The sequence below is a fragment of the Crocodylus siamensis genome, chromosome 4, assembly GCF_052110815.1.
Source record: "Crocodylus siamensis isolate JL-2025a chromosome 4, ASM5211081v1, whole genome shotgun sequence".
NCBI classification, from domain to species: Eukaryota; Metazoa; Chordata; order Crocodylia; family Crocodylidae; genus Crocodylus; species Crocodylus siamensis.
Window position 1 is genome coordinate 47830323 of NC_143398.1, and position 71884 is coordinate 47902206.

The following is a 71884-nucleotide window of genomic DNA, read 5'->3' on the forward strand; positions in this document are numbered from 1 at the left end:
AATTGCAGAGCCCAAAACTGGACACAGTACTCCAGCTGCGGCCTCACCAAAGCCGAGTACAAGGGGAGAATGACGTCCCAGGATTTGCTCGAGAAGCATCTATGGATGCACGCCAGCGTTTTGGTCACTTTACTAGCCGCAGCATCGCATTGGAGGCTCATGTTCATCTTGTGGTCAATGATGACCCCCAAGTCTTTTTCTTCTGTAGTGCTAACCAACGTAGCACTGCCGAGCCTATAAGGGTGCTGCAGGTTTTTCCTCCCAAGGTGGAGAACCTTGCATTTATCGGTGTTAAACACCACGAGGTTCTCGTCTGCCCATTTGCTGAGTCTGTCCAGGTCAGCCTGGATCACCCGCCTATCTTCTGGCGTGGATGCTTTGCCCCAAAGTTTAGTGTCATTGGCGAACTTGGCCAGTCCACTCCTGACTCCAATGTCCACATCGTTAATTAAGATGTTGAACAGTGTGGGTCCCAGGACAGACCCCACTGGTCACAGGGCACCATGATGAGTGACTGCCATCAATCACAACCCTCTGGGTCCGACCACGAAGCCAATTTCCCAGCCAGCGGATCGTGGTGGAGCCAAGGCCACAACTGGGCAGTTTGGCCAAGAGGTGATCATGGGATACCAGATCAAAAGCTTTTTTGAAGTCAAGATATATGACATCAATCTCTTCTCCCTTGTCCAGGTGATAGGTCACCTGGTCATAGAAGGAAATGAGATTGGTCAAACAAGACCTACCCGCAACAAACCCGTGCTGGCTGTCCCTTAGAATGTTAGCCTGGGCCAGTCCATCAAGGATGGCCTCCTTAATAAACTTTTCTAAGATCTTCCCCAGGATAGAAGTCAGGCTAATGGGCCTGTAGTTAGCCGGATCCACTCTCCTCCCTTTCTTGAAGATCGGCACCACATTGGCCTTCTTCCAGTCTTCGGGCACTACACCAGAGCGCCAGGAGTTTTCAAAGATCCGTGCCAGGGGCTGGGCTATGACGCTCGCCAGCTCCTTGAGTACCCTGGGGTGCAGGTTGTCAGGGCCAGCTGACTTGAAGGTATCCAGCTTCTCAAGGTGTTCCTTCACGAGGTCAGCATTGATGGAGGGTAGGGGATCCCCCTCACCCAGATTTCCCTGTCCCATAGCAGGCATGGGCATCCCGTGTGACTGATGAAAGACTGACGCAAAGTACCTATTTAATAGGTTGGCTTTTTCCTGGCCGTCAGTTGTCCGTTGCCCCATCTGGTTTAGCAGGGGTCCAACATTGCCCTTGCTTTTCCTCCGGCTCCCCACATATCTGAAAAAGGACTTTTTGTTGTCCTTGATGCCTGAAGCTAGTTGGAGTTCAGTTGCAGCCTTGGCTTTCCTGGTTTGGTCCCTGCAGGACCGGTCCAGCGCGGAGTAATCCTCCTTGGAGGTGAATCCCGTCCTCCATCCTTTGTAGGCTTTCCTTTTTAGCCACAGTAGGTCCGCTAGGTCTCTGGAGAGCCAGGGGGGCTGCTGTGCCTTCTTGCTGCCTTTCCTCCGTGTTGGAATAGATTTAGCTTGTGCACTGAGGATCGCTTCCTTGAGAAGCAACCACTCTTCTTGAACTCCCATCTCCCTGTGGTCATGGTCCCTGAGGGCCTGACCGACTAGCCTCTTGAGCTTGTCAAAGTCAGCTTTTCTGAAGTCAAGGACTTCTGTGTTGCTGACTGACTTGCCAGCTTTATGGAGGATGGTGAAGGTGATCAGCTCGTGGTCGCTGTCACCCAACTTCCCATCAATCACTAGGTCGCCGATTAGGTCGTCCCCCATAGCCAGTACCAGGTCAAGCAGCGCTTTGCCTCTCGTTGGCCCATAGACTTCTTGAGTCAGGTAGAGGTCATCCACGCACTAGAGAAAGCTTTGCGTCTGCTCAGATTTAGCTGAGTGATCTTCCCACGAGATGTCCGGGTAATTGAAGTCACCCATGACAACCAAGGTCCTGGAGCAAGCGGCCTCAGTCAGTTCCCGGGCGAACTCCTGGTCAAGCTCGGGACTTTGAGTGGGAGGTCTGTAATAGACTCCCACCGTTGTGTCCCCTGTGCTGAATTCCCCATGAATTTTTACCCAGAGGGTCTCTAGCTGTCCATGCCGGTCGCCAACATCAGCTTGCAGGGACATGTAGCTTTCCTTCACAGAGAGTGCTACACCCCCGCCCCTTTTGTCAACACGATCCCTCCTGTACAGGGTATAGCCCTCTATACCCGTGGTCCAGTCATGGGTGGAGTCCCACCAGGTCTCTGTTATCCCAATGACATCATATTTCTTTGCACTGAGCAGGAGGATGAGCTCGTCCTGCTTGTTGCCCAGGCTCCTGGCATTAGTGTACAGGCAGGCAAGTGTGCCCTTGGGGGCTCTTGCCTTGCCCACAGATTGTGCCATGGCTGGGGCAGGGGTGGGCTCCCTTAAGTGCCCCCTTAAGTGCCTTGGCCCGCTGGCTTTGCAAGGGCCGTTCAGCGGGCCAGCAGGGGCAGTAGTCCCCCCATCCCCCAGCAGGCTTAGTTTAAAGCCCGGTGCAGCAGGTCAGCCAGCCTGGCTGAGAAGAGCCTCCTCCCCAGGGAGAGAGGTGGAGGCCATCTCTTCCCAGCAGCTCGCTGCCTCTCTCTCCAAAGAGCGGGCTGTGGTCATGGAAGCGAAAGCCTTCCCGATAACACCAGCGCCGCAGTCTTTGGTTCACCGCGTGGATCCTCCTCTCCCTGCTCAGCCCATAGCCCAAGACTGGGAGGATCGAGGAAAACACCACCTGAGCTCCCAGACCCCTAAGCCCCACTCCCAACTCCCTGTAGTGCCTCATGACCTGGCTGGGGGTGCTCCGAGCCATGTCATTGGTGCCCACGTGAATAAGGAGCATGGGGTAGTGGTCTGTGGGCCGGAGGAGCTGCGGGATCCTCTCCGCAATGTCTCGGATGCAGGCCCGCGGGAAGCAGCAGACTTCCCGGGCTAAGGGGTTGGGGCGGCAGATTGCCGTTGGTATGGTGTGCCTCCAAATCTGGTTGCCATTTTAAGGATATGATCAGGTATAATGGGCATAGCTGGGACAGCCCCACGACTGGTTGATCCCTGTCTCCCCCAGGATCTTCCAAACAGTTGGAAGTTTGCATCAAACAGAGCAGCTTTCAGTCTGCTTTATTTATTCTGGGGATCCAGCTTGCACCCAGAAGCTCTAGGATCAGGGAATCCAAAGGTGACTTAAAGTTCTGTTTATTTTCTCCTACCCCAGATTTGCATTAAACACACCTTATTAACTTCTAGGTGATCTCATGACTTGAGGAATCCTCACTCTGGAATGAGGCATCTCCTGTGCTATCTATATGAGAAGTTAGAGTAGGATCCACGGAAGCCAGAAAGCTGAGAAGGGACCTGCCCACAGTCACAATAGGAAATGCTGAAAGGGATGAAGCTTAAGAAGTTAGGGGTCAAATTCCAGTTATTCTTATAAACATCACTGTCCATCTCAAGTGTTGCAATAGCTTAAATATAAAGGCACTTTTACCCATGCATGTGTTGCAGCTCTGGGTGCTTTCAATAGCACCTGGCACTGCGACACATGCAGTTCTATAAGTGGTGAAATACATGTCAGCAGCGAGAAAATGGCAGTGGGATGCTTTTGAACTAAAACACCCTAGAGGTGATTTAGTTCAAAAGTGCACCACCACCAGTTTCTGCTCATTGATGCGCATTTCTGCTTATACAACTGTCTGCAGCTCAGTGCAGTTCACCTCAGCTTGTGTGTGGAACAGACTCGGTTAATCGAGTCTGCTCCAAACAGCAGATCTCTGGCATGTTCCTGGAAAAAAGTATGTGTATGAATGCCCTAATTGCCTTGCCCAAGGAGGGTGATCCAAAACAAGAACATGAGATTCTATGATTCTTTATACAACCAATGGGGGTAGGGAGGACTTAGTTGCCTCTGATGGGCAATCCATAGGGTCCAGATGCTAAGCAGACAAGGATACCCCTATCTCCAATGATAAATACTAGGCAGAAGGGCATCTCTCAACCCTTGCTTCTCTGTCATCTCAGGTTCCACAGCTTTGAGAGGGCTGGAGTCTTTTGCACAATGACAGCACCACTGAGTTCAGAACACAACACACTCAGCAGATTTCTCTCATTGAATATGGCCAAGAGTGATCAACTTTTTCACAATAACTTATAAATCCCGCATCTCAGGTGAGTGCATATGGCAAGGCTAGAGAACAGGAAGTGTGGGGCTGGCTGGGCTACAAGATGTCCTATGAAGCTTGCATTTTGGGCTAAGAAGGAGAACAAGAGGACCCCTGACTGGTTTGGGTGCTCCCCTGGGAGTGGGTAGTCAAATAATGATTAATATAAAACAGACAAATAGCCCTGGGAAGCAGTGACAGGAATCCAGGCTTCCATTCTCCCACAGCATGTTCTCAATTCATATACCCCTGCTGCTGGCCTGTAAATCTTCTACTCACATTTTACAGAATGGGTGGAGCGGATACCCACACAGTCTATTTTAAGCTAGTCATTAAGGACTCACCTGGAAAGTGGGAGATGTGGGTTTGAATCCTCTCAGGATGAAGAGAACCTAAAGGGCTCCACTTCCTGGGTAAGTGATCAAAGGCAGGGGCTGGCAACCTTTTGCCAGTGTTGGCTGCTGGTTGTGACCTAGCTCGCACCACAGACCGTACTCTCATACCCCTCCACGGCAGTTGGCAGATGCTGTGAAGGAACAGATAGGACACAGACAGGTGCTAGGACTCCGGGAAAGTCTACCTTGAGGTAGCAGAGAGAATAAATTGAATGCAGCAAGCAAGATGACTCTGGGGACACCTCCTCTACTGTTGTGGCTGGAGTGTGCTGTTGATCCACTGAGATGCCGTGGAACAGATCTAGTCTATTCATGGGCGGCATCTAGCCCACAGGCTGTGGGTTGCCGCTCCCTGCCCTAGGGCATTGCACAAAAGACCACCACTATCACCAGGTGTGTATGAGAGGGGCTGCAGGTCTTGTGCTTTGAACCACACTCGATGATTTTTATGTTAGGTGTGTTATATGGGTACCTGAAAAATAAGATGGCTAGGCAGACTTTAGGCAGCCCCAGGCTCTGATTTGTGATGCAGCAGAGTTTAGGAAGGAGTTAGGCAGCTAGGTATTCACACTGGATTGCTTGTAAGCTTGCTCAAAAGCCTAAGTCTAAGCCCTCAAGCAGTTTTTTGTCCACTGGAGCAGGGTTTATCTTGATCTATTTTTGTGACGTAGGGATGGATCCATATAATTATTTTATTCTGGGGACACAGGTTGCCCCAGGAGTGCAGCACATTGATCTGGGTTGGAGCAGCCCTGGCTGGCTAGCTTGCCAGCCTAGAGCTGTTCCTTGGGTCAACGTGCTGAGGAGGGTTTGGTTGGGGCATGAGGGTGCTTCAGTGTGGGGCTAGCTGGCAGGCAGGCCCCGTACTGAAGCACTCTCATGACCCAGCCAGCCAAGACAGTGTCTACATGTGTGCTGCTGTGGAGTAAAAACTCTGCAGCAGGATAGTACTTGTAAATACTATAAATACAAGTGCTATCCTGCTGTGGAGTTAATCAATCTACTCTGGCCTATTAAGGATGCACATGTAGACGTGTAGCATTTACAGTGCAGCAACTGTGCAGTAAACATCTTGTGTAAATTAACCCACAGGAAAGGATTTTTCCAGGTTCTCACAAATAGTAAGAGATTTCTTCATCAAAAAGGCGCAAGAAGTCTTTATAGACCTTTAAGAGATGGGGAAAAAACACATTGCAAGTGTCACACTTGGTTGACTGAACATGCAGTTAATGGGAGTGTGATTGTTCAGTGTTTTACTGTAATACATATATTGAAATGTGAGAAGGAAGCATTGTGCACTACTGTGAAAATCTGCACACACCAGCCCTGAGTCACCACCCAAGACTTAATTTTCAGGATCTTTCTCAAGAATCATTACAGGATATATTTGTGCTTTATTCATGAAATATTTGGCTAGCTTCCAAATAACATGAGTTGTGTTAAAGTAACTTCTCAGGTAAAAAAAAAAAAAAATTCAGACAGTAACTACCATTAAGTATTTTTTATTGTGCAGACTGTAGTGTTTATGGTACATGCAGAATAAAAAAAAAAGTGTCTGTTATATCTGTAAGCACATAACAGCAATGTAAATATCTTGAATCAGCAATGTATTTCTATTAGGGGCTGATAAATTTAAGTGAACAGACATCTTTCAGGATACAAATTTTTTTTTCTCAAAGTGATTTTCCTCACATAAAGATAAACTATTTATTGTTTATAATATTGCTTGCTTTTAATATTGAAAAAAATACTAGTACACTCTCTATGTACATAGAAAAACATAAAACTTTATCCATACCAGTGTCTGTTTTAAATGCAAACAAAAGTCATTAATAGGTTTGCAATGTATGTGCCCACCCCCCCCCCCCCAAAAAAAAAGCAGCAGATGCATCCTCTAAAACAACTTTAAATGTATTTATGGCAGAAATAGAATTGAAGGCACTCCTGATTCATATAAAGCAACATGATAAAACAGCATCAGCACAAGAAAAATGTCAGGTGTACAAGGCAGTTTTATGTGGATTTTAAAACCCAATCTTGCACCCATAAACATCAAAGGGTGTTTTGTCATTAACACCAAGAACAGGTTCAGGCCCTAAATTTCCCAGGTTGGGCTTAGAAGAAAGCTAATTCCAGCTAAATTAACCTCACAGCTATTTTTAAAAGCTTCATGCAAACCTTATGATGATATTCTCTGAACACAGTAATATTATTGTGAGGGCAAAGACACCTGCAGGTCACAGCATAAAAAACATGTTGCAAAAATGCTTTATTTTCTAGGGCTCACACTCTGCAACATTTGAGTTTCACACAATACCCTCCATTAAGACTTCCCAATGGCTGCAGCTAAGCTAAAAGAATAGAACACAATATATAGTTCCTAAACCATCTCTTGTGAGGGATTAGTTTGGACTCAGCGATGCATGAATTCTCCTGAAAATAATCTGTGAGTTAACGGCATGCTGACCTCAGTTGATATGAAGGTTTTGAAAGCTGGCTTCTCTCAGAGACAGCTCATAGTTGGCATGGCACACCTTGATTTTATTTTTAACTCAGGATTGGCTCAGGCCTTATAAAACTGATTTGATAATGAACACTGCAAAAAGAGGACTTTGTGATAAGCTTGTCAGGAAAACATTTTCATAGGAATCATTTCTAGCTTTCTTCTTTAGTTTGCTTCTGTAATCACAGTGAAGACCAACAAACAGCTGGCAGAAAACTTTCAAAAAGATAATGACATGGGAATGCACTAACTAGCTTTCTATGGACATTCAGCATTTAGATGTGGAAAGCTTTTATGTGTCAAAGTCTCTGACCTGATATGGTGTTAGCTTTTTCAGGACATATATTAATTAGTTTATATCTATGTGTTCATACTAGGCCATATCTGACCATTACAGTAAATGGCTGTAGTCAACTGATAATACAATTGAAAAAGAACATTCTTTTAAAACCTGCCAACTTTCATGTTCTTTCTGCTTCAGTAGCTTTATACTCTTTAGCCACAATAAAATGAGTGGCATTATAGTGTTGGAAAGCATTTTAGCAGTTCTTTACTATATCATTGTGAATGTATCTTACAAGGAATGAATGGAGGGATAAAAAACCCCCAACAACAGCACATCAATCTGTTTATTGAATAGTCAGCAAAATGACATGCAACTGGAATGGGAGAGTAGCAATTTAAGATTACTTTGAAAAATGAGACTAAAAAAGATAAAAACAAATCCAGTAGGGATAAATAGTAGTAATGGATGGTGAATAAGTGATTCTCTGCTCTGGGCCAGGTTATTCACCATTTGTTACTGTAGATCAATTAGGGAGCCTTGAAACTGGCACCAAAAAACTCCCTAGAAAACAAAAATCCCTCTCCATACTGACAGCTTGCCTTGAAGTGTCACTTATATTTCTTTCCGTACTGTTGCTTGAATTGAGCTAAATATTTTGCCGATGGCCTCAAATAGTGGGTCGCAGAAAGTGTGGATGCAGATAGAATAGACCCGGCTAATGCACTGGATCTCAATCAGGTAGCTCCTTATACAAGGCACCACTGCCCAGATGTGCAGGAATGACAAAATGGCAAAGTAAATACCCCAAATGAGAGCCATAGGAATGCCAAAGATTGCTGCCAGTAAGCGATAAAACCAGTATTTTGTCACAGTGAAGGTGGTGAAGCTAGCTTTCCAGATCCCGTCAAAACTGTGTGTTCCCTCCGGTTCGGCAATCACATCTTCAAAATCAATCTGCAGGAAAAGAAGAACACAAAAGCTAATTAGACAGACCTTCACAGCTGATCACAATATGTGGATTCCAAATTCTGTGCCCATTAAAAGTTACCTACTTACTCTGGCTCTAATTTAACAAAGCACTTAAACGTGTTAACACTGTGCATGTACGTCCAATTGACTACAGTGAAATTTACACACATGCTTAAGTTATGAATGCACTTAAAGTGATTAACTAAACAAGGAAGGGACTACTCATGTTGTTAAAGTTAAGGACATACTTAAAGCAATTTGCTGAATTAGGACCTTCAAATATCTTTCAATTGCATGGAAAAGGCTTGCAAGCTTTGTAAACTCAGGATACTACAAATATAACATAAAGTGAGCCTCCTCTAACTGAAGCTAGAGAATCTGTTTCTCTAGCTGAACAGGTAAGCATGGTAATAAACAGGGATGTGGGCTTTCCGTTTGTCACGGAAAAGTGCAGATTTCCTCTGTTTAAGGAGAAAAATGCGGATTTTCCTCTTGTTGAGGAGAAAAACATGGATTTTCTCTTTTAAAGGAGAAAAACTAGGGGTACACCAATGGAGATTCTTGGGGCCAATACTGATAGCTGATTTTTAAGAAGGCATATTGCCCAATACCGATCCAATACAGCATGGAGAGCTGCGCCGCTGGTAATTCTGTTGTGGTGGAAGGGGAGGGGGGAGGAAAAGGGGGTGGGGGGACAGATCAAGCCCCCCATGGTGAGGGAAGGTATGGGGTTGGGGCAGGGGCTGGGGCAGGCACTGCCCAGCCAGGTTAGGGCACAGGACAGAGCCGTGGCTCATCTGGGGGGTGTGGGGAGAGTGGGCTGGTTCCCAGTTCTGCGCGTACCCTGGGAGGGCATGGGGGGAGTGCCCCCCTGGATCTGCATGGGGCAGCTGCTGCTACAGGCTGGGTCTGAGTCTGGGGCTGCGCTGGGCTCTTCCTGGCCGGGGGGAAAGGAGTGGGGCTGGGCCAGGCTGCATTCAGAGCCCACAGCAGCGGCACTGGGAGTGGGCCTGCAGGGGGCGGCTGCAGCCACCCCAAAATTTGCTGCAGCCCCCCCAACCCTCCCTCCCAGCTGCCTGCTCCTGGCACAGCCCCCACTAGGAAGAGTCTGGCATAGCCCCAGCCCACAGTGGCATCCTGCCTTGCCATATGCAGATCCGGAGGCACTTGCCTCCCCCCCTCCGCATCCTCCCTGGGTGTGTGCAATGGCAGGAGCTGCCCCCCTTTCCCATGCCCCCCCAGATGAGTAATGGCTCCATCCCATGCCTACCTCACCCTGGCTAGACAGCACCTGCTCCAGCCCCTGCCCCAGCCCTATTCCCTCCTGCACCATGGGGGCCTTGATCTGTCCCCCCATGGCCCTTCCCTCCTCCCTCCTCTTCCAGCACACTAGACTAACCAGCTGCATGTGGCTCTCTAAGCTACTGAGCTGTGCTCCTCACTGCCTATGTGCTGACCTGCAGCTGCATGCATGCATGACCCATTTATTGGCCACATTATCGGCCAGGTCAAGCCAATTTCCAATGCAGCCAATTTTCTTTTTATCAGTGCCTATGTGATATTGGGCCAATGTATTGGTGCACCTCTAAGAAAAACATGTGAAATGGGTTTCCCCTTGCAGGCATGCAGAGTTCCAGCCTGCAAGGGGCTGGGTGAAGTGGGAATAGGGCAGTCAGGCATGGGGTAGGATGTGCATGTACACATGCATATAGGCAGTGTGGAGAGCAGCTCATTGCAGGTAAGTCTGGTGGGGGGGAATTAAGTCCCCCAGAGTGAGGGGGAGAGAGAGAGGGAATTGGGGCAGGGCTAGGGGTGCTGCCCAACTGGGGCAGTGTGTGGGGCTTGGGTTGGAAATGTGTGGCTGCAGGGTCAAGGCAGGGAGTAGGACACAGCCGTGGACAGTTTATCTGGGGATATGGCGGGGGGGAAGGGGGGTTGACTCCCTTCTGCTGCATGCACTTTTGGGGAAGCATGGGGGGGCATGTGCCCTCCAGATTTGTGTGTGGGGTGGGTGCAGGCTGCCTGCTATGGGCTCAGAGCTCCACACCCTGCTGCCCTCCCCTGGGGGCAGGACCTGGTGCAGGGGTGGTGGTGCAGTTGTGCACTCCACTCTTGCCAGGTGGGTAGGGGGTGCCTTGCCATGGCAGCACAGGGCTCCCGGTGATGGCTCTAAGCTTCCCTGCCCAGCTCTGCCCTGCTGTGCCAGTTCCTACCCACTGGGCCACAAAGGGCCCTGCAGGGTGGGCAGCTAGGCAGCAAGCCCCACGCCCACAGCTGCCAGCTTGCATCCACCCCCGCCATAGACTTGACTTCAGCCATGCCAACTGTGGGGGTGGGGGAGCCAGGCTCTGTGGTCTGCTCTGGCTGCAGCAGCTGTCACCTCCCACAGGTGGCAGCCAGGGCTTGGGCGCTGCAGACCCAGGTCCCTGCCCCACAGCTCTGGCAACTGGAGGCCGCCTCTGGTGGGGCTGGGAGGGGAAGTAGGGGGCTGTGGGTAGTGAGAGGCGCCAGCAAGGGTAGGGGGGCTGTGGGTTGGGGAGTGATAAGCACTGGCAGGTCCAGGGAGCTGTGGCTTGGGAGTAAGGGACACCAGCAGGGCTGGGGGGATAAGGGGCTGTGGGTGGAGAGTGAGGGGTGCTAGCAGGGCTGGGGGAGGGGAGGGCTGGAGGTCAGGAGCAAGGAGAACTGGCAGGGCCAGGGGTGCTGTGACTTGGGTGTGAGGGGCAATTGCATGGGCAGGGTACCAGCATATCAGGACTGCTCAGCACTATAACGTAGGAGTGGGGGTAGTCGCAGCTGAACCCCACATCTTGATGAGTATAGGGGGCAGGGGGAGGTCTGATTTTTTTTCTATGATAAACCAAAATTAAATGCCAATATATATGGGTATTTAGAATGTATTTTATTATAATGATTGAGGAACTGTTGAAATTTGCAATTGCTTTTAAATTCTAAACATATCAATAAAAGATTGTGTTCAACTGATACCTATTTATATATTGGTGTTTCATTTTAACTGCAGAAAAACATGGATTTTATCAGACAATTAAGTTTCTAAATGGAGAAAACCAGGATCCCTGGTGATTAAAGCACAGAGGGCAGGGGGTCTTTGTAATAGCTGATCTTTGAACATTTAGGGCTTTATAGGTGGTTACTAGAATCCTACATTCATTTAACAGTTAATTGACAGCTAGTGGGTAAGGTGGAGCACAGAGGCAATATGCTGTCACAAGACTGTTCCACTCAAAAGGTAAGAAACCACATTTGACATTATCACAAACTTCCAAGTGGCCTTTTGACTGTCCCTCAATACAGTGTATTACAACAGGGCAACCCTAAAATGGCAAATGCATGGATGGCAAGAGTGAGAAAAGGTATAAGTTATCAGTTATCTGAGGATCATTTTTTTCTGAGAATAGGGAGCACAGGAATCTACCCAGGAGACAGACTGTAAATTGCTGTGATCCCAAATTTATGCGAGTGATTCTCAATCAGGGAGCCACAGGACCCTGGAGTGTCTTGCGGTCCTTTCAAGGGTGTCAGGCAATGCTAGCATTGTTAGGTGCGCAAACATGTTCCACAAGATAAATCCAGGAATAGGAATTTAAAGTTTTAAATACATTCTGACTTGTTGTGGTCTTTGAGTTTTCTGCAACAGAAGAATTTGTTGCAGAGAACTTTTCTGTAGTCAAAAACTGAATGAAAGCTAAGAGCTGACACCTTCTGAGGGTGCCTTGAGTCTAAAAAGGTTGAGAACCACTATTTTAGATGTGTTCAGCTGAGCTACTAACCACAGCCTGCACAAATTCCACAACACGTTTCTCTTCTCAACAAGCATCACTTTCATCTTATTCAAATTAAACCTAAGATATATTTCATATTACAGGCCAGCTCTTTTGAAAACTCCTTCTGATGGCATAAAGGACTGGATCATCCCTTGAAGCAGCAAGGAACTGGTTCTGTCTGGGCTTGTTAAAAAGGAGACCTAGAACTGACTATGACTGTCCCTTTTTTAAGCATTTGGAGTGCTACAGGCTATCACCTTTTTTCAAAGCGTGAAGGACATTGGATTGTGGTAGCATCAGGGCCTCCATTGCCCAGCAAACTTACTGGGCAATCTAAAGAAATATATGTTGCTAGGTAAAGTGACTGCATTGATTTGTGCCATTTCATGAGACATGCACTCAATAAGAAATTCCATTTGGCTGAAGTTTCTAATATCACCTTTTAATACCGTTATTGAATTGTGACAGTTAATATATGAGGAAGATGCTTATTTAAATATACACTCTGGAACAAACATATATATATCATCTGAAAATTATATCTAATGCATCTGATAGTGCAGCTCTTTTGGAAAGTATTGGTGGAGTTAAACATAAGGATACTATTTACTTTATAGTTCTTTGTGCTGATGATGTTTATGGGATGACATTCTGCTACTGAGAGACACGACAAAGCTGATATATTAATATTTAGAAAAATATATTTTGCTACGTATTTCATCTATGCTATTACTAACCTGCACAAAAAGTAACCTGAGGAAGCACTGTACTACAGGATGCATATTTTACAGATCTCTGTTGAAATGCCAAAACATGCAGGAAGTTTTATTGTCAAAACATTTCCAATAGAAAATTAACAGAAACATGTTGAGACATAATAGTTCATCCCCACATCACAGAAACATGTGCTTGATATAACCCACAACACAGGATATTTGATGTAGCCAACATAACCAAACAGTGTAGGTACTGCAGGTCAACACAGGGAAAAGAAAATTGCAATAGTATTCCATTACAAGAACTTGAATACTCAGATGAGGAGAAAGACCAGGATGCTCACAAGACATGATCCTCAAGTTAAATTGGGACAGCTGCCATGTGTGAGGGTGAACAGCAGTGATTCTCATTCTGGATGCTGTGACATCCTGGGATACCTTGAGAGCCTTTCAAGGAAGCCATGAAGTGCCACACAATGTTAGCAGTGTTATATAGGTGAACATGATTAAAAAGGTAAACCCAGACATTTCGAATCTATAGTGTTAAAAGTATTCTGCCCTGTTGTGGTATTTCTGAATTCTTTGCAACAGAACAATTGCTCTATTATGTTTCTGTGGTCTAAAATAACTGAAAACTAAAAGCTGCATTTCTTGAGGGGTGCTTTGAGTCTATCCAAATGTGCCTCAAGTTGAGAACCATTAATTTAGAGAATGAGACCAAAAATGGTACTGAGAAACAGAGGTAACAGTCCTTTAGCATGGTATTTAATGGTCAACTCCTATACTTAGTAGCATTCTAGTATAATCTTACTCTGCATTATCCTTATCTTTACCTCTTCTGGAAATAAGTAAAAATAAAAAAACCCCTGTACATATTCTTTATGGATAAGCAAGAATAACTTGTTTTAACCTTCATATTTTCATGGAGGTCAGTTCTTTTTGCAACATTGGGGAAAAATCTGTCTTAAAAGTTTACAATTGTGTTTTCTAAAATTTTTCAGTGAAATCTCTGTAAACCAATAGTCTCCACTCAGCTCCAGACAAAAGCGTATGTACTTATTGTGAAGAAAAGGTGCTTTATCATCAACCTGTGATCTGGTTTTATTAACAGACAGGTGATTCCAAAACGATACTGCATAATCTATAGATTCATGGATTGTCTAGACACACATGTTGAATTCTTGCCCTATTGAAGTTAATGAGAATGACTGACTGATTTCCCAGGATTTTTTATTATGTGTACACATTTAATGGAGCTTCAGCTCTGTTTTTCCCTATAGAAGGTATGCAAAGCCAGGAATTTATAAGGAATTTGTACTTCAAAAATAATTACAAAAATATATTGGATTGTCATATGTCTCTTCTTCAGTAGAAACATTCACTGTAAAATAAGGTGTTTTTCTACCTCACATAAATGATTTTTTTCTGGTTTTAGCTCATAATGGAAAATAATTCCAAGTGAAATCAACATATAAAACTAATGAATTCTCACCAGTAAATTTCCAAGGTTACTCAAGTTCAACACCACTAGTGGGCAAAAACAGGACGTGGAAATCTTGGATTTTGCAACTAAAATAAATTAACATATATTTATTTATAAATGGCAAGAAGAACTTTTTAATTTGTGAGTGACATCAAATGAAATAATATAATCCATTTCTGCTTATTCCTATTGGGCGCATCTATGTGAGACACTATGCCACTGTAGTGATGAACTACATCATTGTAGTGCATTGGTACAGTGACGTAGCTGCTAAAAATAACTGTGTGCCAACTTTTAGTACTTCTTAAAGCAAATACTAAATGACAGTGCAGTAACAACCGCACCTTGGGGGGCTCGTGTAGATGTACCCATTGAGAATGTATTATGTTTGAAAAGTATGGACTTTGGGATTTTTTATATACAATGCAAAATACTTTTATAAGTGGTATTGCTCCATAAAATAATGTTATGAGTTTGTATGTATGCTGCCAACTTGCAACCAAAATCTAGCAAAAAACATTAAGAAAAATGATCTGCGCTGGAAGTGTTGTGACACTGGTTGGCCAACCTGGATCATCAAGTGCTTTCACATTTGGTCCATTTAGGGCTACATTACAGGAGAAAAATGTATATGTGTATAAAGGAAAAAAACCTCCGAAACATGATTTCTCACTCTGATAGAGTCTAGATATCTAATTTCTATTATATAAAGAAAACTTGGAGTTCAATAATCTATATACTGGAGTTTAATTCTAAAACATGCACACTGATTTTCCATAGCCAAACTTTTGAGCTTTTGAGTAGAAAATATGTGTGAATCTATGAAACGTATTAGGCCTGTGCAAAGCAGTAAGTATTTGCTTCAGATTCGGCTGATTTGGAGGGACAGTGATTCAATTTGCTGATGTGAATCACTGTCCCAATTCAATTTGGCTGATTTTGGATTCAGAGATTTGGTGCCAATTCAGAGATTTGGCCATAGAGTTGGCCATAGAGTGTAATGGGGAATCACTAAAATACCGATAACGTCATTTATTTGCAGATTTGGATGAAAACAGCAGGGATGGTAGCCCCTCCTGAGGGCTTGAAGCAAGCCTTCCAAGTTCCAAGGAGATAGGTGCAGGGGTTTCTGTGAAAGTGCACATCAAACTGTTGAAAGCAAAACTCATATCACTTGTATGTGTTAAGGCAGAGCAGGGTGAATACAGCAGGGATGGTAGCCCCTCCTGCAGGCATGTGGCCTGCCAGGTTTCAGGCAGAGTGGTACAGGGGTTTCTGTAAAAGTGCACCTTGAGGTTCTGAAAGCAAATAAAAAAAGCAAATGGGTATGGAGTGAGGAGGGTGGCACTCACTGTCTGCAGCAGCCGGAGGTTCACCTTCAGGAACACCAGCTGCTCCACCAAACCAGGATCCAAGGAGATGTGGTGGGGTGTAACAACATCACCAGCAATGCTGAACATCCACTTGCTTGGAACACCGGTTGGTGGACAGGACAGGTGTTCCTGGGCAACTGTGGCCAGATCCTGCCACATCTAGCTGTGGGTTGCCTAATAGGCCAAGTGGCTATTACAGTGCAGTACAGTAATTAGGCCAAGTGGCCTAATAGCCCAAGTGCAGTACAGTGGCTCCACATCTTCAGTGATAGGTAGCCACTGAGGCCTCTATGCTATCTGCCTGATGGTGGGGTCTGGTGCCTCTGGACCCCAACATTGAAGCCATGCCCTTGGTCCGCATTGGCAACAGCTGTGGTAGAGGAGATTGGCTCATGGGTGGAGTGCTGGCACAGGGAAGTAGATCCCCCTCTTCTATGTCCCTCTGCCTCTGCCCTTCTGCCTCCCTGGCTGTGTTCACCAGTACTTCCATCCAGTGATTGAGGATTTTGCTACTGCAGACACTCCCCTTCACCCTCGGGTTAAACATGCCTGCCAGCACCTGGACCGTACGGGGACCACAAAGGATCCAGCTGTTTTTTGATGCCTTCCTTCAGCTGTTTTACCAGTGCCTATACCTCTGGTGAAAGTGGCTTGCCCCAGCCAGGATTCCCCTGGAACTTCTCCATTTCATTCTCAAGCTACAGGGATCACCTGGTGCTGAGGCTTCCAGTGGCCTTGAGGGAATGGCTTAAGGACCACCAAGATCTAGGAGATGGTATCCCACACTGTTTTGTTAAGGAGGCTGCTGATCCCAATCTCCCCGAACAAGGCTTGCTCAACCAGCCTTTCCAGCATCAGGTATGTGAAGTTCTACCAAGTCTCCACATCCTGCATGATTTTGGGCCGTGGGATGCTCAGATCTACCTGTTTGTCCCGCAGCATCTTGCCCCTCCTTGATGCTCCGGTGAAAGCCCACCACCTTCCTGCATTTCAAAATGAGTTGGCTGGTAGTGATGGTGCCATCACCAAGAGCCCTGTCCACCTCCAGGGCATCCCTGACTATGAGGTGGAACGTGTGTGTCACAAAGCAGATGTCAACAAAGTTGGCATCACGCACTGCCTCGACCATATTGGCCCCATTGTCAGTGATCATGAACCTATGGGTGAGCTCACCCTGCCCAACAAGCCACCCCTGTACCATGCAGTTCATGGTCAGTCATCATGATCTCCCTTTCCGTGTGGGACTTATCCATTACCTCCACTTGAAGGAAAGCCAACTGACACCCTGACTGATTGCACCAGTGCTCTGAGAGGGAGAGGGAGGGATGATCTCCACCCCAGCTGCTCCAGATGTCCGAGGTGAAGTGCAAGGCTACCTGCTGACCTGCCCTGCACAGCCCTGCCCTCCAGTACTCCCTGCATGCCTCATACAGGGAAGACACCATCATCCTGCTAAAGGTGGTGTGTGTGGGCACTTGGTAGGATGGGGCCATGAGTGCCATGAGCTGCCTGAACCCTGGACAGCCAACAAAGGAGGAAAGCTGGCCATCCAGAGCAAGCATGCCCCTGGTGCTCTGGGTGACCTCACTCACCTTGGGAACATGCCTCCCTCTGTCTCCACCTTTTCCCCACTGGGCCAGGGTAGCCTGCCTCTGCTTTTTGGGGATGAGGGATTTGAGAAAATTATCCAGGAGCACATCTGTGAGGGACCAGCAGAGGAGTGTATGCTTAGGGGCAACCAACATGGGTTCATCAGTCAGGTACTATCAGACCAACCTGGTGGCCTTCTATGATCAGGTCACTAAATCCTTGGACACAGGAGTCACGCTGGACATAGTCTTTCTGGACTTCAGAAATGCCTTCAACACTGTCTCTCACCCCATTGTCATTAAAAAATTAGGCGACTGTGGTGTTGATCCCTACACGGTCAGATGGGTTGCCAATTGGCTAGAGGGCCATACCTAGAGAGTAGTGGTGGACAGGTCTTTTTCGACCCGGAAGGATGTGGGCAGTGGGGTTCCGCAGGGCTCAGTCCTGCACCGTTCAACATCTTTATCAGTGACCTGGCCGAGGGGGTAAATAGCACCTTGTTCAAATTTGCAGATGACACTAAGATGTGGGGGTAGGTGGGCATGCTAAAGGGGAGGGACAAGCTGCAATCAGATCTGGACAGGCTACAGAGGTGGGTGGATAAGAATAGGATGGATTTCACCACTGAGAAGTGCAAGGTACTGCACCTGGGGAGGAAGAACCAGCAGCACACCTACAGGCTGGGGAACTCCCCTCTAGCCAGCACAGAGGCAGAAAAAGATCTTGGAGTCATTATTGACTCAAAGATGTCAAAGATGAATATGGGCGGCCAATGTGGAGATGCAGTCAGAAAGGCTAACCGCACCTTGTCATGCATCCACAGAGGTGATCCTGCCCCTCTATGTGACCTTGGTCAGGTTGCAGCTGGAGTACTGCATCCAGTTCTGGGCACTGCACTTCAGGAGGGATGTGGACAACATCGAGAGGGTCCAGAGGAGGGCCACTCGCTTGATCAGGGGGCAGGAGGGCAGGTCCTATGAGGATAGGTTACGGGATCTGAACATTTTCAGCCTCCACAAGAGGAGGCTGAGAGGGGATCTGGTGGCTGTCTATAAACTGGCCAAGGGAGACCAGCAGGCAATGGGAGAATCCCTGTTCCCCTGAGCACTACCGGGAGTAACAAAGAACAATGGCCATAAGCTGACAGAGCAGATTCAGGCTGGATATCAGGAGGCACTACTTCATAGTTAGGATGGCTAGGATCTAGAACCAACTTCCAAGGGAAGTTGTCCTTGCTTCTACACTGGGGGTCTTCAAGAAGAGGCTTGATAGACACCTTGCCGCAGTTGTCTGACCCCAGCATTCTTTCCTGCCTGTGGCAGGGGGTTGGACTTGATGATCTGCTCAGTCCCTTCTGACCCTACTAACTATGAAACTATGAAACTTAAGTGTTTCACGTCCTTGACCCGGCTGATCTGCCTTCGGCAGTGCTGGCAAGTACCATACCTGGGATCATCTGAAAATGATCCCACACTACCGTACCCACCCGCTTCTGAGTTGAAGGTGGGGATCCTGCCTTATCCCACTCCTCACCAGGCAGAGGCACAACAACAGGAGGAGCTGAGCCATTTGCCCCGACAACCTCCTTCTAAGTGCCTTCCAGAGAAGGAGACCTGCCTGTAGGAGAACTTTGAGGGGTGTGGAGCACAAACTTGGATTCCTCCTCCCTCCCCAGAATTTCCTTCACTATGGCCCTTAGCTCCTCTTCTTCCAGATCCAGCTCCTCCTTTGGCACTGGAAGGCTCACACTGGGAACTGAAATTGGGGTAGAGAATGTCATGCTGCTGCTGGTTAGTGGTGTTAGCGGTGGTGGTGCAGGGGCAGGCACTGCGACCACTTCCTTGCTCCCACTGGCAGCAGAAGACTCATTGCTGCCAGGAAAAAGGGGACGTCTATGTCTGGGGCAGGGGGAACTTGTAGCTCTCCCTCCCCTGACAGAAGACCTGGCAACTGCCTTTCCTGCGTGCTTCATAATGTTTGGTGTGCTGCAAAACGTGTGTGTGTGTGTGTGAGATATATGTTGTGCTTGCCTGCACAGTGATGACACTCTGTTAGGGAAAACACAGAGTTCTTTTGGTGGGGGGAAAGAATCAAGACAGACTAACAAGAACAAATAAGAGGATTTGTGGGGAAGAATAAGTTGAAAGGAATGGAGAGGGATAACAACAGGGACTGTAGGCAAGGGTAAGTAGGAAAAGATTGGATACAATTTACAAGAAGAGAGACTAGCTAGCAAAAGACTAAGCCTTTCAGATGCTGCTGCTCCAAGAGAGAGACAGCCCACAGAAGGCACAGATCACTTCAGACACAGCTTTATATGTTGTTTCTACGTCCCTCCCCCAGAGCACTGTGATTGGAAGGGAACTCAGAGAAAAATCAGTCACTGGCTAGCTACAGCTGTCAATATCAGAGCAGTCTTTCCCTTCCCCCCCTTAGCCTTTTCATATATGGAAGATCACCCCATCCCCCTCCCTCTTCTCAGTTTCTGTTTGCTGCAAGTCTTCCAAATCTTCAAATCTCTCTGAATTGATTTGCAAGCTTCCGATTCAATTTGGACCTTTTAATGGGTCTCCCAATTTGATTCAGATTAATAGATTTGGCCACTGAATTAGGCTGAACCTCCTCCGAATCAAATCCACTACCAAAGCTTCGCGCAGCCCTAATGTGTAATACTTTATCGCTACATGTGAAAAAAAAAGGCTAGCCACTGCAGAAATATCTTTTTGAAGATAAGTTACTGATTATCATAGCCATTTCCTAAACCATACAGCTATGTGCATAAAACCTGTCATCAGTTTTCAATTTTGCATCAAATAACTGAACACATGTTGTTGGTGAGACAACATTTCTTTATTTATTCAGCACTATAAAGTTGTTTGCTTTTCAGTGAGTCAGATTACTTCTCAAATTTGTTCACATTTTTACATTAAGGACTTTCAGAATCATGTGTAAAATTTTCTGATTTTTTTAAATGAATGGCAGGAATGGGCCTGTACTGTTTATCATTCTTAAAGGAGAATTATTTTTAAACTGGCTCAAAGAGGAAGCATTAAATCTTACTGGGAAAATGACTTTGGGTTCCACAAACCCTTTGAGGCTGCATCTTTATTATAGCCATGCATGACCTATTTGGCATACAGAAAAAAACAACTATGGATGGAATTCTACTGCCCTTCACCTAAATGGCTGTTTTTTGCCTGCATAAGTGGTGTTTAGGGCACTTAGGCACTTAATACAAGTTTATTACCCCTGCCCTGTAGATTGACTGTGCACAATGGGCTACACATTACCCCAGTACACATGTGATTATGTACACGAGCTCATTGTAGATGCATAAGTCATGACAATACAGCTGAACAAAAGCGAACAAAAACCTGTAACAAATGGGCATTACATATGGTACAGATGTTTACACCTTAGCCCCAATGGATGTTAGACAGTGAAGGCATACAGCCTGTTTACACATTAACTATAACTGGTTAGGGCACTCAGGAAGCAGAAAAGCTATATTCTAGGCCACCCTCTCCCAGAGGCTGTTTGGACTTGTATCTCTCCCACCTTCTATCATAGCACTTGCCTTTTTCTTTGGATTAAACCAGCAATTCTAAGAAGGAGACACTGTTGTGTGGGCAACTCAGTATCTCCATATACATTGTCTAGGCTTTTGCACCCTGGAGAGGTCATTCCAGCTTTTTTTTATCTTTCAAGCACGGATTATGTTCAGTGACCTGATGTCTCACTTAGCACAATTCTATTGTCTTGTGAGACAGATACCTACTCTACTATTACAGCTCTTGAAGTACCAGGCCACAGGTTAGGGTCTTCTCCAGTGCCCTTTTTAAAGTTGGGCCCCTGGCTAGCCAAGAAAGAGAGCTACATGGAGCAAAGATATGTGGCTCACTGAGATGGACAGGAGCAGGCTCTAGGTTCTCGCCTGAAGCCTTGCATCTAGTGGCATAGAAACTTACATTACACCACCCTGCATCCATTGAGTGCATTCCAATGAATGTGCGCATACAGTTTGAGGCACCTCAAAGCAATCTGAAGTGCTGCAAACCTAATACAACATATGTGCAAAGTGTTTGCTGCACTACTAATTTGCAGCACGACCAATTTCTTTTTTTTTTTTTTTACACTGGAAGATCCCAGTGTCAAAAAAAATGATGCTGAAAAAAGTGGCACAGTGCACGTGGCAGCAGCGTGCACTACCAGAAAAGGAGCTTGGCCAGCCAGACCCACACTCTGGCTGCTGGCCACACTCCGAGTGCCCAAATCACTGTTACTGCTGCCCCAGGCAGCCCCGAGGACTCCACCCAAGTCAATTTGCCCAGGATCAAAGTGAATGTGCAGAGGCGTGTCCAGGAACAAATAGCAGTGATGCAAATATGTACCACTGCTATTTGTCCCATGGGAAACATGCATCCTTGCACATGTGCACTCTTTGGGATGTGCACATTTTATCTATCACTATCAAATGCAAGGTGCGATGACTCAGTTTCAAAAGGAATGCTGGAGACAGGTCTGGGTAATGCCTGGTATGGTGGTTAAAGCAGTGTGCTGGCAAGTTGAAGAGATGTAGATTCAAACTCTCTTTAGATAAAGGGGTCTTACAATTTCTGCTACCCAGGTACATTCCCTAAGCTCTTGGGGCTAAAAAATAGGAGGGTCCTCTTCCTTCTGTCCCCAAGACTTAAACTCAGGAATTTACATACAAACCCAGCCAATACATAACTTGCTGCTCATGTACAGTCTTCATGCACACACTTCTGTGTCCACACAAAAGTCACAGAATAAAAAATTATGTGCAAATGCTGAAAAGGCCTCTTACATGCCTGGAAAACTGGCATTTAGATACACAAAGGTCAACAGAATCCCACTCTATGTTTATAATGTAATTCATGGGTTTGTTAAAATAATCAGATTAGCTCATGTGTTCAGATTTCTTTTAAAAGAATGTATTACATGGGTGAACTATATATTTCAGATTGGACTGCAAAGTCACTTAATTGCTTTTCAGCTGGAAAAGTAACAGCTGATGACTATGGCCATGGTAGACGAGCAAGCACATGTCCGCTGCAGCATCTCAAAGCAGTTTGAGAAGCCACAAAAGGTACACAGGGATTGAAAATGCTCCCCATGCTGCATATTTTCAGTGCAAAGTCTAAATTTGATACTGGGAAATCCTTGTATAAAAAAACAGCAGGCTTGAAAAAAGTGGCACAGACAGCTGGAGGCTGGGTCCTCCAGAGATACACTCTAGCACATGCTAGAGCACCTCTGTGCCTGCTGCCATGTGTCCTTGCTGCTCCAGCACACTGCCTCACTGCGACACTGCATCCCTGCCCCATGCCCACACAGCTGCTAGAACATGCAGCCCCAGCCTGAGGGGACTCCTGGTCCCAGGAACCCAGGGATGAGACAGGCTGGGCGTAGGGATGGAAGTGGCAGCAGGGGTCTGTGTGTGTGAGAGAGAGAGAGCTGGGGGTTGGGGATGTGGGAGTTTTCTGGGTTGGAGAGGCCACCAGAGCCGGACTTAGAGGCTCCCTGCCCCCCTAGACAAGTCTGTGCAGGGGGAGCCTGGCCTGGAATGGAAGGGGCTTGCTCAGCCTAGTCCCCAAGCCCCAGTTACGGCATGGGGATTGCTGGGACCTGGGCACAGGTGCAGGGAGCAGAACAGCAAGGGCTGGCACTGCTGAGAGCCACAAAGCAGCAGGTCAGACAACTGCAGCTGGACCCACATCCTGGTGCTGGGATACAGCTGGTGCCAGGAGGGAGCTAGTGGTGGCAGGCAGGGGTTACAGATCAGGAGTGAGGGGCACTGGCAGGGCTGTGGGTTGGGAGTAAGGCACAAGGGCATGGGCATGGGAAGGGCACTGGCATCGCAGTGCTGCTCAGCGCCTCACATCCTGGTACTTAAGTTTAATTTGAATAAGATGAAGGGGCAGGGGCAACTCTAATTTTTCTATTATAAAAAAACCAAAAGCAAACACCGAAGTGTACAGATATTTAAAATTCATTTTATTATGACGATAGAGGCACTGCTAGGCTTCCAAATTGCTTTAAAATCATAAATATATCAATAAAACGTTGCCCAACTGATTCTCTTTCTATATATAGTGGTGTTTCATTTTAATTGCAGAAGAATACAGATTTTGGGTGTTTTAATGAGAGAATGTGGGGTTTTTTTTATCAGAGAATTTACAATTTTTAAACAGGCAACACCAGGATCTTTGCTGGTGAGGCAAGTGGTAGGACACAGGCAGAGGAGCCTGTCCAGGGCCAGCACTAAGGGACCCAGCTAGAGGGCAGATGAGGTGAGGCCAGGAGGAGACACTCCAACAGTTCAAAGTGGGCCACTGCAGCGAGCACATCTTCCAGGCAATAGCTGACCAGCTGGCAGGGCAGGGGCACCAGATAACATGACAGCAGTGCTGCACGAAGGCCAGCTGGGCAGTCACAGCCCACTAGCTGCTGGCCCAAAGGTGTAGGAGGCTCAGATTGCCATGGCTCAAGCTATATTCAGGGGCATGCATCCGTCAGAGATGCTCTGGTGAGGTGCCAGAGCACCTCTTTGGAGGACCCAGCCTCCGGCTGCCCCACTTTTTTATGGTGTTTTTTTTTATACCTGGATTTCCCAGTATCAAACTTAGAGTCCATGCTGCAAATATGCAGTGCAGGGAACATTTTTTTGTTCCTGATATGCCTCCTGTGGCATCTCAAACTGCTTGGAGACGCCGCAACACGCATGTGATCACTCATCTGGACGTGGCCTATGATTCTCAAAAAGTGCTGGTCTTTACCTAACTCTGCTTCTACGGATTTGCACGAGGAGACAAGAGGTGACTCAGACCATATTACTAGTTTTGTAACTACTATGGGATGAAGGGTGTGTTAGACTTTCACGGTGCCTTGCATGATCATATTTTCAAGGCTCAAGTTGCATTCAGCTGTCTAAATGATTCAGGGACTCAGTGGCCCATATGCATGTATGTGAAGGTTGACCAGGGTGTATAATATTCATTCACAATTTCAGCAACTTGTGAAAACATAACTTTTTCAAAGTAACTAACAATCCTGGCAACTTTTCTATTAGCTTTATAATGTTGTACATAAGTGGCTACCCAGTCTACATTAATCATAATTCAACTTCCACTGCCACATCCCTTCCACTCCATTCTCCCACTGACCACATTGATTTGATAGTTATCTTAAACTCTTGTTTGGGAGTGAGAAGACCAATAAGTAGCACGACAAATTTGGAAATCTTTAGATATATATGGTTTTAATATGTAGACATTGGTTTACTCTAAGCCCCAAACAGCATTGTTAATGAAACTACAGGAATGACTAAAGCCCTCAGCTCAAATAGGAACTCCCTGATGCAAAGTGATGCACAAAACCTAGTAAAAAGCAGTTCATACCCTGACAGATTATAGTTTATACATACTTGAGAATAAGTGGGAATACAGAAGAGTTGTTGTTTTGTTGGTACTGTTAACATTGGAACATAACAGGCTCTGCCAGTTCTCATCCATACCAGCTTGCATAAGATAGAGCAGCCTCAACAACGGTCAAACACTGCAGTCAGTGATCAGCTCCTAAAATAAAGGCTAATGGTGCAGTAACCATCCCCATGACTCTCCCTGTGTTGAGCAGCTTTAAGAATCACTCAAACGTAGGAGGGATCAATCCTGCATAGCAATTTCATGCATTTTCTCATTGTCAAAGCTATAGTTCTAATACCATTTCCACTGATCAATGTACTAATTTCTTTGGCTTCCCTCATTGCTTGTTTATGTCTCACATCTTGGACCTCTGATTATCATCTCAGTAACACTCGGTGATGGTGAGTGTCATCAGACTGATAACAAAGGCTTAAATGAACTAAGCAAAGCATTGTAAAAATAGAGGAGTAGGAGAAAAGAAGTGGCCAGAAATATGAACAGTCAGGCAGAGAGATATGGCGCAGCTTCCCAGGAGTTTTGGGAACTGAAACAAAATTGTTCATGAGGATAAGATAAACTTTATGGGGGATAATTGTCTGAGTTCTGCTTGGTTTGTAAAATGGACCACATGTATATTAATCTACAAAGAACTTATTTTAGCAACCTGCTGTTATATCCATATTTAAACACAGGCCTCTTTCATTGTATCACGCATATTCTAGGGAACTTACTGTTCCACAGCTGCCAGGGCGTGTCATGAAATACCCATGACTTACTTGTAGAGCAAATGAAAAAACAGGCATATTCCTTTATGACAAGGACACAAGAACAGAAAATATGCTTTTGGCTAAGTAAAGGATGCTATTAATTCATTATAACCTTGTGTTTGGGTCACAGCTTTTAAACATTACCAACTTCTAGTCCATGCCTACAATACATTTCCTGACATCAGCGATTCTTTGCTTCCTACTATTCAGTTGGTAAAAACAGCTGTTGCATTGCTTGGAGCTTTTGTTTGGTTTTGCTATGAGAGATACTGCAACTTATTTTGCTCTGGTTGTGTTTATTATGTTGTATTATCAGCTAATTAAGAAAACATTCTGGTCTGAACACAGATCTGTTTGGAAGGAAAGAAATCATATGGAGAACTTGTCTTTGGTTCCAAAGTCTGTTTAAAGAAAATGCCTATTAATTACAGAGGTTTAACAGTGTTTGAGATAACAGCTATTGTTTAGGGGAAGACTGTTAAAAAAAACCAGAATGGTGCACCCATATGTGAAAAATAAAACTTGGGTGCATCAGAGCTGTGTGTCAAAATCTGGCAGGTTGAGGAGTGTTTTATATTAATTCCAATCCTCTATAACATTTCAGTCTCTTGAAAGCTTGGGTATGCACCAAGTTAGAGCACTAAAAATCTCCACCTTCATGAAAATGTAGCAAGAAGAGGGCCATACTGGCATTCCAGTCCCCTGGCTGGAGAGCTATGCAGTTGCAAACTCTCCTGCCAGGTGCTGATAGAGTGCTGCTCCTTGGTGTCCCCCTGTCCGCCCCCTAGGTCCCCAGGGAGTTTAGTCACTGTGGGCTTTGTTACATGGTAATTTTAGGTGCCTTCTGGAGCTCTGAACACCTGGATTAGTTGTGTGTTAACACTTCTAAGTGGTTTAAAGTGCTCATTATGAGTCTTAAAGTTAGTCTACTCCAGGGCAGGATTATATTTAATCTGCCTAATTTTGCTCCTGTTATATTGAAATGTGTCTATGCCATACAGCTATTCTGCCCAGGCTGAAGTGCTCCAGCATCCCAGGATGCAGTAGCCCCTCCCAAGTCAGGGACTGCAGGGATGCTAAATTGCAGCAGGGCCAGGTATGGCACCTTGCCCTCTGGGCATGCCAGGCAGAGTGAGTGCTGTGCCTGGCTGCTGCGGTACCTCCTGCTACCACCTGGACTGCCTTGCCAAGCGCCACAGCCTTGGAGCTTCTTCGTCTGCCAGGCAGGAGCAGCAAATGTTGGCAGGAGCAGCGAGCTGGTCCGGGCTATGATTGGTGGGTGCAGCAAGTGCCGCAGCCCTAGGTTCAGAGCCCCCTTCGCTGGGCTCCCCCTGCAGCTGTGCCCTCCTTGGTGGAAGCAGCAAGGGGAGCCCTGGGCTCCTGCCAGACAGCCTGGCCTGTACCCTCCTCATTCTGCTGGCTCTTGGGCCTCAGCCTGGGCACTGCAGTGTTGTACTACTGTGAGTGGGGTCCAAAACTGCCAGCTCCCTGCTGCCCCAAGGAAAAAGCAGCAGCAGCAGTAACAGCAGCAGCTCAGCATCATTCCTAGGTCTCGCTCCATGTCACTCAGAAAGGAGGCGGGGTGACCAGAGTGGAAGCTTTTGCCAAAACCAGTAAAACTTGATTCTATTTCCACTCTTTGCCATTAGTAGAAAACTTGCAGAAAGCAATGTATATTTTTACCAGAATAATGCATCTCCCGGAGAAGAAAAACCCTAAATTGAGAATAGACAGAACATGGGGAAACCAAAAAAAAGAAAAATGAAAAGAAAGAAAAATCCAACCAATGCAAAGAAAAAAATCTTGATATTTTTGGTTCATGTAATACTTAGACAAAATCAGTTTCTTGCTTGATAAAGTGTAGCTGTGAATATGTCTGTGGGTGGGGAGGACAAAAAAACTAAAATAAAAAAAATAAAGCACACAGACATCAACTGTTTCACCTTGATGTCTCAATACAGCTCCAGGGTTGTGTTGCTCACTGCTCCTGTCAGGTACAACAAGTGAGCTCCAGGACTGTAGTGCTTGCTCTGCCCAGCAGGAGTAGTGAGCTGGTTTGGGCAGCAGCAAGAAGCACTGCAGATACTGGGTGCTCCAGGGCTGCACCGCTCGTTCTGCCCAGTGGGAGGAGTGAGCCAGTCCTGCCCCTAGCTCCTAGTCCTGCCCTTACTTACCAAGCCTCTAGCAGCAAGCCATAGCTCTGCAGGTGAAGGACAATCAGAGAAGGTCTTTCAGCTTAAGATGTGACTACTCCGCTAGGTTGATCAACACTAAGCTGATTAACATTTGCAGTTTACAGCATAAAATGTAACAAAGCCCTAAGAGCCTGCTCTGTACCCTGCAAGGAATAGGGAAAAGCAGCAGCTGCCAAGTGCAGTCTCCTTGTCCTGAAGAGGTAGCAGGGACAAAAACAGCTCTCCTTGCTCCTCCCCATCCCCAGGCATAATGTTTGTCCATACCTTTTGTTCTTTGAAACAATGCCCTTTGCAAAAAAAAAAGTGTCATGTTGTGTTGATCACACAGGTAACTAAGAATACCCAGAGCCCAGATAGAGACTAACTATCCCCACTTTTCTCAGAGACAGTTCCAAATTTAGGAATGAGGCCCCCACAGTGAGGGGGGGAGTGGGGCTAGGGCAGGCACTGCCCAGTCAGGGTGGGATGTGGGGCAAAGCCATGGAAGGCTCATCCGGGGGGTGCAGGGAAGTGAGGGTGGCTCCCATCGCTGTGCGCACCCCAGGGGATGCACAGGGTGCATGTGTCCCCTCTGGATCTGCGTGGGGCAAGGGCAGGCTGCCCGCTACAGCCTCTTCCCAGTGGGGGAGCTGGGCCAGGGCTGTGCTCAGAGTGGGTGGGGGAGGGGTGAGCAGCAGCGCTGGAAGTAGGAGTTATGGGGTGGGCTACAGCCACTCCAAAATTCACCGCTGTCCCCCCTGTAGCCCCCCTTCCCAGTGTCACTGCCACTTGCTCTGCCTTCTCCAAGTGCAACCCCACCAGGAACAGGTCACAGTGGGCAGTCTGCTCTTGCCCCACATACAGTTCCCGGGGGGCTCCCACAAGCCCACCCATGCCTCCCCTGGGGTGTGTGCAGCACTGAGAGCCTCTCACCCCCCCCATACCTCCCAGATGAGCTGCTCTTGGCTCCATCTTGCACCCCGTCCTGGCTGGCCAATGCCTGGCCTTGTCCCATTCCCTCCCTTACCATGGGGACCTTGATCTGCCCCCCCACAACCCCTTCCCTTCCACATGCCTCTTTCTCCCCACAGACTTACCAGCCAGTGCTGCTCTCCATGCTGCCAGGATGCATTCCTGGCTGCGTGCATACTGCGGATGCATGCATGCACATGGCATTTATCTGTGATATTATCTACCACATAAGTCAAAAAAGCTGATTACCGAGAATGTCAATTTTTCTTTTATCAGCGCCGATACAATATGGATCGATGTATCGGTGCACCTCTAGTAGGGATCTATTTATCTCATGGCGAGACAAAGCTTTTTTACAATTTGGTCACAGTATGAAGAGCCAATTTTGCTGGCATTTCCCAGCATTGTGGTGGCCCTGCCCATAGCCACTGATTAGTGGAGAGACATATGTTGTATAATTTTCCTTTTATCAGTGCTGATACAATATGGATCAATGTATTGGTGCACCTCTAGTAGGGATCTATTTATCTCATGGCGAGACAAAGCTTTTTTACAATTTGGTCACAGTATGAAGAGCCAATTTTGCTGGCATTTCCCAGCATTGTGGTGGCCCCGCCCATAGTCACTGATTAGTGGAGAGACATATGCTGTATAATTTAATTTCCACAGAAAGTAAATGATATCATATAATTTATCATATTATTGTCCATCTAAATATTAAATTTAAATCTAAACTTAAATATATTATAAATATAAATGCGTACACATTATGAATTGTAATATATCATAATTTATTTTCCTATATAGCATTCTATAAAAAGTTTAGAAAAACTAATTAATGCTAACCTTAATAGAAACAATGCATTTTAGTAGTTAAATGCTAGTATGCAGCATCCACCAGCAGTTGCAGCTGACATCCTCTGTCTCTATGGTGTGAAGACTTGTCCATACACTGAGACTGAATGTTCTGCATCCACTGAATTGGCTGGAATTATACGGCAGCGTTTTGCCAAGTTGTAGAGCCGTGGAAACTGATCAGAAACAGAATCCCCAAACTCAGTTACATTTAAAGGCATCTGGCATTTTTTGTCAAAGTTCATGTAGGTAGCACATTCGTTGTCATGCTCTTTCTGCCATCCAGGGAAGGATTTAATTAGCTGAGGGTCAAAACTCAGAAAAGGCACCCAAATCAGATACAAACAGCACTAAAAGGTCAGCAGCCATTTTTTAAAAATCAAGGTGTCAATGACTGATCCTACTTGTAGGACTGACTTTGCAGCTTCTGCACTGGTTTTCAGTTTGACAGTTTTAAAGTTGTTATAATGCCATATCTTTGACCCAATTGATCAAATGCATGTTTGTTATGTGTTTGTTGACTCAAAACCTGCTGCCTTTCAAGTCACACATGAAGCTCCATGAATCTAATCACATTTTCAGTGACAAACTTAACTTGATCTTCAATGTCTCCCTGTTTTAAAAGACTGCATAGTTTAAGCATGCATTGTGTGCTGGATGTAATTTCAAGCTTGTCACACATAAATTGCTAGTAGTACTTAATATTCTTTGCATGGTAATGAACTGTGTTAAACCATAAATTCTCCTTTCCCTGCTGACCCCCTTTGGCTCCCTGCTAGCCACCTTGTAAGCACTGGTTCTGGTGGAAGATGACATAGATGCATTTACGTCCCTGCATTGATTGGTGAGGGACTCCCTGAACATGTCTACATGTGCTTTACTGTAAAGCAGACTAATTAGCTGCAGAGTAAAGTGTCACCATCTACATGTGCGATGGTATTAAGACACAGTAAACTAATTTACACCAGTGTAAGATAGTACTATCTTACAGTGGGGTAATTTACTGCAATTAGATGCATGGGTAGATGCTGACCACGGGCAGCAGTCAGCCCAGCAAGCCAGGGCCAAACTTCTGCCCGCTGCCTAGCCACACAGCTTCACACTTTTAGCACCCTCATGTCCCAGCCAGCTCCTCTGCTGCTCGATGCCACTGCCCAGAGCCCAGGCCTGACCCCCCTCAGACACCTGCCAGCCCGGGCCTGTTCTGCCCCAGCTTAAACTGCTGCTTTCTCAGGTGCACGTGTAAACACTGTGCCCAGGAGTAGTTTACTTCAGCTCAAACTGCTCCAGAGTTTATTGCTTTATATTACTTACACATGTAGATGCACTTCCTGTATCAAAGCTTACGGCCTGGACAATGTTTGAATGTTTTTTTAAAAGAGAAAACCAGTCTACCCACATGAGGAAAATGTGTGCCAGATATCACTTATTAAAAAAAGAATGTGTGCCTTGCAGGTAACATGAATTGCGCTGGGCATCGTTCCATGGAGCACATCAGAGAAAGCATTGCACACATACATTGCATTAATCAGACAGAATGCTGAGATCTTTCTAAAATTCTAAGCCATAGTTTACAACAGCTTTCACTACAACTTGTGCTACATTTGAAAGGTTTACAGATGTGAACTGAACTGGATCTTTGAAAAACAGGCAGGTTGTGGCCTTTTCAGCTTCCAGGTACAAATAAAATGTGGGGTACAAAGTTATCCTGTACATCTGTTGCTTTGCCTTCTCCAGTGAAAATGGATTCTTTTTCTGCCAGTGCAGATTTTTTAGACTGAATATACAAAGCAACTATTCCTGGTAGATAATCTTGGTGAAGTTTGTTTGTCCATGGGAAACTGTCAGCATTTGGTACATGCTTGTTGAAGTACTCACTTCATTTCAGGTTATCAATTATTTCCAAAGCTATGTTGGCAGCAGTGAATGCCTCCAGTAGCTCAAATGTAGCTTCTCTTCTTGTTTAACTGCTTTCAGTGGTTCTTTTTAAACATTGAGGACATTGTTGGGTTTCTTTTGTTCTGACCTTCAGCCTCTGCAGAAGCCTTTTGCTTTATATGTGATTTGAACTCCAAATGGAGAACAATGCTGTTTTTCCTTGCCAGGTTTGTTTTTCCTTGATTGTTGTGCTGTCTTTGTGTTGTAGTAAGCATGGGGACATTCGAAAACAGTGTGTTATATGAATAATGCATTGGGGGTTCTTTTTAGGTTGATTTTGAGGGAAATCATGGCCAATACACTATTTTCTGGCGATCACAGACAATGCCATTTTTCTCAGTTTCTGCAAAAAATTGTGAAACCACAAAGTAGACCCCTAGCTATGCCAGTAAAGTCACAGCCATACAATAGCATGCTAAACAGATAACTAATTACTGGCTATATCCCAAGCTGGAATTAGTATAGCCACACTCACATGGTGTTAGGAGAGCTAACTGCTCATGTGCAGCACTACCATACGGCAGTTATAGTAAGTGGAATCAAATGAGATGTAAATTACTTCTTGTCCTGGAGATCTGTGAACCATACTCAACTATGTCCTGGACCAGTTTCCACCAAACTTGTCCCTTTACAAAGAGGCTTCATCCTGGCCCACATTTTTTCAGGTGCAACTATGCATGCCCCCAAATCTTCCATCCATGGTATCTGCACACTTTTGCTTGAGTTATGGAAGTTTCAGTTTATATATCCCAAACCCATTAATGCTCAGTCTGAGACCAATCCAGAGACATGCTGAGCACTAACAAGATGTTAAGTGCCCTCCATTTCCTCTGAAATTCTACTGGGAGGATATTCAATTCCTCACGAAGCAAGCACTCAGCATCTTTTAAGGTTGATTTCTCAGGCTAAATACAGACATTCAAAAAATCTGAGCCTGAATTGATTTAATCTTTCCAGATTAGTCTAGCCTGCATAGATTGAATCGATTTGAAAGTGATTAGACATTCACTTTTGATTCTGGAAATGCAGCCACATGCCTGCAGTGGCTCAGGCTAGAAGCTGGGGGCACTAGATCAAGCCCCCCCTTCCCTGCAGCAGCAGCTGCAAGGCTGGAGGAAACCTGACCTGGAGGGGGTGGGTCAAGTGGAGCATGGCATGGTCAGGCCCTGGCAGGCCACTGAGTATGACTGGGGAGGGATTTAAACCTCCACCTTGGCCTGCAGGGACCCCAGCTGGGGTGTGCCTGGAGGTGGAAGGGAGAAGCTGCCCTTGCCAGGTTTGTCCCCAAGGAAGGGCATGGCCAGACACTGGCCAAGGCTGTGCCTCAGGTGAATGGGGGATGGGAGGAAGGGAGATTAATGCCCCCACCCACCATATCTCCCACTGGCATGGGGACCCCAGCTGGGGTCTGGCTGGTTTTTCCACCCAATGGCCTTTTGTGCGGCAGGGGGCATGGCTGGAGCCAGCCCAGGCAGTGCCTCAGGTAAAGGGAGGGGGATTGAACTCTCCTATATCCCCTTTCCTCTATCCCCTTTCCCCATCCGGGCTGGTTCTAGCCATGATTTCCATTGTGTGTGACCAGCGGGAGGGAAAAGCCATGCAGACCCTGGCTGGGGCTCCCATGCCAGTGGGAGAGAGGGGAGACAGGGGAGTTTAATCCCCCTCCCTGCCCCCCTTCACCTGAGGGGCCTGGGCTGGTTCCAGCCACACCCCCTACTGTGCAAGTGGCCAGCAGGGGGGAGGGGCGAGGGGCATGGGCTGTGCAGACCCTGGCTGGGGTTCCTGTGCCAGTGGGAGAGAGGGGAGATCAGGACGTTTAATCTTTCCCACACCCTGAGCCTGCTGGCCCATTCACCTTGCCCCCTCCACTCCAGCGGGGAAAAGTCTGGTGGGGGCTGTTCCGTTCCTGCCAGGCAGACCAGGCTGCACCAGCCAGGTGTCCCACCCCCACGCCCTTGTCAGCGAGCCCTCACTGCTCTGGCTAAGGAGCAGAGGGGTAGGGCCAACCTTGCTGTGCTTGAACAGACAGCCCAGCCCAGCCCAGGGCTGCAAAGCATGCTGGGGGACTCTGATTTAACTTGAACTAGGAAGGGGGCTGGGACTGAAGTTCCATAAACCGGTTTGACCTAAATCAGTTAAGTCTGATACTACATTCAGTCAGGTTTATCTTAAACCAGTTTTGGGCATTTTGAAACCAGTTTATGTGCACTGAACTTCTGTTCTGTTACATGTTTAAAGCAGTTTCTGATCACTTAAACTGGTTTATGTGTAACTTCTGTCCCTCACCTTCTAGTCCAGCAAAACATATGCACTGTTTTTTTAAGACACTGCCCCATTTCCTTAAGCCTAAGAATTGTCCCACCAAAGCCAGTGTGCTGAAACATTCTGCTGAATATGGGCTGTAGGGCCTGACTGACAGCCTTTAATGGGTAATGTATGTGCATGATTCCATATAGACATGTAAATAAAATGTGAAAAGGGGCTTTCTATATTCTTTAAAGCAAAGTATGTAGCTTAATTTTACTGCCAGCTCTTTTTTGTTCCATAGCAAGTTTTGCTTGCATTAAGAATTTAAATAAAACCCAACATTTCAAATGCTTATATTGTACCTGTAGAAGACCATTAGCAAACAGATGTAAAGCAGAAAGATAAGATCTGTCCCTATTGTGATAAACTTAGCTTTTAAATTTTCTCATTGCACTCAACTTCCTTTAAAAACAATTCAATTGAAGCAAATTTATATACAGTACAAAATGATCAGGGTTGCACAGTGTTATGAGTCACACTGGGAAGGGAAGGTTTATGCCAACTGCAAGGTTACCCCAGAGGGATAGTGGGAAAAGGGGGAGTCACAGACAATTTTGTGGGTTGCACATACTTTCCAAATATTGAAAATCTACAGTTAAACCTTTCTGAGAATATTGGTGCCTGGTGTCAAGTAGGAGCAACTTATGTGATAAGCCTCCAATAGTTGCAAATAAACTACAGCTAATCATTCAAACTTTTAAACATTCCTTGAACATAACCTTCCTACTTCCTGTAGAATATATATACTTCCTCCCAGATAAGCAACTGTCTTCCTGATCATAATTCCAGGTTATCACAAAAACAGAGAAGATGGAAAAGCATATTAGGCTATCCCTGTAGAATCTGAGCAGAGAAGAGAAGGAGAAGGCAGTGGGCTGGTTTAGGGCTTAAGCAGTAATAAGAAGCAAGGGAGAAGATCACTGAGGTGCTCCTTCCATCCCTTTGTCTACTTGCAACCCTGTAATTTACCTGATATTTGTGTGTATGTTGGGAGGGATATACCAGGGGATACTGGTGCCTCCCAAGTCTCGGGGGGGGGGGGGGGCCACAACTGCAGACCAGAAACTGTGGACCGGAAGTGGCCAGCCCAGCAAACTGTAGGCCACCAGCCAGAACACATGTAAAGCTACCTCCACCCCCCAGATGGGGGGGTGGGCCCAAACCTCAACCACAGCTATTGCTGGCCCCAGCTCTGTGGGGCCACGGTTTGCCATCCTGAGTGGTGCCAAGTCGGGGGCCAATCTCGGGGTGGGGAAGGCATATGCCCCTCCCCATACCCTCCCTACCAGTCATCTGTGTGATATACTATAGAAACACTTGAATCATACAGCACTTTAGTGTGATAAAACCTTTATGAAAGAGAACATGGCATGGTAAACTGCCTTCAATACTATAGAAAGGACACCCAGAAATACACTACCCTATTAAAGGGTCCTTATGCCTGCTGACAGGAGGGATCTGAGGAATCCAAGATGTGAAAAATCGAGGGATCTGAGAAATCTCTTTGTTTGTTTGTTTTTTATTTCAAACTAAAACTCCCTCTCTCAAACTCAAACTAAGGTGGGAAGCAGTACCACAGGGCAAACAAATATGCTCACCTGTAGTTCTTTGGATGTGTTTATATTTCTGTTCCTGAAAAATAGACAGATAAGGTCAGCACTCCAAGAATACTTAACAATGGCCTCCCACAGGGTAGGGTTCTGGCACTGACACTTTTTAACATTTACATAATTGATATGCCCTACACATCATCACAGAAATTTATCTACACCAACGATATTGCTTTGACCACACAAGCAAAATCTTTTCAGGATATTGAAGCCACACTGAATTCTGATTTATGAATACTTTCATAAGTGGAGACTATGACCAAATCCAACCAAGTCCATCATCTCTGCATTTCATCTTGACACTTGCAAGGCACCCACAATGTCACCTTTTGTGGGAAAAAAGTGGACCTTGACTCGACTCCTACCTACCTTGCTGTGACCCTTGACTGCTCCCTAACCTACCATTATCACCTCTGAAAGACTGCTGTGAAAACAAAGACACATGTGAAGGCCATCCGAAAGCCTGCCAGCACAAGCTGGGGTGCAAAAGCTGCTGTCCTCTGTGCTTCTGCCATAGCCATGGATTTCTCCACAGCTGAGTACTGTGCACCTGTCTAGGATTCAAGTCGACATACCAAACTCATCGACACAGAACTCTACTCCGTAAGGAATGAGGACTATCTCTGGAACCTTGATATCAATTCCAGTGCAGTGGCTACCAGTACTTTCAAATATTACTCCTTCATCTACTTGACATGATGTAGCAACATACAGAGAAATAATGAGTATCAATAGTAATCTGCATCTTCTAATCCACAGAGACCTTCAAGATCTCAACTCGTCACATGATTTCATGAAAACCTTTTTGGACATGAACTGAGCACCTCCTATACTACAACACTGAAGAATCTTGGAGGAAAGCTTGGGCAGAAAACACTTTCCCAAATAAACACCTTGTCTCCAACCAAACAATGCAACAACTGGACTTCAAGCTTCCACAGAGCATGTGGACAATCCTTAAGAGGATACACACTGGACATGGTTCGTGTGGCCACATTGTACAAGTGGTGCCTAAAAACCTTGCCTAGCTCTGACTGTGGAAACCCTGAGCAAACCATGGAGCCAGATACAAGTTTGAGGACAACATCCTGGAGTTACACTCACTTTCCAGCAAGGCATTGGTCTGGCTGGGGAATATGGAATTAAAACTGTGACAATAGCTCTTACTCTTAAAGCCATAAGAAAGAAGACAACATGGTTTGTTGATGCCCAGATGTTCAGCTTCATCACTAAACACATTTTTAAAAGCAGATATTTGGTACAATCTTGTGCAATAGAAAGTAAAAATATTTCTCTCTGTTCTAAAGTATTTTGATGCTTCGCAGAGTCTAACAAGGATAATTAGATATAAAGAATCTCTAGTATTATACAGAGATGCCATGAATTCCATCAGAAGCACGGAAATCACCTTGACTTGAAATTTGGTGCCAGGAATTTAACAAAGGAGTCCCAGGAGCCCTTTCTAGCCTATGAGGCAAAGAGTAAGTTGCCTAAGGCCACACAGCAAGAGAGTAACAGTTAATATTAGAACCTGGTTTCCAGTCCTGAACTCAGTCCACCTGAGTACACTGCTTTCATAGAAGCTGGCCAGCTTACCAGGGATGGCACTCTTAATTTAGCACAAGGAAAGAGACCACAGATGGGCGGGACCTTGGTTTTACATAAAACTGAACAAAACTCCAACCCATCAAAAAGGAAAAAAAAACCCAAACAGAAACCCAAACAAATAAAAAACATTTGACCATAATTTTTAGTTCCAACTTTTAAATGAATTTGTTTGTATTGCCTTCCTCTTTCCACACTATCTAATAAATGAGCTTGTTGGCAAGAAAGTTCATGGAAATAGTGACTCTTCAGTGACTGCTAGAAAGTATTCCGAGAAAGCAAGTGGTGTATTTATAAATAAGAGTATTCACACTGGAAAACTGACTCTTAGGCATAGGCTTCTCCAGTCATGGAAGAGATATGTTCCATGTTTTCAATCAAAAATAACATTGATCAAATATTCAGTTTTTAATATCAAATAATTTAATCATGTTACTTGCAAGTAATTGATACATTCACAGGATAATTTAAATAATGGAAAACTTTGAGAAAATTAGGAAATTGTGATTTGCACATTGTCATTTCACAGACTGAAAAAACGGTGAAATCCATCAAAGTAGTGATTTGCTACTAATTATTCAGGAAGTTCCAAGATTATGGTCTTTCTAAGAAAACCATGTTGCTCCCTGGCACTGTGCTGGACTCTTGAGTCCAGCCAAGGTCATGATGCCGCATGTGTTTAACACATACTTGACTCTGATTAGATGGGCAGTACAGTTTACATTATTGGAACTGCCCATGCAAGCGTAGTTATACATGTATTTATGTGTTCATTGGAAGAGCTTCACCAACTTTTAGCAATACAATTTTTGCCGTAATAAGACTCTCTCTAGAGGTTTCTTTTTATTCATCTGGCCTCTCCCAATATGAGCCATGAGATTTTAAGGAACAGCCACCCAAAAAGGCTTTTGCAACAATCTGAAATGCTGCTGTGCTTCCTGTGCAGGTGGTGGAGTCTACCAGCCAGTTCCTCTGGAAAAAGTTCTCTGATGCTGCCAGAATAAACTTGTCATAGAGGAAATGAAGCTGCTGTTTCCTTGTCTGGAAGCTGGTGTCCAGCAAGACCATTATGTTTCAAAAGCTGAATCTTTTTTAAGTTGCATTTTGGTTGTACTGTGCTAGTTTGAAATGTCTAATTAAATTCTTTATACTTAGGGAATCTGAAAATAAGTGTATGCATAATATAAATATTCAAACAAACAGCATTAGGTACTGACGTCTTTATGAGAACTAAAACAATTTTGACAGACTTTACTGCCCACTAAAACAAAAAAGTACCACACTAATGTTTTGGATGCTGGGCCAGGTTCTACATGAATTACTTTGTGCTTTCACATGTAAAGCTCCTCCTCCCCTCAACATATATAGCACAATTGACTTAATAACTAAAAACTAATTAAAGACTGTATTAACACATCTTTGGAAAAAGTATCTTTTCCCATACCCCATTTACCTCTGGTAGCTACCCTGTGACACACCCTTCCCTTAAATTGACCGAGTTATTGGTAATGGTTTCTTATGATTTTTCCCCTCACCTGCTTTCTCTTTTCTACCTGAATGTACCAGTGCTAAAGGTAGGACTAATACAAGTCTTACAACAGTGTTGTTTCCAATTCACTCAATTCCTTTAAAAAATGTTTACCTTCACATTTCTTCTGTTTGAATTTTCTTTCTTATTGGAACTTAAATTACTGCTCCTCAGATAAAGAATTAAAAGAAGTTATTTTCAACATTTCATGAAGACAGGATATCCCTGGCCTTGATCTGTAATGAACTCTGAACAGGACCAGAGAGGAATGTCTATGGGTGTCCAAGGTCACAAAAAGATCGAGGTCTTAGAAATATGGGCTTATAAGAAATATTAGCATAACTTTATAGTGGATTTGTTTCTATTTGATAAGAGTTAACGTAGGAATTTTCAAAAGAGATGAAAGGAATTATATGCTCCCCTAAGACTCCTTTACATTCTCCTGAAAATCCCAGACTTAACTCAGCACAGCAGCAGTCTGAACAAGTAATGGTGTACTTTTATCTTAAGCTGTGATGGTGCCTTCTAACTTCATATATAAAATGTATCAGTTCCCATTTATTTGAAAAGATAACAAATATGCCGGACAAGAAAGAGGCTACAGACCAAATTCATCCCAGATATGACTCCTCTGAAATCTTTAGAGTTACAATATGGCTGAATCTGGTTCTCTCTATCACAAATAGAGTGAAGTAGTTGTGTTGGTCAGATGGCAGGGCGGGGTGACACCTTTACAGAGCAGTACAAGGGGCTTAGAATGATATAAGCTTTCATAAGTGATCAAGTAGGCTGTTGCCTTTGAAAGCTTATGCCTCTGAACCAGTGAGACGGCAGGGCAGGGCAGGGTGGCCATTAGAGACTATAAGTAAAAATGGGTGAATTTTTTGGCAAATAATTTATTCACCTGAAATGCAATTTGGGGGACTTTGGAACTATTGATGAATTTGTACCAAATTCAGTGAATCATTTCAGCCTGAAAAGAAGAACAATTCAGGAAAGTCAAAACTTTGTTTCAAAGTTTTTAAACCAATATTTTGATTTAGAAAATCAACAGCATTTAGTAAAATGTTATAGAGGTTAAAATTGTAAAATGAAATTGCATGAAGCAAAAAAAGTGCATTTTGATCCAACCCAAACCAAATCCCATGAACTGAAAAAATCAGTTACTGTGCAGCTCTAATCATGAGGCCTACAGTTTACGGTTATTAACAGAGGCATTTGAGGATAGGAGGAAACAGACAGACCTTGATTTACAGGGATTTTTTGTCTCCAGTTTGCACATGTCTCTTATTTTTTCCAGCCTATTTATTTGAGTTTATTGCTAATTGCAACCTCAAACCTGTCAAAGTTAAAGTGAAGAAATCTCTCTTTGAACTTGGTATGCAGTTCTCTCTCCTGTATACATTTTACTGATTCTTGCCACTGATTCTTTCTGGTGTAGTTAATGGAAACTTTTGAGCTAAAGACATCCACACTGTATATAGCAGAGGAAATTCTGTCCCTAACAGGAATATTTAGCCACACATTGTCACTGAAAATTCTAACTTGAGCTTGTCAAACAGCTTCTAAATTTCTCTTGTTAAATCAAATCTGTTGAATTATGTTGACTATAGTAAGACCTGATAACATTTGTCTTCTGATAACATTTGTCTTGAGAAGCCTCAATACTGGGTATTTAGCTCTGTCACCATAGCAAACAAATAAACACTCTCCTATTCAGTTATGAATCATGTCCATGGTGTTAAACAGGAAGCCAATTCATAAGGCTTTAATTATGCCAGGAGCTTAAGCATAAACAAAATATCTGAGAATAAGGCTTTGATTAGAACAAATGCAAGAACTGATTAACCACCATGAATGTTGTGCTGAGTGTTCAAAACTCCATGTCCATTGCCCACCTTCTTCTGTGTAAAGGAAGACTGGTGCTTTGAAGTGGGTGGAGCCTGCCTCAGTTCTCTCACTATATTAATCCAATTGTAAATCAGTGAACACAGAGTGGAGCATCCAGTCTCTGCTTTGGAAAACTAGAACTTATTATGGAAGAAGTGTATCAAATAAATATCTGCATTATATGCACAACCAAAGTTTATTCAAATGCTTGGATCTAAGTTGACTTTAAAAGCAAAAGAACTAAAACCAAACTGAAAACATCAAGCTAATATTTGACTCAACTGCCAACGCTCTGAAGAAATGAAGAAAGAGCCTGTGCCAAAAATACCATCTTTTCCTGATAGAAAGGTGCCCTGGCTGAGCACAGCATTTTATCCAGCGTATCTGAATTCCACTGCTGGGATTGCCACTGACTCCCTACAGGCTTTTGGATGAGTCACCAGATTTTTGCACCTTCGTTTTCCCAGTTGTAGAGGATGGATTATGCTTTTTCTCACAGGAAGTTTGTGAACTAAAATATTCTTTGACAGAACTTTGAGAAAGTGCTCTGTCCCTCCAGATGCCTATCTGTATATTTATACTGTTCTCAGCACAATGGTAATTGATCAGTAGCTAGGTGTAAAGCATTTATATAAGAAGTTAATTTACCTTAATATTACTCTTTGCTCTTTCTGCACTGGCCTGAGAATTATAAATAGTTTTAAGTATACAAAGAAGGAATGCCAGGCCAGGCTCACTGGACTGATTGAATAGGACTGCTGTCCCAGATATCACTGGAAATGGAGTATGTCCTGTTTGCTAACATTTGACCAAAGATTCTGGAATACATTTAATTCTGTTTATCCTAGATCAGTCTTGTCAGACATCTTCAGACCCACAGATAAGACAATCATGGAAGACAATCATTGTTGACTGTGCGGGACTGTTGAAAAAGAATTCTACCCTGAACTGCCTCTAGCTGAGTAAGTGGTTGAAGTAGAAGGACTGAATACCCAATTGTATTTAAGCCCAAATTACATGCATTTTTGCAAAGTAAAATGGGTGCAGATGCTCCTTGTTTTTTTGTATTTGTTCTAAAGCCAGATGTTTTCCTGGAAAGAAAGATCTCAAGCACTAAACAGTTGATGTTCACAGCCTCTTAGAAACAAATTAGAAAAAACATGGATTTCTGAGAGGGTGTAAGGGGCAATAAGAACCTCCTTCTCCCTAGAAGACTCTTTGGAGGAGATGGTCATTATCTGGCTGCACTCATAACCACAATGGTAGAAAACAGCTAGTTGCATCCCTGGTAGTGTTCCCTGGTCCAGAAGGGTTGGGGCATACCTAGACTTAAGGAGTTTGGTCATGGCAAACACACCTCATGCAATTTAATAGGGAAGCACAAGCTACGTCTTCCTTCACCGTGCTTCACCAAGCAACAGACCTCTTATTAAACGTGTAGGGGCCCAGGTCAGAGACTAAGACATTAGCTCCTCCCTCCTTCCCCTAACCTACTTGCATTAACTTAGTGAAGTGGAGTCCTGGGTAACTGCCCAGGTTGCTCGCTTCTACAACCTGCTGTGACCAGCTTCTGTGAAAGCCATTTTGTCTTATTCAAGTGCTCAACCACTACAGGTACTTTCTGTGCCCTAATACTCCACAGGCTTGCAGGGCCATAATTTGGCACTAAGATGAAGAAAACCCCGTTGTGTTGTAGGGTACAATACTAAGAACAGAGGGTGAGGAAGCACTAAAGGAGAAAGTAAACTTCTTCAGCATACTGGAAATGATTCTTGACCCCCTAGGGAAATGATGAAAGGCAGATGATTGTTCAGTGCAGACTGTGTGGTAAAGGTCAAATATTTCTGACCTATTAGTTGTGTTTCTTCCCATACAGGTGACACACGCAATATAGAAATCACAAATTGCAGTTCTTCAGTTAGTGGTGGCATATGAGCTATACATAACTGTAAGGCTATTCTATGTATGGCAGGCAGCATCCTGTAGCATACAGGTGAACAGGGACAGTGTGCCTGCTGCTAGATCCTCTTACTATCCTCTGTTTGGTTAACTAACTCCCTCGGCCATTGCACTGAGTGAAGCCACCAGCCTAGCCCTTTATTCCTCCTCTGAGGCAGAGAAAGGGAAGGGAACCTGTTCAGCCTTCACAAGAGAAGGCTGAGGGGGGACCTGGTGACTGCCTATAAACTCACTAGGGGGGACCAGAAGGGTTTGGGGGAGACACTGTTTCCCCTAGCGCTCCCTGGCATAACAAGGAATAATGGCCACAAGTTGTTGGAGAGTAGGTTTAGATTAGACATCCGCAAGAATTACTTCACAGTTAGGGTGGCTAGGAGCTGGAAGCAACTTCCAAGGGAAGTGGTGCTGGCTCCTACCCTGGGGGTCTTTAAGAAGAGGCTTGATGCCTACCTGGCTGGACTCATTTGAGTCCAGTTTTTCTCCCGCCCAGGTGGGAGGTGGACTTGAAGATCTACAAGGTCCCTTCCAACCCTACCTCTATGATGCTATGATTCTATGAACATTATCTATTGTCCCTATTTGTAGGGGCCAGAGTTCTGACTGGACTGCACTGGCCTGACAGCAAGGCTGAGGGTGGGTTTGCCTTCTAGTCCACCCCTCCTCCCCTGACTGATTTCTGACTGAACAGATTAGATTGGAAAAGAAGACAGCTCTTTAGCAATTTAATTCTCAAACCACTAGATGCTGTTTCCTCTCTTAAAGAAGTCCAACCAGTGCTGCCATTTCACCTTAGTTGTGAGGACCTTGTGTACAGCGAGTTCTAGTTATCACCTGTCTGTTAAAATGCATCTTTTTTATTCTTTTCAGCTTTCCAGAAAATAATATGGCACTTTGTTTCCATGCAATAGAAGCTTTAAAGACATATTGTAATGGAAGCCAAGATCCCCAATACCTTTAGTTTGGGCTTAGAGCTTCTGTAATAGTCCTGTTTACAGAGATCTGGAACAGGAGTACTCCCCTTTTCATGATTCCTGTTGATTTGGCATCACTCTTCTTCCCCTCCCTTCTCTATGCAGCTAATTTATCTGGTGCAGAGGACACTATACAGACACAGTTAACTGCACTGCTCTGTGCAGTACATCAGGGGAACACGTCCCTTGCTTCTTCCAAGCTAGGGTTATTTTTAAAACTTGTTATGGGAATTATTTGAATGCAGGCAACACTGAGGCCTTTTAAAGAGCTGCTTACAGAGCAGATTCCTTGTTCCCTTGTCTGATCATTTATGTCTCATGGTTGATTTGCTTGCCCCCCATTTCCGTTTTACTGTACAAATCTCACAGCAAAGAGGCAAGAAACACATGGAGGCTGATTGTGGAGAAACACAAATATCTTAAAGTAGAGGTAGGCCTCATTCATGATTCTAACTACAAACACTCTGAAGTGTTAATTTGTTTATTACTTGTCTTGCAACCTAGAGACCTGAAATGAGGCTGAGGCAGAATCGTGCTAGGTACTGTTCACACTTTTCTTGCTTTTCTTGAGACACACTGCCCTCAGCAACTAGTACATGAGACAATCAAATGGCAGGAAAGGAAACAAAAAAGCAAAATGATTTGTCCAAAATGACATAGGAGGCCAGTGGCTAGCTCCAGAGTAAGGTCCTAGGCTATGCTGCCACCCTAGGAATTTTTTGTCGTGCTCACTGGGATTAGAAACAATCTCAAATTCCTCCCGCTGAGCTAAACCTTCAAAGATATCCAAAGAAACTTAAACTTTGGTAAAATGCAGATCAGTATTAAATTTATCGAATTCAGATCTGAACTGAATTTTATACAGGAAACTAGGGCAGCATATCAGTGTTTGTCTTGTAGCTAGATATAAAAATATTGCTCTCCGGAAGTGGCAAGTTTTGCAAACATTGCTGCTGACAAAAACAGAGATGCAGGTTGTTGGTCAGGATGGGGATTTGAAGACTGAAAATATCTTAGTCTGATACGTTTCTGTGTCTTGATATGACAACTGATTACATTAGTTGTCATTTAATACAGGGCTCACCTGCTGTCTTCTTTGGTTCACAAGTACTGCATTTATGGGGGGAAGGAATCCATGATGGTTTTGTAGAGAGGGACCAAAGTATGTTCTAACCTTTTGGGCCATTGGCTGTAACAACCATCCTCAAGTATTGTGGAGGCAGGAAGGGATGCACTTTGTACATTTCAGTTTCTTTTAAAATAGTTATGGGTTTTTTCCATTAGTGGTAACCTCTTTTCCCAGTAGGATTTTTCTTTCTCTATTAGTTATGTGCTTTTGAGACCCAGATTCCAGTCTGCCTGGGGGCTCTGACTCATCCTTAGAAGGTTTTGCTGCTTCTCCTACTGCTGCTGCAGCTTGCAACGGGCAGCAATGGATACTCCTCTCTGAACTCTTTTATTCCCCTTCCCACAGTTTCTCTTCCATGACTGAAAGGAAAACAAAATTCTCTTTCTTTAAAAATAATTACTGGTTTGCAAATTAAGTTTGGCACTGTTATATAATGTTTGCAGGCTGATTTACTGCACATAGAAGTTTAACAACTTTTACTTCTCTGCAAATCCAGTAACATTTAAAGAGTTCTCTGAAAAAAAAAGCTGCAGGGCTTGATTCAGCAGTACAGTGAGTTCCTGCTGTGCTGAGTACCTTGCAATTAGTGCAACTTGACTGACACTCAGTGGGCCTGTCTACACATGAACTTTAATGCACATTAGCTGATTTTAATGTACATTAAAGTGTCACAAAAACGGTGCGCTTTCGCTAATGTGCATTAAAATAGGCTAAGCGCCTTGTTCTACTACCCTCACAATAGAGGTACTAAAATTTAATGTGCATTGGCAAAAACACATTAATGAATGTGTAGATGTGCCCAGCATCATGCTGGATTCAGACCAACAGGCATCAGTTACCAACCTGCATTCAGAGGGGACCGAAGTGGAAATTTTAATTTGGGGACAGAATAACAGAAAGTCTAGGGAAAGAATTGAAAGCCTTTTTGAAAGTCCCTTCTTTTGTATCCACAGACCTGGAAAGGTAGACTTTATCTCTTGGCCTATAGCCAGGGTCTTCTAGCACAGCAGTTCTCAACCTTTTTTGTACCAGGACCCATTTGTAAACATCGATGGCCAGTCCCGACCCACTGCCCCCTGGCCCAGGCCTGCAGGGTGTGGGGCAAGGGGTGAGTGTGTGGGGCGAGGGGGGTGGGGTGGCAAGCAGCCTGCAAGGGAGAAGCCACAGTTTCCCCATGTTTTTGCCCTTTAAAGGAGAATCAATTATTAAAGTTTCTTCGTGATCCTTTCATATATTCTTGCAACCCACGTTAGGGTCACGACCCACAGGCTGAGAAATGCTGATCTACACTATGCTGCCGGACCATGATGGGTCTTATCCATGCTAGCATCGCCTGGAGAGTGGCGGTCTGCCCAGCTGCTGACAAATTTGGACAACGGTGTCCACAGCCTTCGCATGTGCAATAAAAAATCCCTCTGCAGAGGGAGGGATATCAAATCCCTCTGCTAACGGGGAGATCTGTTCTGTGGTCTCTCTGACCCAGAGGGGCCCAGCACACATCCATGGACTCAGGCCTGTGAAACCCGGGTTTAAGCTCCAGGTCTGAGCAGAGATCCATATACAGGCACGGCTGGTGGTTTGCTCTGCTCTGGCTCCCCTGACCATTTCAGGACCGGAGCACAGGAACACAAAGCCAGAAGGGGGCCCTGCCCGCGGGAGGAAGCTAGGTGACAGGCAAAGTGGCTCAGGGAGACAGCCCCGCACCTGATCTGTGTCCAACACAGCGCCCGGCCCGGCCCGGCCCCACAGCCCGGCTCGTCCCGCAGCGCCCGGTGCCCGTCGGGCGGCAGCTCCAGCACGAGGCTCGTCCCGCGGCGCCGCGCAGCAGGTGGGGAGGGAGGGGGAAGGCCGCGGCCCCGCTTTACCTTCACCACGTCGTCGTTGAGGTGCTTGGGGTCGCGGTTGACCAGGTCGATCTCCTTGGTGTGCACGTCGTGCAGCTCCTTCTCGCTCAGCTCCTCGGCCATCGCCTTGTTGTGCGGCTTGTAGATGTTGCCTTGGTCGCGGGCGGGCGCGGGGTGCAGCAGCCCCTGGGCGGAGCGGAGCGCAGCGGAGGCGGTGAGGGGCGCGCGGCTCGCCCTGCCTGCAGCCTGCGGCGCGCGGGGACCTGGCGCCCGACGCCTCCAGGGCGGCTTTTAACCGAGCGCCGCGCCTACACCACACCCCTCGGGGCCAGGCACGGCCGCCGCCCGCCGCCAGGGGGCCCCGGCCCCGGCCCCCTCACCCGCACCCCAACCCCACCCTGGCGGCGCCGGCCGGGACGCGACCCCCGCCCCCGGTGCGAGCGCAGGTCTCCCGCCCCGGCGAGCCCCGCGCCTCATCCCGGGGGGCGCAGGTGGCGGCAGCGCCTACCTCGGAGTCCACGTAGTGGCTGCCGGACATGCTGGCGGCGACGAGCGCGGGGCTGCGCGCCCCGTCCTGCCCGGCGCGGGGACCGCGGCGCACTGAGCGCCTGCCGCCGCTCGCTCGCACTTGCCTCCGCGGTTTCCGCCCGGCCCGGCCCCGAGGCGGCGGCCGGGGTGTTGCAGCGGGACGTTTCCCGCCCCCGGCGCGGCGGGAGCTGGGCTGGTCCCCGCCGACAGGCGCTGACACGCAGCCCCCGGCGCGTGGGCAAACTGGAAGTCCTCGGCGCGGCGGGAGGGGCCGGCTTTCCCCGCCGGGTCCCTCCAAAGCGGGGCGATTGCTGTCCGGATCGGCGCTTCTCCTGCCCTCCTTCCCCGGGCTGCGTCCGTGCCAGCGCTTGGCAGCGTGTCCGCTCTGGCATTAGCCACGGGGAGAGCCTGAGGGGGAAAAAACCTCGGCGACGTTTTCTATGGGAGGCTTTGCTGGTGGCCCCCGTCCACCTTTGTGCTGCGTGCATGTGGCAGGGCGGTTGTAAGCCGCCCTCGGAGGCTTCGGGTGTTGGCTACAGCCACCAGGGCCAGGGGCTTAGACTGGGCTGTGCCAACGCTTCTGCTGGCACCAGAGCCCGAGGGTCTTGCCTCTGCTCAGGGTCTGAGCGATTCCCCAGATTTGGGGTCAAGAAGCAATTTTACCCCCTCGTTGGATTACTACAGACTGTGGGTGCCAGGCTGCCTTCTGTACTGGGGGGCATGGCCCTCTACCCCGATCTACTGAGTGCATACAGGTTTCCCTCGCTTTATGCTGTACATGCGTTCTTGGAAAATGGCACATAACTCAAATTCACATAAAGGAAACCTACTTTACAATGTAACAACTAGGGATACCTTTCAAGACCTTGACTGTACTGACCCCCAGACCCATTTCTACCACTTTTACAAGACAGTTCTGGTACTCCCCAACAGCAGACGCAAGCGCAGGGCACTATCATAATGGGGATGGCAATGAAAGAAACACGTCACAGACAGCGAGTGAGGAGCACAGACTGACATAGGAGACTATATTTTGGTGCACATCACTCCCACACTACACAGCACAAAGCAGCTGACTTTGGGCTTCCACTACACTGATCGCATAAGAGTGAATTTGCCGTGCATATAATGAATTTTTGGTATGAAAAGAGTCATCGCATAAGAGTGAATTTGCACATACAGAACCTGCATAAAGCGAGGGAAACCTGTATTGACAACGTTTCACAGAGATGGGTTCAGGAGTGGGTTGCGCTAAACTATCCTTGTGGTAGATTCCCATCAGTATGTTTGTACGTTATGGGCCATGTGTTTTATAGTCAGAGTCAGGGTTGGCTGTATTTAATCAACTTTGTGGTTGGTTTCCATCACTCACCACTATTTGGCACTGGTGAGGCCACATCTAGAGTCCTATGTCCAGGTGTAAGACCCCCACTACAGAAAGGATGTGGGCAAATTGGAGAAAGCCCAGCAGAGGGCAACAAAAAAGTTTAGAGGGCTGGGGCACATGGCTTGTGAGCAGGGATCCTGGGTTTCCACAACAAAAAATAGCAAATTATCTGATAAAAAAAAATGCAAATTCTCTGATAAAAATCCCCAAACCTGCTGTTAAAATTAAATGCCCCCACAGGCCTGCTGGTGTCCCTCACTCTCCCCTCACAGATCCCCAGCCCTGCTTGTGCCTCTTGCCCCCTACCCATAGCCCCAGCTGTCAGGGCTATGGGACCAGGGACCCAGGTCCACAGTTCCCCGCCCCTAATGGAAGGCAGCAGCTGCTACAGCAGGAGCATGAGCTGGCTCCCCTCCGCTGCCTGCCTGTTGCAGGCATGGGCAGGGCCAGCTCCCAGCAGGGAGACAGGGGGGACCTGTGCCCCCCAGATCTGTGGGGTGGGGGTGGGGGAAGGGTGTGTGTGTGCTGTGGGCTCGTGCTGCCCTCCCCCAGGCCCTCTGGAGCACAGCATGTGCAAACCAGTGTGGCAGCACACAGGGGGGATGTGCACGAAAGCTGCCTGCTGCTGTGAGCTCCTTGCTGCCCTGGCCACACTTCCTCTGCGGGCAAGGGCAGCTATGAGGGGCAGAACCCTGCACTGCCCCCATGCACACAGGGGAAGCCAGGGCAGCACGGAGCTTGCAGCCACAGACAGCTTTTGTGCATGGCCCTGCTGTGCCCTGCCGTGCCAGTCACACATGTTGCGCTCCGGAGGGCCTGGGGGAGGCAGCAGAGTGGGGAGTGTAGCATTTGTGACTCAGGGTTTGCAGATGGCCGGGCACTCCAGCTGGGAGATGGTGGGTTTGCAGTCTCCCCGCTCCTGGCCAGAGTGCCTGGCCGGCTGCAAACCCCATATTCCCAGCCAGAGAGTGCCCAAGCTGGCTGAGGGCTGAGGAAGCGTGGAAGGCTGCAAATCCTCCTCCCCCACTCCCAGCCAGAGTGCCCAACCGGCTACAAACCTCTCCGCGTCCTTAGCCCCCAGCCAGCTTGGGCACTCCAGCCAGGAGTGGGGAGGCTGCAAACCCCCTCCCGGCCAGAGTGCCTGGCCAGCTGCAAACCTCTCCACACCCTCAGCCCCTAGCCAGCTTCCCCCTCCCCCCCAGCCCTGCCCTGCAACCCCCGAGCCCCACTTATCTCCAGCAAGAAGAGTGAGCCTGAAGCAGCCTCTGGTAAGTGCCAGCATTGGGGCCCACCCTTCCCCCCTCCCTTCCCCTCCCAGCAGGGCTAAGGGTTTCCCGCCCCCTTTGCAAACAGCTCTTGTAGGCTGGAACTCAGCCAGCCTGCAGAGCTCCTTTCAAAAGGGGGAAATCCAGAGGTTTCTTTTCTAAAAGGGAAAATCCACATTTTCTCTGATAAAAATGGGAAATCCATGGTTTTCTCTGTTTTTCTGTGGGAAACAAAAAACCCAGAGCCCTGCTTATTAGGAGAGGCTGAAGGAATTGGGCTTATTTAGTCTGGAAAGAAGGTGGCTGAGGTGGGATTTAATAACAGCTTTCAACTACCTAAAGGGTGGTTATAAAGAGGATGAAGCTAGATCGTTCTCAGTGGTGGCAGATGACAAAACAAGGAGCAATGATCGCAAGTTGCAGCAAGGGAAGTTTAGGTTAAATATGAGGAAAAACTTTCTCACTAGGAGGGTAGTAAAGCACTGGAAGAGCCTACCCAGAGAGGTGGTGAAAGCTCCATCCTTAGAGGTTTTTATGACCCAGGTAGATGAAGCCTTGGCTGGGATGATATAGCTGGGGACAGTCCTGTTTTGAGCAGAGGGTTGGACTTCCTGAGGTCCCTTCCAACCCGCACTTTCTATGATTCTATGAAGCAGGATGTTGACTGCCATGATTCACCTGCTTTACCTGTGGCAGGTTAGGGTGTTAGGTCTGCATTGTGTCAGGGTTGACAGTAGTTTTATGAAGAGTTTAGATTATGAATTATATAGGATGGTTTGGATAGGGATGATCTTGCCTCAGGCAGGGGACTGGACTACATGACGTCTGGAGGCCCCTTCCAGCCCTGCTTCTCCATGATTCTAGGTTTCTGTCAGTGTGTCTACACGTGCACTTTAATGTGCAGATGCTTATTCTACTGCACATTAAAATAGTACATAAAAAGTGCCAATATGCAAATGCGCAGCAGAATAGGCTACTGCACATTAAGCATCATCTAAAACTCATGTGCTTGCACTTCTGTACATTAGCACAGCCTATTGCACTTTTATTTAATACCTCATATTGGAGATACTAAGTTTAATGTGTATTAGGAATACAGCATTAATGCACACGCAGTGAAAGCAAGTGTACTGCTATTTGGCACGGCTGGACACCAAAGAGAATAGAGGCAAAATTCATATAGTGCCTTTGGGCTATTAAAAAAAGGGAAAAAAAACAACTCCAGAGGTTCATTCCCCAAAGTGAAAGTTCATGCATATACACAAATGTACATGGTAGAAAAGCAGTATGAACACATTATAATAATAGTTACTAATGATGATGTAGTAACTCAAAAAGGGATTCAAAAAGGGATTGGACAGATTGTTGGAGGAAAAGGGCATCAGTAGCTATTGTACTGAGCACTGGAGTAAGGGATACAGCCTCTGAATCAGAACTTCCTAGAATGTACGTGCTGGAGCCTGCACGGGGAAGGTCTTAAAAAAGTTTATTGGAGGCCATCCTTAATGGACTGGCAGATGCCAACATCCTGAGGGATAGAGAGCATGGGTTTGTTGCGCGTAGGTCTTGCTTGACCAATCTCATTACCTTCTATGACCAAGTGACCTATCACCTGGACAAGGGAGAAGAGATTGATGTCATATATCTTGACTTCAAAAAAGCCTTTGATCTGGTATTCCATGATCACCTCTTGCTGAAACTGACCAATTGTGTCCTTGGGTCCACCACGATCCACTGGCTGGAGATCTGGCTCTGTGGTTGGACCCAGAGGGTGGTAATTGACAGAAGTCAATCGTCATGGTGCCCTGTTCACTGATGACACCAAACTTTGGGGCAAAGCATCCACACCGGAAGACAGGAGGGTGATGCAGGCTGACCTGGACAGACTCAGCAAATTGGCAGACGAGAACCTCATGGTGTTTAACGCTGAAAAATGCAAGGTTCTCCACCATGGGAGGAAAAACCTGTAGCATCCTTATAGGCTTGGCAGTGCTATGCTGGCTAGCACTATGGAAGAAAGAGACTTGGGGGGTCATCATTGACCACAAGATGAACATAAACCTGCAATATAATGCTGTGGCTAGTAGAGCAACCAAAATGCTGGCTTGCATCCATAGATGCTTCTCAGGCAAATCCCAGGACATCATTCTCCCCTTGTACTTGGCCTTGGTGAGGCCGCAGCTGGAGTACTGTGTCCAGTTTTGGGCTCCACAATTCATAAAGGATGTGGAGAAGCTTGAGAGAGTCCAGAGAAGAGCCACGTGCATGATCAGAGGTCAGGAAAACAGACCTTATGACAACAGGCTGAGAGCCATGGGGCTCTTTAGCCTGGAAAAGTGCAGTCTCAGGGGTGATCTGGTGGCCACCTATAAGTTTATCAGGGGTGACCACCAGTATCTGGGGGAACGGTTGTTCACCAGAGCACCCCAAGAGATGACAAGGTCGAACAATCATAAACTCCTGCAAGACCGTTTCAGGCTGGACATAAGGAAAAAATTCTTTACTGTCCGAGCCCCCAAGGTCTGGAACAGCCTGCCATCAGAGGTGGTTCAAGCACCTACATTGAACACATTCAAGAGTAAATTGGATGCTTATTTTGCTGGGATCCTATGACCCCAGCTGACTTCCTGCCCTTTGGGCAGGGGGCTGGATTTGATGATTTTCTGAGGTCCCTTCCAGCCCTAATGTCTATGTAATCTATGAAACAGTGGAAAAAACCCTGGTCATACCCAGTTCACTCCCTCCTTCAACATGCACTCTGCCACTTGACACAATGGACTTATAGTGTAACCCAGCAAATGGCAGTTCTTTTTTTTTTCACTCTTTTCTCACCCTTCATTTTTTAAAATTGCTAATAAGCTTTTGAAACAAAGAATTTTAGGGCTGATATTTTTCACAGTTTAAACTGGCTGTGCTCTAAAATGTGAACTTCTTTTATTGGTTATTACCTTAAACCAGGAAAATATTAATTAGCTTAGTAATAGTACCAGGAAAATACTGCCCCCTCCCCATCCAATATCCATGATCTTCATTAAGAAATATGTTCGTATAAATGTACAACCCTTGAAACTAGAAATTTAGCTTTGCTGAAATTTTTTGACCAGCTTGAAGAACGGCTGCTTTTTTTTCTGCTAGGGATGTTTAAATCTGTCAGTTTCACAAATAGCGTTATTCAAGTATTATTGCATGCCTTAAGGGTGATTTAGCAGTAAGTTAAGCATATATTTGTTAACTGCAAAGCTAAGCAGTCTCAGATTTTTTTAATTCTGCACAGCTTTAATCCCATTCCTTAGAAGTCTCTAAGTCACGAAAGATTATAACATCACTGCAATTCAAAGAATATTCAAAGTTGGCAGAATGTATAAACTCTGCAAGATGAGTTCCAGATCAAGGGATTTACAAGCTGAAAGGAATCATGTTGTCTCATGGAGCTAGGAGTGACTAGAGGAAACTGCATAAATGCTAACAACTTTGCTGAGATGTATCTATCTCTGTACAGATAAGAAGGGTGAAAGTAATCTCTACCTCCACCAATGTCACTTTGTTCATAAGAGCCAAGCAACCAAAGCAACTTAAATGTAGTGTTCATAGACACAACATGCTTAAGCAACAGCTCTGCAATCAGCATGATTTATTTTGCGATTATATGGCTGGGATGATCTAGTTGGGGATGGTCCTGCTGTGAGCAGGGGGTTGGAATAGATGACCTCCTGAGGTCCCTGCCAACCCTAACTGCTATGATTCTATATGGCCCATTGTGGTGTGAAAAAAAAATCTAAAGACATAGTAAAACATGACAGGAACCTACTCAGGTCTGAAGGCTAAATGTAGAATTAAAGAAAATGTTTGCAGATCAAGCAGGCATGTTCATATGAAGGGTTTGGGGCACATGACTAGATTACCAGATACCAAGAATGACTCCTCAGTCCTCCTCAGGGCTACCCAAAACTCTCTAAACAGCAGTTTAAGAGACTGGGTTGCAACAGTTTCACAAGTGTATCTGTTCATTGGGAATCATTCTTCTATGGACTATATGGGTAATTTATGCTACCAATAACTAAACATATACAGTACTAACAAATTTGATGAACAAGAGAAGGCACATAAGATAGCTTTATAGTTTAGAGTTTTAATCAAACTAATCATATACTTTAAGTACCTTAGCGCCCAATATCTCTTCTACCTGGCTTTTATCATCTCTGATGCTCTGCTCAAATTGGTATGTGGTATCAAGCACTGTGATTTGTTCACTATATATGCCACGTTTTATTCATCCTGTTTCAGGCTTTAAGGCTAGAACGGATTGTGGGTATCATGTAGTCTAATTTGTATAACAGACAGTAGAATATTTTTTTGCATCAAATCCTATCACTTCTGAAGAAAGTAAAGTATTAGAAAGGCATTCAGTCTTGATTGAAAGTAATTCAGTGATGACTTCATTTGTTCCATCACTGATTACCTTGTTTTCAGTTTGTCCACCTCCAATTGCCAGCCATTGGAGCATGGAAAAAGTTCCCCATATTCCCCTTGATTTCAGTGGGAAGAAGATAAGTTGTCTAGAGTGAATCTGTATTTCTTGCCTATTTGTATCCAAGTAACTACTCCTTGAGCGTGTATGCACCAGAAACATGTTGTGCAAGGTAACTGCATCCTCACAGGTTGTACAGCTGTAACCATGCCACCTCTTGAACTAGAAGTAACTTTCAGAACGTGTTTAGGACTGCAGGATGGCTAATTGGCACTGCAGTGTTGGGATCAGTTACCTTGCATACAGTCCTACATGAACACTGCTTTGAGTTCAGGGGGGAGTTTTTATAGTGCCAAACTGTGTGATTTGGGCCACTGGTATAAAATAATTGGTGAACATGACCAGTATTTCTCTAAAAACAATGTAATAGTAACATAAATCCTCATAGCTGCTTCTGGAGATTTATTTAAGTAAAAGGATCTTTGGAGGGAAGATGTCTTTGTGTTAAAACATCTGTAGCATAATCATGTTCATTTTATTCAACCAATGACCAGAAGGAGCCTTGCCATTTCTGGGTCCAAAATCAATAAATATGAATTAACTTATAGGATGAGATTTAATTACAACACTGAGGTTGTGTACTGCACTATACTCCCCATGTCTTTTTTTATCTCAAGTCGAGTATATTCACTTTGGCTATTTGGAGTGAATTCTAACTTTTATATGCTCAACCTATTAATGCATGATCTTGGTAGAAAGTGTCCAGTGTTTGACCTTGCTACATTTGTTTTTCTCAAAAACTGTTCATTTTTCCAACAATGTATTTTTTTTAAGAAAACAAAGTTCATATAACTTTACAGCAACAGTTTCTCTCTGCAGGTGGGAAAAAGATCACACCCAGTAAAAATAATGGTGCTACCATTTTTTGGCTTCTGCTAGATGTGAGTGTGTGGTCCAGTGCCCCGAAGCTGCAGGGGTGTCCAAACTTCTCAGCTGTCTCCCAAAAAAAAAAAAAAAAAAAAAAAAAGAAAGAAAAGTGCATGCACCTAAGTGTTCTTATGTGGGTGGGAGACAGATCTTATTTAGTCATAAGTTAAAGTTTCTTTTGGGATAGTTTTCAAACACACAATTATTCTAATGAGCCAGGGTAGGGAAAGATAAGAGTCAAGCATAAAGATCATTATAAATGCCAACAAGACATTTTCTGAAAAAGTCAAATTAAAAGGACAGTGTTAAGTATTGTGAGTAGACAATTTAAAAGGAAAGATTGGACATTAAAGGAAAGATTAAAAAATAAAGTCAAGTCTTGTTATGGTTTATTTTGAAGTATCTTCTAAATGGAAATCATGGCACTAAGAGTACTTTCCACAATAAACCCTCATCTACAGTTCATAAAGATAAGTGTCTACCCAAAGGTCTGTCTGTCTCTAGTTACCATAACATCTGAGTATCTCACAATTTTGCTTCTCTATAATTGTCCTATGATGGAGGGAAATACTATTATTCTTATTTTACTAATGGAAAAAGGCACAGAAAAAACACTGCAGAAACTTCTCAGCAGTTATAAATTGTCATAGATCTTTTGAAGTCAACAAGGTTGAAGCTCTGACCGCTCCCTTGTTTGTTTCATTTCCCATCTGTAAACTGCAACTATGACTATTTTAAACAGCAGAGGAATGGCTCCTTCAAGACTTGACTAAGAAAGGAAGTTTATGATAGAGCAAGGGCTTGAACTGAGGTCTCCTGAATACTCAGCTTGTTCTCTGAATACAGTTACCAATCTTGAGTAGCTCCATGGAAGTCAAATTATTTCAAATAACAATCTGTGCATTTGACAACAGATTTTTCTACAAGGCATAAAGGAAAAGCAGCAGACATAGTAACTCCTCCTAAAGAGATGGGTATGAAAGTAGTGGAAGGTGCGTATTCTGGGGCAGTGGATGGTTTGAGGGAGTTAAAAGATATTTGTAGCTGGAATATGCTTGAAGCCTTTTTATGTAAATTTTAGAAGGGTATTATTTTTTCAGCTAAGCCATCATTTTTACTCTTTCTTTTCCTCAAAGTCATTATTTTATTCATCCTCCTCACAGCTTTTCAAATTTTAAGTTCAGAGTTGTAAAAATTGCTGAATTGATACTCATACAGCAAGAATTATTTTTTCCATAACTTAAGCTCTATGCAGACTTCCATGCATATAACTTTAAGACTGACACCACTGAAGCACTGCCACAATAAGCATGACTTCTCATACAGACAGATCTCAAGGTAGAAACATAGTTCCATTTTTACTTCCATGTTGTCTAACAAAAGCAGCCTGAAAAAGTGCAGGATCAGGGGTGACCTGGTGGCTGCCTACAAGGGGTGTGCATCAGGATCTGGGGAAACATCTGTTCACCAGAGTGCCCCAAGGGATAACGAGGACCAGTGGTCATAAACTTTTCCATGACAGTTTTAGGCTGGACATAAGGAAAAACTTCTTTACTGTCCAAGCCCCCAATGCCTGGAATAGACTCCCTCCAGAAGTGGAGCAGGCATCTACTCTGGACTCATTCAACAAACATTTGGATGCTTATCTTGCTGGGATCCTTTGATCCTAGCTGACTTCCTGCCCCTGGGTAGGGGGCTGGACTCGATGACCTTCCAGCTCTAACATCTATGAAAAGCCAATGAAAATTATAACACCATATGTGATCTATGTAAGATGTAGATAAAAACTGCCAGTCTTTCTGTTCTTTTGAGAATATATAACTTAAAACATTTAGCAAATATAAATATTTTATATCACAAAAATCTAATACTATTCTTAAGCCAATGGAGGCAACATTTTAGAACAAAGTATACCTGTTCCAGAGAAAGAGACTGGCCAGATAAAAGAAACCAACAACTGATAACATAGAGTTTCCATAGTGAGAAGTTTCTAATTGGAAAGTGCTTGTGTTTTGTGATTTATTTACAATAATATGGAAGAATAAGTTACTGCTGAATAATGTAAATACAGGCTACATTTTAAATTAAAAAAAAATCATATCAGGTACATTTTTTCAGTAGTTTAGAGCTGTACTGAGGTTAAACTATTATTCAGAACGGATGTATTTGGTAGTGTGACAGAGTGAAATGCTTATTACCTGGGAGTTGCCTTAGTTACAAAGTTTGGATCCAGATCTGAGCTTTCTTGAAGCTTGGTGCCTTCTTTGAAGGCCTTTTGACTCATTGCATTTTAGGGATAGAAAACAGAGCTAATCAAAATGTTTTTTGACATTTTGGCTTTTGCCATACATAAGACAGCTTTATAAAAAAATATCTGTGCAAAAATGTCTGGGTTCTTAAAAAGAATTAACATTTTTGTTTTATTTGTTATATATGCAATAATATTTGTTTTATTTTTTTTTAAAGCCAAGACATTTTGAACAAAGGACTTGCATTGTAATTTTTATAAGAAAACAATTCCTGACAAAGTTTAATCAAGACCAACTGTGTCTCAAGATGCAGATTCTAAAGCGTGCAATTTGAGAACTTTAGTTTGAGCCCAGCTCTAATTACTAGACATGAAATAAGTGGGTTTTTGACCTATAAAGAATATACAATGTTAAGTTCATTTAGTACTTTTTTCACAGGTTTATATTAGGAATGACTTCATTCTGTAGCTCTTCTGCAAATAAATTTACATTTCATAGGTTATAAAGTATATACCCTTTTAAAAAAAACAACAAAATGTGTCATGTAGCCAAAGTAACTCAGTGAGAAGTCTGATTTAGAGTATCTATTTTGTTTGATCCACTAATGTGTTAAGTTTTAAAAGTGGTTCTAAAGTTAACATGCAGAGACAGATGCTCTGATTCTGTAAATGCACAAAACTCTACTGAAGTCCACCGGAGTTGTGTTCGTTTACATCATTCTCTTTTTTCTAGTTTATTAGTAAAAAGTTGTATATGTATTCTGAATCTATGTTCACTTTAAACATTTTATTTTTATTCTTTTTTAAAATATGCCACATGAATAACCGTAACAGCAAGACTCAGTAAAGGTGGCCAACAAAATTGAAAAGGCTAGATTGTATTACATACCTCATGCGTGATAAGAAATCTGTGACACTGCTTCAGTGAAGAACATAATACACCATATTATAGACACTTAACAGTTGTAACCAGATAATCTATATTTATATAAATCAGCAGCATGTACCCATCACAAGGTCAAAATAATGTTCATGTACCTTTGTATACATGTCATTCTGGTTTACAGAGCTGTATTAGATGCATAGGGGAAATGTTCCTTTATAGTTAGGCTTTGAAGTTATAAATCAGCTAAAAAAGTGAATTAAACAAGTGGACAGAATTGGACAAACAGATCAACCACACCCCTTGACATATGTAAGAGCTTCTATTTAATCAAAATCCTGGGATAAAAAAAATTGCTTTAAATATCACAATGTTGCTGATAATACAAAAGATAAGGCAGGGCTGCATTTACCATAGCCCGTTTTTAACAGAAAATGAACAATTCTCATAAATACTTACTTCCAACACTTCTGCATACCTCCCTTGGTGGAAAACATGTATGTGCCCCACTTTACACTCAAATATGAAAAAATATATTCTTGGTATACTTGAATTGCACAGCAGTAGTTTCAAAGATCTATACAACCTCATCAGTGAACTTTCTAGTTTCATTTTCTGTACTGTCCTATGTCTTCCATATAATTTTGCAAGAATACAAGTATTATAGAAATTATGCATCAAGGAAAAATCAATAAAGTGACATTTACATAAGTACAAAATATACAGCAACAGTAAAGTCTCATTAAATACAAATATATAGATTAGTTGATTGTCCCAGCCTATTAAACTAACACCTTATTTTAAGGGGTAAACCTTTGGGAGAATCTCGTGAGAGACTGAACAACAACAAGAAGGTAAATTAATAATTCCCATGCGCTTCAATAGAATAGAGTTCCTTTTCCTCACAGTGCTGCATGCCCAGTTCCTGCTGATGAGTACTGTGCATTCCTCTCTCCGTACACAATTCTGAACAGTGTGAGTGACAACCATGGTAGTCTCATGCCACTGAAGTCATTGTGAAACCCTAGATGGGGGGTTGTGTCACATTGCTACTAAATTACCATATTTTCTTGCATATAATCTGCACCTTGCTCCCCTTCCAAACCAGCTGGTAGAAATTGGGGTGAACATATATGCGAGGTATAAGGTTCTTCAGGGGTTCAGAAATTTGGCAGTGAGGAAGCAGTGGTAGCGTTAATTTCCATGGCTCCCCTGTCACCAGATTTCTGGACCTGTGGCGAGCACCTCAACTAAGTGAAATGGATTTGCACGCTACCTCTATCCAGTACAGAAGCATACTGCCTCTGGGCCTGGCGTGCAGGGTCAGGCCCGTGCACTGGGTTGATTCAGTCCCCATTTGGTGGTGGGGCTGGCAGCAGGCTCAAGAACAAGCATGGCTCCTTCGCAGCTGCTATGCAGATATTTAAAGGTAAGGTTTTTTCTTTCATGACAGTTTTTCAGAAACAGGATATAGGTTATATTCCAGGGCAGGGCATATGCAAGAAAATACAGCAACTAGTATTTGCAGTATGAATAAAGTCAGAGAAGTTTAATGTGCTATTATTAGGGAGTTTACATATACTTCTGCAAGAATTCTCCTGAAATCTGACAATCAATGTACCATTAAAATAAAGTGTTGCCAACATAGCCCACATATTTTTTGTTGTTAAAACAGGTAAGAAAATTATCTAGTTTATCTTAAATTGATCCCTTGAACAGTAAATAATTTTCAGAAAAATACTGTGTCCCCATTTTAAAACCAGCCATTTTAATCCTAAAAGTTTTGGAATGAACAGTAAGTGCTTTTATGTTACACTAGCAAAGAAGTATAATACCATTTAAGATTACAGCAGTATTGTGTTCCTGATGTTTATTCTTGGTCCAGGCGTATATTGACTGCAGCAAAACAACGGCCCATGCTCTGGCATAATGGTGCAATAAGAACATCTGTCATGCTCTTCCATACAGTCTGCACTGAAGGTAAGACCATGAGACAGGTCTTTACAAAAGGTATCACAATCCTAGAAAGAAGAAAATGGAAGATTAAACAATTGTATACAATCCAAATTTATCAAAGGGTTTTTAAAGATAGTTTAAAACCACAGAAAACTGAAAGCTTAGCTATGTTGGGAAGCATTTTATGCCATGCACTGTGGTCCTTATAGGCAAGTTTCATCTCAATAAAGCAGGTATTCTTTATAATGTCAATGTAAATAAAAAAAAGAACCAAAAACACCAAATGTAAAAATTAATAAAGTCGCAGTTTGTAAAATTCTGTATTATACCTAATGGAAATCTTACTGATTTGCTAAATTATGTCAAGTAGCTGTAGTCCTCTTGACAGGGATGTCAAACTCTATTCCAACTGCATTAGCTTTTAAAACATAAGGATTCAGTTCTGCTCCCTTTTAATTGCCAAACTCTCACAGATTCCAAGAGGAGAAGCAGTAAGAAAGAAACAAAACGGTTTCTACCAAGTCTAATGATACAGCTATGTAAATACTACATAATTTCAGGCAGTCCCAGCCTACACACAAAGATGGAACAGAAACGATCACATTTAAAAACTTAAAAAGGGATGTCCCCAGATTCAAACATAACCATGTCAAAGTGAGTTTTGCAGTGTTTCTTTGCTTGGTTTCTGAGGCATTATTGAATCTCTGCTACAACAGCATGTATGGTGCACATCCTAAACAACTGAGAATGCTGCAATATGCATGTAATGCAAGACTGCATGCTTCACTGCAGTGGGTGAATACCCTGACTGTCTAGTATCACAGCGTACTAAATATATAAACTCTCGAGCAAAGATTGGCAATGTTTTTGGGCGGGGTGTCAAAAACACCGGTAACCTCAACTTGTAAAGATGTTGGCATGCCAAGGTCAGACTGGCTGCAAGGGGCTTGATCCTTGGTGTGGCAGCACAGCCCTGGCTCCTTCCCCACCATCTGCCCCAAGGTGCGCATGCCAAGCAAAATACCTTCATGTGCCACATGCTGGCACTTGTGCCGCAGGTTGCCTACCCCTGCTCTAGAGCATATATTGCCGTGACTGATTTTAGGTTTTAACTGGAAAATACTGATAGAAACACACATTTAAAAAAATCAGTCTCTCTCTAATAAACACTAACAAAACCCAGAAACATTTGCTTATTTTGTGTTGACTCCATTCCTTTCCCGGCACAGTTTGTTTATGCTGCTCCCTCCGTCATAACCAGCACAAATTTACTTGAGGTAAGTGTCTGCAAATGCTTGCATTTCTTTGGACACTTAATTGATATGGAAGATTTTGAAAAACTGGAGAGGCAATTAAAAAAAAAAAAAGCAACATACCATCAAAACCCTGACAGGCAAAATTCTCAGAATAACAGGTCTATGATTATCAGGATTTCATTGCAGAAGGCAGCAAATACAAGAAAATGCTACTGTGCAAGTACCGCAGAGTTACAATATGTGATATGTCAGAACAAAATTGCTAGTTAATGTTAAACATACTTTCAAGTTACTTTTTAATTAAATATTATAGCTGCTTTTCATTCTAAATGTGTGCTGTAAAAGCAGGGTAGCTTTAGTGCCAGGAAGATGCATTACATGTTAAGCCAAGGATTCAAGAACAATGATGCAAAGTTCAAATGGTACTCCAACTCTTTTAATATAATAAAAATATAATAGATAAAAATGTAATATTATAAAAATTTAGGCAAATCTTATTTAGACAAGAATTTTGGGAAGAGTGCTGGAAGAAAAAAATATCTTCCAACAAACAAAAGATTTCAAAACCCCCAACTCTGGGATATCTACATATAACCAAAAAAACCCCTGCCTAAAATAAAGCCTGAAAAATAAAATTAATGAGTACTTACAAACAGACACCCTATATATTATATTCTGTAGACCAGTTGTTAGATAAATTTAATTGCCTAAGAACTGAGGTTATGGTCCTATAGCTGTCCTTACATAGGGTTTTACCAGAGAAAAGCAGTTTTACATTTATGGCTGGGGCTCTACAGAGGTGCACTGGAGCATCTCATATGTATTCCATCGGTTCTCTCCTTGACTAGATCCACCTATTTTGTGGGACACTGCAGGGCCTGCTAAATCAAAGCTGGAGGGTGTACAGCCACTGCAGTTCCTCCAAGGACAGGCTTCCCCTCACTGAGAGCCAACAGTCCTAGTTTCAAGTGCTGGATCAAGCCCGTAGGGTTTTAATGTAGTGAAAGACTTAATTGCAAGTGACATTAAAGAATCATAACAGATTCAGTAAGGCTCAAGCAGTACAGAAATATTACTGACAAACCTACCCACAGAAAACCATATTGATTCTGTGGATTTTACTCAGAGAAGACTCTTGTGAAGCCAGTGGGAGTTTTTTCTGAAAAGGCTTTGTAGGTTGTGACAGGCTGCATGGTACTCAAATATGTTGTGGCATTTTCTGCAATAAACCAGCATTGTTCCAAGAATATATATGACCTTGCATGCCCTGCATTCTCCTGTCCTTGCAGCTCACTTGAATAAGTGCCTACCAATTCAAGTAAAGCTGGTGTATTATAGGCCAAGTTCTATTAAATTATGTAGCCTCTTTCAAGTAAAGCTGGCGTATTATAGGCCAAGTTCTATTAAATTATGTAGCCTCTGAAAAGACAGTCTATTGGATACTGCTGCCCACTCTATCACTAGGCTGAAGTTAGCAGAGGGTGTCTGGCCTCTATGGCCTATGCTGTACTAGAACAGTAGTTACACACATGTGCTCATAACATACTCCAATTACATCCCTCTTCTTTCACTCGGGACTTTAAGGCATACCACAATATTTTCTGGGTGCCCTGATGACAGTTCTTACTCTCTGGGTGACAGTAATTCTCCTTCTTACTTCAGCTGTCAGAGAAGGGAAGGAATCCAGATGCTGTGCCATAATTTGCTAATCTTTAATGTTAATATTTAATTTTAGTATAAACTAATCTTAGAGCAAGTTTGAGTAGACAAGAATCCATACAGCTGCTGAACTCCGTTTCATCCTTCTTTCATCTCCTTCTCTATGGTCTCTAAGTCTCCTTCAAAGTTACTTCCCCAGTATCTTTGTTTATAAATCTTGCTGTATGCTAATTCCTAATGGATCTCACTACGTCAGGAGCTCAGTGCTGCTCAGAGAGAGCAGAGAACATTCAATTTCCATTGACTTCAGTGATAAATACAACTGCTCTAAACATACAGCCCGCCATCTCTTCATTCAGATCTGTCCTTGTAAACTGCTCCTCTCACAAAACTTTCAGCATGAATAATCAAGCTTTCAATAATCAAGCTTTCAAATATCTGAACCATTCTGTAGTTGGATTATTCCATTTCTTTATCATTACTACTTACTGTAGTAATGCCCATGGACTACTATCAAATCCACTCTATAGAAGGAAGTATATTTTAGGATTATTTAAATCTTAAATCATCAACCCTTGGGGCATGAACTGTTGCTATTGGGGGGGAGGGGGGTTAGCATTATGGAGTCAGTGAATAAAATTGGTGCTAAGGTAACAGAAGCAACCTTCTTCATAGCCCACTGCAAGTCTAAAAGTCAGTCCAGAAGTCAAGAGTTATACAATCATAAGGTCGTGTGGGCCATTTACAGCCAGGCACCCAACACCCTGCATGAATGCCATTTCTAAACCATTCTATGTATGCAATTTTTTTGATTGCAATATCCATCTCTTGGGGCACTCATGAAAATACTCAAAATGAACATTACTATATTTATGAGAGTGTCCCTTGATGTATAACATAATAAGTGAGCCAACAAAGTAGAACCAAAACTATGGTCCCTACAAGCACCTTGGCAGCATTCAGAAGAATAGCAAGGAAAACCATCCAATCTGCTTCCACCTCTGCAGCCAAGAACCAAGTAGTAGAGATGAGAGGAGAGACACCTTTTATAGTAGGGCAAGCATCACAACATAAAGTCAGGACTCCGTGCCACAATGATTTTATGGCTCTCTCTAATCTGATTTTGTCGGTGCAGATTCAAGATTGAGTGCCACAGCTATAAACTGTGTTAATGGAATTGTGAAGAGCAAGGGGATAGACATGTTTTATACATGCCCAATTCCTTACAGCTAAATCACAGGCTGTGCACCTTAGCAAGTGGTGGATGGAAATCCCCCTGCCACCCTAAATGAAGGCAGAAGCTCAAAGTTGTCTATGTCCTGGGACATTCACTTTGACATACAGGAGTTAGCCATTTTCAGAGCTGCTCTCTGGATGCTACAATAGCATGGGAGGCTCTGCAAAAGGAGTTGTGAATCCTCAGCTTTTGCGTAGGATCTCAGTGCACAAACAACAAGAATTTGTTTAGACAAGACTAGTCAGAGTTAGAGGCTGTCAGACACATGGCTTAAAGTCAATGCTGCTGCATACATTCAAGTCAGCAAATTCAACAAAAAAGTTCAGAATTTTGCATGTATTCACGGGAATGCCAGCAATGTTTTGCTGTGTCACTGCCATGCAACCAGCTACTTCAACAGCTTCAGTTTAAGGGCACTTTTGAAAGTTTACTCAGATACTTGCACGGAACCATGAATAGCTGGCCTGAAACGTTTCCCAAAATGTAGTCTGTGATAGGGAGAGAAATACCAAGAGCAGAAAAACAATTCAAGAGCAAACCTTGTTCTAACAAGTTTGTGTTCAGGTCACTAAACTGTTGGCTGGCACTGGCACAGTGTCTGCTTGTCACCAGATGGTGCAACTATGGAGACCAATTTAATGCAGGCAGGATGAGAGAGGTAGGAAAAAATGAAGTTGAAATGCATACTATTGTTTTTTTCTTCTTTTTCTTTCTGTTCCTTATGATCAAATGTTGCATGAAATGCTGCTCATTTCTTTAGAATTCTTTTAATTACTGGTGTCAGCTAATTATTGCCAGCAAAATCAGGGGGAGCTCTAGGTGCAGCAGGAACACCATGTGAAGTCTGCATTAATTTTTTCTATGGTACTATAGTTGTTACAGTATGCATGCATGTGCTTTATAAAAAGCATTCAGGACTCAGGGTAGAGATGATATCTTTTATTAGACCAACTAGTTTTTTGGGGAAAAAAATCTTTAATTGCAAGCTTTTGGGCACAAACACCTTTCTTCAGGCATAGGAGAAAAGATCGTAAAAGTTCTGGGTAGAAACAAAAGTTCACATTTCATAGGAGAGTTGAAGGTGTGGTAAAATCTTCTGTGATCATTTTCATGTATATGCTTCCACTTGAAAGCAGCTCTGGATCCCCGAAAGCCACATCCTGAGCAGCTCAGTTGTATTCAAAACCAGATTTCCAAGAACATTTGTGGACAGTAAGAACCACATGTAAGTTAACACATGCTCAAGTTACACTAACTTTGGGCTGGAGTTCCTGCAGGAAGAATGGATTTCTCTGGCCTTGGTTCTCAGCAATGGATGGGCCAAGGCTACAGACACAGCCACAAAGGTCAGTGTTCTTTCACATCATCCCAGGACAATCAGAATGTAGAACCCCATTATATTGCTAATATTTTTGGCAGGGCAAATAATGAGATTAAAGCAAGAGACTAATACCCATATTTTACATTGAATGCCTAGGGTTAAACATCATAAACTTGCAGATTCTGGTAAAGTTAATGGGAACTAATTAGATAAGTACAATTTGATTCTGCATCAGACCTTCAGAGGTCTGATTTAGTAAAATGAATGTACAGACTTCCAGCCAACAGAATCTAGAGAAAAGGCCCTTCTGTGGCACAGAAACCTAGAACAGTGTTCACGAACTGAAACTCAGTATGGTAGACTACACCATCTTCAAATATTCTGTATATTTTACACACAAAATGCTTAAACTTCAACTGCCCAAAGTTGCAAATAGCTTGTGATGCAGCTGCTTGAACCTGAATTACCATGGCACTTTTGAAAACTTATATTTGCAAACAGCAGAATGTAGTTAAAAATAAAAACATACCATCCAACCATTTATTTCACTGTTTCTAGCCATCCTTCACCACTGCACACTGAGTTAGGGAGTTCATGAAATATTATTCCAACTGCAGGCTGTCCAACTTCAGAGCAGCTGGGGACTGTGTGCTGCATTAATAGCAGACCCTGGGCTGCGCACCATGCAGGCTGCATACTAGAGGGGCCAAATGCGAAGCCCCCTTGCCACACGAGCAATACAAACTCCCTGGTGCTGCCGCTATCACTGTAGTGCGAGCCCACCCACTGCTGCCATTATAAGGGGGAGCTCTCCTCCTCTCCCTCCACACCCCCACTGCTCAAGACTGTGCCCTCCAAGCTGTGGGCAGCCAGATTACTGCCCCCCTCTTCCTATGTTGCACTGCCCTGCCCTAGAGACTCAGCAGCAGGGACAACAGCAGGAGTGGCAGCCTGAAGGGAACCTGCAGGTTGCACTTTAACCCTTCGTGGGCCGGATACAGCCAGCTGGACAGCCCTGTTTTACCTAATCTGTATCCTCTGCCATTTCACAGTTACTAAAGGCACACCTAAAAATGACATGCAAAGAAAAATCTTGCTTTGTAGGTACAGTCCTAGTACTAGTTGATCATCTTATTCATTTTACTTACCTTGAAGGCCAGCTGGAATCTCAAGCCTTCCTTTTTTCTATTTCATTTTTTCTTCAGTTCCATCCAACCAGCGGCCTTTTGTTTCTCAAGTTTCACTTCACTGTTGCCACAAATGTAACTTAAATCATGAGCTGAATGAATTGTGAGCTTCTACAGCTACTGTGTCTGTCTGTCAATCTGGCACAAAGCCAGGCTCAGGCCTCCTAAACTCAGTGGGGTTTCCCTTGCTGGGAGGTGCCTGTGGGTACACTGCATTCTGTTGCACAAAGCCATGACCATGCAGCACAGTCAAATGTGGCAGTGCGAGTTTTCATGTTAATAGCAGTTATTTTTTTCAGCTTTGCTGTCATGGAAAAGGAGGAGGGTATGACAGGGGTATCAAGCAGATGAGAAAATTTGAGATGGGAGGGAAGGAATCATGATCCTCTTGCCAAGCTGGCATAGTATTTCTGCCAAGCCCTTGCTGAACTAAGTAACTGTTATTACTTCTATCTCAGTCCCATCTAGAACTCCCAGGCAAGCTAGGGGTGGAAGGCACTGCATAAACACAAAGCAAGAGACAGTCTCTGCTTCCAGGAGCTTACAGTCTGAATAGACAACAGCTAAGAGAAGTGTTTCAGAGGGGAACCAAGAGTCACAGAAACAGAGAGAAGTAGGGCTCAAAGGCACTGTAAGAGGTCACCTGGTCCAGTGGTTCTCAACCTTTTCTGTACCAGGACCCGTTTGTAAACATCCATGGCCAGTCCCAACCCACTGCTCCTCCCTCCCAACCTGCTGCCCCCTGTCCCAGGCCCCAGCCCCCAGTGTGTGGGGCAGGGGGGGCCAAGCAGCTCTTTGCAAGGCTGGAGCTCTGCCAGCCCACAAGGGAGAAGCCACAGTTTCCCATGTTTTTTTTCCTTTAAAAGGAGAATCCATTTTTAAAGTTTGTTCACGACCTATTCAGATATTCTTGCGACCCACTTTTGGGTTACAAGCCATGGGTTGAGAAATGCTGATCTAGTCCAACCCCCTATCCAATCCATCATCTCTACCTAAGACTACCCTGCCCTGACACAGCAGACGTTTTTGTTTTTTTTAAAAGAAATTTTTCGTGATCCAAGCTAAATCAAGTCCACATCCACGAGTCAGTCCAGAACCGTAAGTGGCCCTACAACCAGCAAACATCCTCCACCCCCACCCGGATATTTCCACTGGCTTTTGGCAGGCATCCTACGTGCAGGCCCAAGCCCAGAGGCTTGGGGTTCGGATGCCCCCAAGTTTTGCCTGCCCTCAACCATATGGCCCCAGCAGCAAGCAAAAGAGGAGCCTCCCATTTCCATACGGTGGCCTTTAAGCCCCAACACCTCAGCAGGTACTAAACCACGCCAGAAAAACAGTTATTCCCCGGGCTCTTAAGGAGAACTGCCTCCATGGACTCAATACATGGTGTTTTTCTGACACGGCACAGACCTTAAGCTGCCACAGGTAAAGAAGAGGGACCAGGACAGCGTGATATCTCCATCTCTTTATAACCTCTGCACACAGTTAAAGCCGCCTAAGTTTGCTAGGCGCCCTGGGGACAACTGCTGACAAACCTAACCCTCAGCTTCTCCAGGCAGGGGGTTCTCCTTTCCTCAGCGTCCCACAAAGGCTGCAGGCCACCGACTCACCAGATGTGCAAGCAGCTGAGCAAGGCGAAGACGACGCCTGCCACCAGGGCCAGCGGGATGGCCAGGAGCAGGGTCAGCAGCTTGTAGACCAGGTACTTGCTGATCTCGAAGAGCGCGTGGCTGCAGATCCACACTCTGTCGCACGAGTGGGCGGACGCCGGCTCGGCGATCACGTCCTGGAAGCCCAGCTGCAAGGGCAGACACACCAGCCGTGAGCCCGCCTCCGCAGCCCGCGGGGGGCGCCCGGCCCCGCTCCCCCGGCCGGCGGCGGCGCGGGCTTACCTGGAGGTGGGCGTTGAGCCCGTGCGGGTCCCGGTCCAGGCTCTTCTTGGTGTCGGCCGGGTCGGCGTCGCTGCCGCGGCTGAGCTTGTCCTCGTCCATGAAGATCTTGATGTCCGCCTTCTCCTTCTCCAGCCCCATGCTGCTGCCGCGCCGCGCCGGCTCCCCCCGCGCCCAGTGCTGCTGGGCGGCCGCGCTGCCCCGAGCCCCGCCCCGAGCGCCGCCGCCGCCGCCGCCGCCTGCGCGCGCTGCCCTGGCGCGGGCGGGGCGGGACAGCTTTGCGGGGGACCCGCACCTCCGGCCCGCGGGCCCAGCAGCGCTTCCTGCCCGCTCCCGAGTTGGCTGCGGAGAAGCGCTGGACCAAGAGCGCGGGCGCGCCAGGGTTTGGAGAAGAGGGGTGCAGACGGCGAGGGGCTGCCTGAACTTTTAGCATTGGGCTTCGCCAGAGATAATGACCATGACGATCGCCATTTTGGGGCCCCCTTTTTTGTCCAGGTCCAAGGCAGCCACCTGGTTCGCCCATGCCTGTGTCGGGGTCTGGGGGCATCATCCCATGTAACACAACTGGTGTTTTCTGCCAGTTCACAAAGAAACTAGAAGCTTTAATAATAAGCAAGAGGCCTAGGGCTGGACTATTCAGTTCAGGGTTGAAGACATAGGCAATGCACAGGGAGGGCACGGTTGGGGGCATGGCCGATGCTGCCGGCAGTGCCTGCGGGAGCTCGCGAGCTATGGCCCCATCACCAACATTGACGGCAGCACCTGCGGGTGCCCCCCCAGACTCGGGAGGCACCAGTCACCCATGGCCGAAGACAAATGCAAATGGGATGTGAAAGCCTTCTGCAGGCCTGTGAAATAGGAGCTTGGTGACCAGGAGCAGCTAAGAAGCAGCAGAATGGCAGAACAAAGGCTAGCTTCACCGATGGATCTATAAGATCACTGAAAAGAAGGGAGGGCCATTAACCCCCAAGCAATGACAAGTTTTGAAGGGATCAGGTAGATACAGGATGATGAGCCATGAAGTCAAGTGTCTGCCTCAGCACTGCCTGACGAGAAATGCTGCTGCCAGTGCCAGGGTGCTGATTTTCAACTTGGGTGGAGCAGGACTCAAGCATGAATGACATGTGCCCTGGGTGGCCGGGGGGCCACGGTGACCGCCCACAAGCAGCGGTGGGGGCATGGTGGCAGGGAGCTCCTGCAAGTGGCCATAGAGGTATCAGCGGTGGGGTGGGGTAGTTTGGGGGTGGCGAGCACTGACTGGTGGTCATCGATTGGCAACTGCTTGCAGATGCCACCAGCAGTGTTGGCAGCAAGGAGGGGTGGCAAGGGGCAACCAATGGAATCAAAAGAGTGCAAGTGCACCCCCCTTCCCCTATCCGCCCCTGAGAAAGACCAAAGGATTTTGACACTAAGATTCCTCTTTGAAATACCCCCTGGTTAATCTTGTGAATCATGTTTGCACACCTAACAACTCTATGGCACCCTTGAAAGGATCTCAAGGCACCCCAGGGTGCTGCAACACCCTTGTTGAGAATCACTGCCTTAGAGTAAAGGAAAGGCACTCCTACATACCTAAAACATATCCTCATGTGTAATCAATTGTTTGTCCTGGGTTATTGAGTTGTCACTTGGCTAATATGGACACTGTTAAGTGATCTTTGAGCCCCGTTACCTGTCTAAAAATCAGCTCCATAATACATAGAGGCCAGAGGCTGCACACTCCTATTCTCCATTCCCTGGGACTAATCATGTGGTACATAGATTGAGGACTGCTGCTATGGACAAGTGTTGGACTAGGGACTGTTGAACTGTTCCCATGAGTAGGGCTTACATTTTTATTACTAATAACAGGTACAGAAGAATAAAGTTCAGGTGATCATGTATGATGTTAGGGGAGTACCAGGATCCTGTGCTAGAGAAAAAAACCCCAGCTTTTCCATAATCCATCCATGGTGTGCAGTTTAACTGCATGGATCTGTCACAGAATACACTTGTTTGTCTCTTATATGGTAAGGCTACCTATTGTCTTGCATCAGATGCAAAATAAATGGCAAACGATGTATATGTCCATGTTAAGTCCTCCACATCTTGTTCTCATGCACTATGTTTCTCCATTTCATATAATTAATTCCTGTTTCATCTTGAAAATTATATCATCTTAACATTAACTATTCTGAACTAAAACAGTAACTGGAGGACTTCTGTAGCTGTTTGAAAGACCTGATACCCCTACTGCCACACTAGTTAATTTCTGCTGTTATTTACCAGTAATAGCGCTTATTGTATCACCTCTGTCCAAAAAAAAAAAGTCAAAACAAAACAAAACAGGCTGTGCATTAATAATCCATGCTTGTCAAACTTAAAAACAAGGTCTCAGTGATATTTTCACTCATTCATATTGCTACTTCAAATTACAAGTTGCTTCAAACTTTGAATAGCTTGCAATAAAATGACATTCTTGGCAATATCAGATTTGGCTAGGAAGTCACCCAAAACAATGACATTGTTTGTAGTGTTGGAGGATTGGTCAGCTCTTGCAGAAAAGTATCCACGTCATTCCTTTATCTCCATGTTGTACAGAACTGGTTGTTTTTTCTTGTTGGATGATTTGCCTGGAATATTTATATAATCTCCTACAGATTGTTAAATCCAGTGATCTGGCGATAGATCAGTCATCATATAGGACTACACTTGCAAATATGAATTTACATTGGGCCAGTTCTGCATGTGGAAAGAGCATGATGACTCAAGACATACTGCTGAGCCACAAGTTCTTTGCTTGATTCCTCTTTACTTTTGGAGGGAAGGGAAAAGGAGGAAAGGGACATTATGATTTCCTGTTGGCTTACAGCAAACTGCTTTTTACTTTTACTCATGCTAGATGCTGTAGCTTGTGTGTGTGTGTGTGTGTGCGTGCATGCACACATGTATGTTGGGAGAAGAGGGAACACAGCACAGGCTCTGGCTCTGTTCTCCAGCCTTTTCTACCAGGTAACTCTGTGGAGGGACTTGTGGATGCATAGCACCAGAACTAAGTTCTAGGTAGCCTAGATGGCATCTTAAGTATGCCTTACTCTCTTGTAAATGTATGTATTGGAAGTCCCAGTTATTGTGGCACTTTGTCACCCTCACTGAAAAGTAGTCTTTAACCAAGTCTGTGGAAACCATTAACCCCATCCTAGATTGCTTAATAATGTGTCAATTAATGGCTTCCATGGGCTTAATTAATTGATGCATTAGCAAGCCCTGGTCTGGGGTCATTTGTCAATCAGTCTCCAGGCTTTTGGGGCCCCTTGGTCAATCACAGGCTGGGGGCAGGGAACTGCTGTGCTTTGCTGCAAAAATTGTGCCGGGTGCTGTGCTGGACTGCAAAATCAGATGGCAGCCACCGTGATTTC

At 44.9% G+C, this 71884-nt stretch overlaps 2 protein-coding genes across 2 annotated transcripts; both read right to left on the bottom strand.

The window, feature by feature from the left end:
* Window positions 1-6062: 6062 nt before the first annotated feature.
* CAV1 (caveolin 1) lies at window positions 6063-47004 on the bottom strand. The gene is made up of 3 exons (XM_090042237.1): window positions 46784-47004; window positions 46297-46461; window positions 6063-8319 (listed from the first exon to the last, which is right to left on the bottom strand). The coding sequence occupies exons 1-3, from the start codon at window positions 46811-46813 to the stop codon at window positions 7978-7980; spliced, it is 537 nt and encodes a 178-aa protein (XP_089898363.1). The 5' UTR covers window positions 46814-47004; the 3' UTR covers window positions 6063-7977.
* An 11280-nt stretch (window positions 47005-58284) lies between these two features.
* CAV2 (caveolin 2) lies at window positions 58285-68730 on the bottom strand. Its single transcript, XM_090042239.1, has 3 exons — window positions 68490-68730; window positions 68208-68395; window positions 58285-60002 (listed from the first exon to the last, which is right to left on the bottom strand). The coding sequence occupies exons 1-3, from the start codon at window positions 68625-68627 to the stop codon at window positions 59852-59854; spliced, it is 477 nt and encodes a 158-aa protein (XP_089898365.1). The 5' UTR covers window positions 68628-68730; the 3' UTR covers window positions 58285-59851.
* Window positions 68731-71884: the final 3154 nt, after the last annotated feature.

What these genes read in the sequence shown, in the direction of transcription:
- CAV2 (XM_090042239.1), bottom strand. Translation starts at nt 68,627, where the DNA reads ATGGGGCTGGAGAAGGAGAAGGCGGACATCAAGATCTTCATGGACGAG. An exon ending in GGCTCAACGCCCACCTCCAG is followed by an intron (nt 68,396 to 68,489) that starts GTAAGCCCGCGC and finishes CTGCCCTTGCAG; the next exon opens with CTGGGCTTCCAGGACGTGAT. An exon ending in CTCAGCTGCTTGCACATCTG is followed by an intron (nt 60,003 to 68,207) that starts GTGAGTCGGTGG and finishes TCTTCTTTCTAG; the next exon opens with GATTGTGATACCTTTTGTAA.
- CAV1 (XM_090042237.1), bottom strand. Translation starts at nt 46,813, where the DNA reads ATGTCCGGCAGCCACTACGTGGACTCCGAG. An exon ending in GCCACTACGTGGACTCCGAG is followed by an intron (nt 46,462 to 46,783) that starts GTAGGCGCTGCC and finishes CGCTCCGCCCAG; the next exon opens with GGGCTGCTGCACCCCGCGCC. An exon ending in TCAACGACGACGTGGTGAAG is followed by an intron (nt 8,320 to 46,296) that starts GTAAAGCGGGGC and finishes CTTTTCCTGCAG; the next exon opens with ATTGATTTTGAAGATGTGAT.